General features: G+C 44.1%; 1 protein-coding gene and 1 long non-coding RNA gene across 3 annotated transcripts in view; one reads left to right on the plus strand and one right to left on the minus strand.

Moving 5' to 3' along the window:
- Positions 1–3,792: 3,792 nt before the first annotated feature.
- On the minus strand, positions 3,793–45,617 carry Srd5a2 (steroid 5 alpha-reductase 2). Of its 2 annotated transcripts, XM_006990684.4 has the most exons (5): positions 45,233–45,606; positions 17,272–17,435; positions 12,671–12,772; positions 8,935–9,085; positions 3,793–3,935 (listed from the first exon to the last, which is right to left on the minus strand). In XM_006990684.4, the coding sequence occupies exons 1-5, from the start codon at positions 45,511–45,513 to the stop codon at positions 3,869–3,871; spliced, it is 765 nt and encodes a 254-aa protein (XP_006990746.1). In that variant the 5' UTR covers positions 45,514–45,606; the 3' UTR covers positions 3,793–3,868. The 2 variants fall into 2 exon arrangements, with proteins under 2 accessions (XP_006990746.1, XP_076415811.1); XM_076559696.1 differs by lacking the exon at positions 8,935–9,085 and having other exon boundaries at positions 45,233–45,617.
- Positions 45,618–66,649: 21,032 nt separating this feature from the next.
- LOC143270084 (uncharacterized) overlaps positions 66,650–72,089 on the plus strand; it is a 12,630-nt gene continuing 7,190 nt past the window's right edge. The window contains exons 1-2 of the long non-coding RNA XR_013047005.1: positions 66,650–67,539; positions 68,160–68,353. This is a non-coding gene — a long non-coding RNA (uncharacterized LOC143270084). The remainder of the gene's footprint in view (positions 67,540–68,159; positions 68,354–72,089) is intronic.

A 72,089-nucleotide genomic window follows, 5' to 3' on the forward strand; every position in this document is an offset into this window, starting at 1 on the left:
AGAAAGAAAGGAAGAAAGAAAGAAAGAAGAAAAAAAGAACCTGCTGCCCAAATCTGATTCCTAGAGTTTGATCCCCAGAACCCAGAATCTATGGTGAGAGGAACAAACTAACTCTCAGAAAATGTCCTCTGACTTCCAAATGCACACAGTGTACACTCATGTGCACTCAGCAAAGTTTAATTTTTTTAAATGAAGGTGTATGGTTAATTTAGCTAAGCTGAAATAGCAATAGGGTTTTGTGGGATTAAAAATAAATGGTAAATTGACTAAATTCACCTGAATAAAATTCTAGCTAGTGCCCTCCTGTGGCAAAAGTATGCAATTGCTGAATGGCAGTTTTGTCGGAGTACTAGGCAAATGGTGGTAGCCATTTACTGAGCATTTTTCACACTTCAAGGATTGACCTAGATTTTTTTCCTCACGTCAATAAGAAAAAAAAATCCAATTATAAAAATATTTTAATACAGGATCTTATGTATCTTAATCTGGCCTCTAACTAACTCCCTATGTCGCTGAAGATGAGACTGCATTTCTGATCATCAGCCTGGACCCATGAGCACCACCTTGGTGCTGGGCATGGAACTCAGGGCCTCCAACATACTAGGCAATCACTCTATCGAGTTACCTCTCCACCTCTAAAACAAAAGGTCTGAGGAAAGTGGCTTTCAATCATGGAGAAAATCTTTTATTTCAGGAGAATTGGCCACTCGAGTGAAAGCTTATATAGCTTGCGTCTGCCTTAGGGTTAGTTCCCAGCTTGGCACCACCAGGAAGAGGAGGGAGAGCTTTAAGAGGTAGGATCTAGTGGGATGCTTTGGGTCGCTGAGGAAGGGAGGCACGTTCTCAAAGGAGGACTGTGGAACTCTGGTGCATGCCTCTTTCTCTCCCCCCCCCCCCCGCCCCACCTCCTTCAATGTCTGAGAGGTGAACACGAATGTTCCACTATATCCTCCCATCAGAGTGTGCTGCCTGCTACAGACCCAAAGCAATTGGACCAAACGTTCCTGGACTGTGAGCCAAAAATAAACCTTTTTTCTTCATCGGATGATTTATCCCAGTTATTTGTTCTAGTGAATGCTACTCAACACACAGTGTATATCCCCCTCTAGGTATCATTGAAATCATGGAGATAGCTAACCTTGGCATATCTTCTTCCCACACCTTCGCTGTACCGCCTGGGATTCTGAACTGTGATTTAGAGGCTGTCGGTCATATACTTTATATCCTGCTCCTAGCTCCTAATTTCAGGCTGGCAAAATGAAGACAGAGGACAAGAAAGAAAAACAGCAACACCAAAAAGTGAGAGGGAAGGAAGGGAAGTGTGTGTGGGGGGAAGCACAGCTTAATCAATAGATTGTAAACAGCTTCGGACGTCCTGTGTCTTTTTATTCAAGTGTTGGTGGTGATCATGACTTGAGAGAGATTCCATGAACAAGAACATTTGCTTGGAACACTACAATCCGTATCTTCATATCCATCTTACTTCAGATCTCTCACGCCCTGGGTGTTCATTTGGAGTAGGTGTTTCTACCGCTTGATAAAACCGGTGCTCAGTTCTCAAGCATGTTTCCAAACAGTGTTGAACACACACACCTGAGGCTGAGAAGACATGCATTCAACCATCCTGTTTCAGAGTACTCAGTCCCTTCCTTCCAAAGCCCACACTTCAACCTCTTCAAGGGAGCCAACCCTTCGTGAGAGGCTGCAAAGTCAGGTAATTCATTTACTTCTCAGTCGCAAGTTCTCACTTGGGAGTCAGACTCAGACTCAGTATGCTGAGATCCTTCAGCATATATCGGTGGCTCTCAACCTGTGGGTCATGACCCCTTTGGGTTCAAACAACCCTTTCATAGATATCCTGCATATCAGATATTTACATTATGATTCATACCGGTAGCAAAATTACAGTTATGAAGCAGCAACAAAATAATTTTATGGGGGTCACCACAACATGAGAAACTATATTAAGGGTCACAGCATTAGGAAGGTTGAAAACCACTGGCCTATATTCAGTGTCTCGTTACATTTTTTTTATATGTGTGTAGTGCTTCAATCACATTCACCCTTCCATTATGTTCTGTCTCTATGTCTCTCCCTCCAACTTTTGAAAGAAACAATGTCAAGGTTTCTGTTTATGTAGAAACCTCCTAATTTTCACAATTTGAAACTTAAAATACAAGACAAGATAAAATAAAACTATGTGTGAAACCCTGTCTGAATTAAATGAAACAGGTTTTCTGCCCAGGTGAACATCTGCTTGCAGATCTCAGCTTCTGCCATCGGGACCTTTGGGGACCGATGTTCAAGCTACTGCCTGCCGGGACACGTCTTCTAAAATATGTCTCAAGGCTCATAAGGAAGAAATTCCAGAAGAAACTTGCTTGGAGCTTCCAAAATCCTTCAGACTATTGTAGACATCTCCTCAAGGTGAACGGCCTATCGTCGTCTTCTGCATGAATTTCTCATACTTGATGTGTCCCTGATATTTGATATTCCCATCGGTTCCCAAAAACACGAGTTTACAATGTCTGTCATAACACATTTCTTTATTTCCTCAGGAGCCAGTCATAGCTATGTATTTTTTGTGTGTGTTCAAAAAAAAAAAAAAACCCTAACCATCAAGAAAATCCATGCCAGTGGTGTGGAGGAAGCAATGATAACACAATAGGAATTGTGAAACCTCCTGGGAGATCAGAGTGTTCACTGACTAAGACACTTGTATACATTTGGACATGGGTCAGAGAAGGGAATTCCATTATTAAAGTTCTCCCTTTTCATATCGTCCTAATTAACTAATGAAGAGGAAGATCAGCACCTGGCCATTCCTAGGGACCAGGTGCCCATCATCAGCCCCTTTCCTACAGTCTGTCTCTTGGAAATGTTGATAATTGTACAGATAAGTACAAAGTAATTTAGACATGCTCTGGGTCTACAGCACTTAAAAATGTAAATCTCTGCCACTCTGTGAGTATACATAAAAGTATGCTTTTAATTACTCCTTTAAGCACTGCCCTCAGCTCAGACATTCTTTTTTTGCTGGTTGGCTAATTGGTTGGTTGATTTATTTCAAAACCAGCATACAAAGTAATGGGTTTCACTATGGCATTTTCATCCACACTATATTTTTGCCAATCTCCCTCCCCTCCTCATCTCCTCTGTTCTCCTACATTTCTCTTGCTGGTCCCCTTCCTCCCTGCCACCACCTCTCTCTGCTTTCATGCCACACATATTCTATTCTACTCTTTCTCCTCTTTTTCCTTTCTCCTGATCTCCTTGCTAATTTAATGAACTATATGCCCCCGAAAACACACATATAAACAGACGCATATATACATATAAATTAAAATCTAGGATCTGCATATGAGAAAAACATGCAGTATTTATCTTTCTGAGTTGGGTTATGTTGCTTAATATAATCATTTCCAGTTCTACCCACTTTCCTGCAAATGCTACGATTTCATTTTTCATTAGGTCAGCCCAAAGGGTTTTGACTGCAGAACTTCCCAAAATTGATACAGAGTAAGAAGAATGTCACATGTCTTCAGATCATACAATGGAAAAAAAAAACCATGAGGAATGGGGAAGCTTCTAGAAGGAATAGCTAAGGAGAAAATGTCTCCATGGAAGGGCCTCTGTGACGCTCCAACAAGAAATTAGGTTAGGGCTCCCTGGGCTGACAGAAGTAAAGGTTAAGCAGGCATGACTCAGTATGCCTCAGGCAACTGGAATAACAAAGATACCTGTTAGCACACACATCATGATATGTACACGTATGAGCAAGACACAGCTCAGTTATAGTTTACAGTTTATCGTTTCAGCAGCTGGGCAGTTCCCCCATAGAAGCTTTGTCCCTTAAAATCGGGGTTCCTTAAAAGACAAATGGAATAAGGGCTTTCCTAGATTTGGGGTAATCCTTAAACGTCTGGAGGTAGAACCTGAAAAGACAAGAAAGGAAGGAATAATGAGAAATGTAATAGAGTCATGGCCAACAGTTGAGTTTGCACAGCCGTAACAAGGTAAGCCAGTTATTTAGCATCTGGCCATTCCTGGGGACCAGGTGCCCATCATCAACCCCTTTCCTACAGTCTGTCTCTTGGAAATGATGGTCATTTATGTGCAGGTAAGTGCAAAGTAATATCTGGAAGGTAGTGATGATGATTTTACAATATTATGAACATACTTGATATCACTCAACATTTGAAGGTTGTTAAAGTGGTAAATTTTATGCTGTGTGTATGTCACCAGATTTTTTTTAATAGACAAAAGGAAGTACTCACTACAAAGGGCTCTCACTTTGCTGAAAACTACAGGAAGCTAGAGCCTCTCAAAAACTTTGGGCAACTGGTGAAATAGTAGCAAGTCAGTCATGGGGGTAACCAACTACTCTCTGATTGGACCTGAGGCCTACTCCACAGGAGGAAATCCACATCTGGGAATAAAAACCTGGACAGAAGCCCATGGCTGGGGAGATCACAGGCCCTACTGGGAAAGCTACCACAACTGTTTTGCTAAATGGAAAAGACCTGCCCATCAGAGTGCACCCATATGTAGTGGTATTTGAAAAGATAAATTAGATATGAAATTTTAGACTCACAAAAATAAGATAGATGATAAGATTATTTTCTTTAATTTTGCTAAATATAAATAGACTAGATATTGTAGCTCTAATTCTTGCTTGATAACTGGTTTTTTTATATGTAATTTTACTATGTTAAGGTTAAAATCTTCCTTTTTGATTAGACAGAAAAGGGGAAGTACTGTGAGATGTCTTTCTGTATGCTGTGAATATGTGTTGCTTTGATTGGTTGATAAATAAAGCTGTTTGGCCAATGGTGAGGCAGAATAAGGCTAGTTGGTACATTTGAACTGGAGAGACGGAGAAGAAAGGAGAGTGGGGCAGACGCTGTGAGCCACCGCCAGGAGAAGCAAGACGTGAAAGTACCGGTAAGCCACGAAGCCACGTGGCAATGCATAGATTAATAGAAACGGGCTGAGTTAAGTTGTAAGAGCTAGTTAGAGAGAAGCCCGAGCCATTAGGCCATACAGTTTGTAAGTAATATAAGCCTCTTGTTTACTTGGGTCCAAGCAGCTACAGGACTGGGCAGGACACAGGAAAGCTTCAGACAACACCCATTGATCAGTGCTACCGTCAGCTTTGTTCAGAGAGGCTTCTTTTTGCAGTGGGCAGCAGTAACCGCAAAGACTCATAATGAGTCAAAGTGCTGAGAACAAGGAACGGCTGAGTTCTCAGCCACGAAAGGAACTTGTAGATCACTCTCTCCAAGACCCAAGGATTATCATGGAAGGTAGGGCTGGAAGAATGTGTAAGCTGGGAGAAAGAGCAAAGTAGAATACTGTCTTTAGAACGTGGCTTCGCCATTTCACTCTTGATCCTACAGCAGTTGAGACTTGCGTAAGACCTGCAGCACAAGACTGAGCCTGTCAATATCCTGTCATGGTCCCCTCCCCCTAGGACCTACAGGCAGGTAATCATAGCTAGCAGGAAGGAGTTTGCAGGGCTAGCCTCTCCCTAAGGAGCTAAAGGCAGTTAATGGTTGCTGGGGGAGGGAGGGATGTTTTCTTTGGTGGGTGTGGCTACCTACAAGGATCCCATGCTCTTGTAAACACCCCCCTTTACACAGGATCTTGCAAGCAACTCTATGAGACTCACTCAGTCATGAAAAGAAATAAATAGGACTAGAGAAATAGCTCAGCAGTGAAGAGCACTTGTTGGTCTTCTAGAGAATAAAAAATAAACCCTTAAAAATAAGATAAAAACGTTTAAGAGCAGGAGGAAAACAATAAAGAGTAACAATGAATAGGATAAAATACATTATATATGTATGAAAATGTCATGAGGCTCACTATTGTGTCTAACACATGCTAATAAAAAAATGAATTAACAAAAAGCTGTGGGCAAAGTTAACTTCAGAGAATTGGCAGTTTTTTTTTTAGAAAAGATCCCTTTCTAAAGCTTGAGAATGCCACTATTACTATAGATTTCTATGCCACTGTTACTATGGATTGCTATGCCACTATTACTATGGGTTGCTATGGATTTTGCCCCCTAAAGGGTAAAGTGAAGTCCTCACTCCCAACCCCTGAAGATGCAATCTTGTTTTGGAACTATGGTCATTGCAGATGTAATTAATTAACATAGCTCATACCAATGCAGGGTGGACCTTAGTCCCATAGATCTGAAAAGAAACAAGAAGATCCCTGGGATGGGAAGGTCATAGGCAGACTGGCAGAGATTAGAATGAGGCATTTGCCCCAACCATGGAAAACCAAGAATTTTAGTCTCCACTAGAACTGAATAAAGGCAAGGATTCTTCCTCAAGCTATTCCAGAGAGTATGGCCCTACCTATACCTTTAGGCCAAACCTCTGATCTCCAGGACTTTGAAGAGAGATATTCCCCTTGTCCTAAGCCCATGCATCTGAGGGCATTTCTTACGCAGTCGAAGGAGATTAATGCATCTTACGAAAAGCCTCTACCCTGTGTGACCAAGTTGTCCTCTTAACTAGTTAAAACTAAAGGCCCTTGAGGCATAATAAAGACAAAATACACTCTGCTAAAGTGCTTTGGGCTTAAACTGGAAGACCAAATAAACAAATAAATAAATAAAAATGTGCCAGAAGTGCCTGGCCTGTACTGCTTTGATTTGAAAAGACCATGTGTGCTCAACCTCCCCTGCCAAGGCCGGCTCTTGCTTCATGAGCACCTTCACAAAGCCCTCTTGGTCCTATTAAAAGAGACACCCCTGGCTCTTCCTCCAAGAGGAATATAACCAGATGGCCTTAATTTGGTTTTGACATTGCACCAGCTGGAAACTTCTGGTAGATTTCCTGACCAAGTACTTCAAGGTCTATGCTTTTTCAAAGACCCTCCTATGCACCAGGCCATGCCCTGACCTCTGCCATTCTCTCACTGCTTGTGATAGGCAGCAGATTCTCCTAAAATAGAAGGGCTTTTACGCTGTCTCTCAAAGGCCGTGCGTGAACCCTGGAAACCCTGTCCCTTCCAACCCAGGAGGTAATAGGAACAGGTCATGGGAAACTGCTACTTTGTATAGTTCCGAACTGGTTTCAGTTTCCACTTAGAAGAAAGGAGCTTGTACCTCATTTAATCCTAAAAACTATTAGAGACATCATTAGCCAGACAGAGATGCCAAGGCAAGAACTTAAGGAGCTCTCAGCCCTGTTCTGTACGCCATGTGTTCCTTCTTGGTATCTAGGCTTTCTCTCCCTACAAAAGCTACTTTAAGGTAAGCAGGGGAAGTAAACAATGCATTACCCTTCTCCTCCCAACATTACTTTCAGTTACTTTTTTTATCCTACTCAACCCCGGCCTAGTGGGTTAAAGAGGTCTAAGACCTTCCTCTAAAGGAACGCCTTAAATGCCTGCAGTTCCAACATGTACCAGCAGATGGAGCACTCAGGGCTCACCTGCTTACCTTACCAAGAAACTTTGGGATGCGCTGGCAATGGTCTCATCCATGGAACACACATCAAGAAATACGATGGAAGAGAACCGAATTGAAGCATGGACATTTCTTCCACCTCTAGGCTCATTATCTGACATTTCCAGGCAAGTGGTAACCATCACCAGGCATGGAAAACCTGGACCAACCAACTCACTGTGGGAAGCCATCTTTTATTTTGGTTTTATTACCACTTGTAAATTATACATAATAATAGGCTTCATTATGACATTTTCATACACATGTAAATGCACGCACTTTGATCATTCAGTTCTGTTACCCTCTCTTATCCTCTCCCACTCCCACTAATCCCCTCCCTCTTCCCAACTACGTCCCTTCTATTTTCATGGTGTTTGTTTGTTTATAGTTCAATGAGTTTCATTAGAATTGCTCATAGGAACATAGGCACCTTATCACTGGCTACACCACTGAAGAAAATCTCTCTCTCTCTCTCTCTCTCTCTCTCTCTCTCTCTCTCTCTCTCTCTCTCTCCCATCACTCATTAACTACATCCTCAACAAGGTGAGTACAATGGCTGCCCACCCATTGCTTCTGGTGCCTCTATCTACACAACCTTTTATTTTATTTTATTTTATTTTATTTTATTTTTTATTTACTGCTATCATTATCCAACTCAATTTCAGCTTCAGTAAAAGCTTTAAAAGTGAGAGCTTAATCATACAATTCCATTATTATAGCAAATTTCCTTTATGAAATCAATTTCATGTGTTTGCACATCTAATTCCACGTGCTAAATTTTTATTTGGAGAAGAATACTATGTGAATGCTACAACCTTGTGACACCATTAATTGTCAACTTGACTCCTAGGAGGCAAGCCTCTGGTAACACCTGTGAGGGACTGTTTATATTAAGGATAGCCTCAGAAAATGCCTGTGAGGAGTTGTCCTGATTAAGTTCATTGCTGTGGGAAGACCCATCTTAATCATGGGCAAGACTATTCCCTAATGAGGGACTCTGGACTGTATATCATTTATACAGAGGTTCTCAACCTGTGGGTTACAAACCCCTTCGGGTCACATATCAGATATCCTGCATAGCAGATATTTATATTACGATTCACAACAGTAACAAATTCATGGTTAGGAAGTAGTAATGAAATAATTTTACGGTTGGGGGTCACTATAACCTGAGAAACTGTATTAAAGGGTCGCAGCATTAAGAGGTTTGAGAAGCACTGCTATAAATGGAGAGGGCAAGCTGAGCATAGCACACGTGCATTAATTCATTTGCTCTCTGCTTTTGACTATGAATGAATGCAATGTGACCACCTGCTTCGAGTTCCCGCCCCCTTAACACCTTTGCAGTGACTGACCATACCCCAAAAGGGTGAGCCGAATTACCCCTTTCTTCCTTCAGTTTCTTTTGACGGGGCATTTTAATCACAGTGACAGGAAACAAAACGGAGACATGCCTCTGTTAAAATGTTTACCTGTGGTGGTAAAAAGCTTGCATCCCAAGGAAACAAAGTGAGAAAAATGCAAATGCAAGAGCTGAAATGGACCAGGTGGCCAAGGCATAGCCCATCCATTCAATGATCTCACCCAGGAAATTGGCTCCAGAAACATACGTAAACAAGCCACCTGTGTGCAGAGAATCAGACAGACAATACTCAGAACTGCAGTTCTATGACACTGTATTCCTGTGTTTTGTTCCAAAATACACAAAGATGGGTGTCGCTGGAAGTTTTTCTGTGTCCCACCTGACCTGGGGTCAGGACAAATCTCTCTCACTCGCAGGTCCCACAACCGCTCGGACCCAAATAAACACACACAGGCTAATATTATTTTTGAACTACGGCCATGGCAGGCTTCTGGTTATCTAGTTCTTATATCTTAAATTAACCCATTTCTATAAATCTATACTTTGCCACATGGCTTCTGGCTTACCGGTACTTTTACATCTTGCTTCTCCTGGCGGCGGCTGGCAGCGTCTTCTCTGCTCTGTCTTTCTCCTTCCTCCTATCTGTTTGGATTGTCTGCCTGCCTCTAAGCTACCTTGCCATAGGCCAAATGACTTTACTTATCAACCAACCAGAGCAACATATTCTCACAGCCTACAGAAAGACATTCCCCCATCAGATGGGTAAACAGATGTAAGATGGGAGGTCCCTTCCACAGTCAGAGTTTAGAAGAAATCCCTTAGAAATAAGGGGAAACAAAGCAGCAATGGCCCCTTGCCTTACAAAATGTTCTGGAATCCTGGGGAGCGGCCCCATCTACTGATGGGCATTGTCCGGATCTCTTTACAACTTAGGTCACCAGCTTTGAGCAAGATAAGCAAGAGGTGCATATGGCCTGCTTCTTGTCTTGTTCCATTTTAAAGGACATTTTCAGGTCACGCCTTACCTTCCCAAGCCTTTCCCTGGCAAGTCCCAAGAGCGATCTTTGTGGTACACACCAGTCACACAAAGTGAAACAACACACTTCATTGAAACAAAAACTGAACAGGTGTGAGAAACGATTTGATTCTTTTTGACCCTTTGATCCTCCACTACCTGGCCCCCTGCACTCAACACTGTTCAAGTTGAAAGCAGAAACCATTCGCCCTGCTGGGGCTGACAAGCTCTGCTGCTATTGGGATGTTTTACTTCCACCCACCAGATATCTCCTCTCTCAGAACTATCTAGACATCAAGACATTGCTAATGGCGTTAAATATACCCACACGCCAGGCTTATGAGCCATATTAAACTAGGGAAGTTGTGACCGAAACAACTTTTCTCCTTCTGTAATGACATTAGAATGTGCTTTTGGGCCCTTCTCTCTCACTCTCCTTACTCAGTTGGAAACTGACCTTGGCAATCTGGTTTTTAAGAACGGTCCCAGCTCATCTTTACTTAATCATTAAGCCGAAGTTTTTAAGTGTTGGCACGGTTGGAATGTGAGTGCTGTCCACGGAGTCCTGTGTGAACCCTTTGTCCCCAGCTGGTGGCACTGTTTCAGAAGACTTTTGGCTATGGGTCCTTGGAGGCTGTTAGGGGTGGTTTAGAGGGGGATAGATGGCCTGGTTCCTGCCCAAGTTCTCTATTTTCTAGTTGGCTATGGAGATGCAAGCAAGCAACCCCATGTTCCTGCCACCAATGATAAGAGCCCTCCTGGAACACCAGGTGTCCTCGCCTTCCCTGCCTCGACACTGTGAGATAACGGTACATCTGTCCAGTATGCTATCCCAGCTGTGAGAGAAATGGCTGAAACAAGAATCAAATTCTGTTATTTTTCTTAAGGATGATACTGTGTCACATTGTCTTCCTGCCCATGACACCCTTGACTTTGTGAGGGTCCAATTTTCTATGGACATCATGAATGGTCTAGCTTAGTTCCTTAGATAACAAGGAATGAATAATACTTACTCATTTAAATGTATTACTAATCACAACAGCTTTGTCATTATTAATCAGCGGTGGTCAGTCTACACCACCATATCATAACCCAGGGCATTTTTTTACTACAAATGAGGGCTCTGTTTACATTCAGAAGGGTGGAAACCACTTTCGACTTGCCTGTGTTGAGCACCTGGACTTGAGTCATTGCCAAATGCTCATTCGCCAGACTCTCATTCCTAGTTTCTTGGGACCAGTGACACTTGCAAGTTTTCTGTATCTTGATCTCTGAAACAGTGGTCACATGCTGCACAGCGGCACGTCACACGTCAACAACAGACTGCACACATGATGGCAAACATCGCTAACAGACCTCAAGGGTTCACCACCTGGTAACACCACAGTCATTGCTGTGTGAGTCCAGCACACTGCCCAGATTTGAAAGCTCAAGCCCAGTCATTCCTAGGCAAGCCTAAGGACCTGAGTCCAATCCCCAGGACCCACATAAAAGCCAGGCACAGTGGCACATGCCTATAATCCCAGTGCTGAGAAAGTAGAGACAGGAGGATCTGGAGTTCCATGGCCAGATAGTCTAGCTGAATCTAGGAGTGCCAAATCTATTAAGAGACTGGATCAACAAAATAAGATGAAAGTGCAATTGAAAGGGACGCTTGACATCAAACTCTAGCCTTCACACGAATATGAACACACATGCTCAAGTGCCCACACACATACATGCACACACCAGACAAAATTTTTAAATTAAAAACTAAATTTTAAGGAAGAAGTACAAGTATATAATTATAGACAGAATTTAATCTTTGATAATTATATTAAGTGTCTATGTTCTGGGTTACATGCTTATTATGCTATTCATTGTTAGAGCATAATTTTTCATCTTAGAAAAAAAGTTAACCATAAAATAGTCCCATGCTGTATCTGGGAGTTGGGGGGGGGACCATCACTCCATGCATGCTGCTCCCTAGAGACCTTCCAGTGGACATGAAGGCAAAATACATGATATTGATGATTGTGATCATGTGTAGTCCTAGGCTAAGATAAGTTTTTCTCTTAGTTTTTAGCAAAAGAAATGTTCTTAAAAATTTAAAATTTCGAAATAGGCTGTACACTATAACCTAGGTATGCAGTAGCCTGCCCCATCCAGGTTCTTGTAAGTACACTGTGATGTTCACATGACAACAAAATCCTCAGCTTCATTGCTGACACAATGAGACTCACACTGTGTAAATGACAGGCTTATATACTAGGCTGTAATCTATTCTCCACTATTTATCCAAGCCTGGTGTTCTCTGTCACCTACTATGATTTTTCCTATATGGGATGGGAAAGGGATTTTTTATGGTTCTCTCTCTCTCTCTCTCTCTCTCTCTCTCTCTCTCTCTCTCTCTCTCTCTCTGTGTGTGTGTGTGTGTGTGTGTGTGTGTGTGTGTGTGTGTGTGCATGTGTATGTGAACATGTAACAAGGCCAACCTTGAACTCACTATATACTAAATAATGACCTTGAACTCCTGACTCCTGATCTTCCTGCCTCCCCCTCCTAAGTGCTGGAATCATAGATATGTACCACCATGCCTGAATTAAGTGTCGCCGGGGTGGAACCCAGAGCTTCATGCATGCTAGGCTAGCACTCTACCAACTTAGTTACAGCCCTGTGGAGCTTCCTTAGGTTCTGTGGAGGGGACAGAGTATGCAGGAGAGGCTACAAGCAAGTCACAGTGTATAGATTGCATAGTTGTGCTATCTATCATGAGCAGTCCCTCCTGTTTGTTAATCACTGGGGCGGGCTTCAAAGAAGAATGGGACTCTGGGATCCAGGGAGGCATTACCTTGTGGGATCTTATAGATGACTTCTCCAGGCTTCCTAAGCTGGCGCAGCAGGCAGTCACTATGGATGTTGATTCCCATTCCCAAAATAAATAGGAAGATACCTTGGCAAAGAAGAGAGGAAACAGATCAAAAGATACACTCTGCTTTGGTATTCTTTACACAAGATATGTTTCTTTTCTTCCTTTCTTAAAATAAAGTGAGGGGCACTTAATTGCCAAATCTAAGAATGGTGTTCAGATATGATCTGAAACTTTTGGGGAGGAGAGGTTGTCCTGACCCTAAGTTAAAATGTTAGCACTCACAGTGAAATGTGATGGACAGAGGTGGAAAAGTGGGGCAAGCAGGAGGCAATAGCATTGTGTGTGTCAAATAAACCAACGTCATAAATCAATAGTGAGTAACAGCAAGCAAACACTTGGCTCATTCACAAAAGACCAGCTGGCTGGCTCATCCACTGGCCAGTTCCACTCTGTCAAGACCCACAGAGGTTTCCTAGTGAGAACTTACTCAGGGTCCAAGAATCTGAACTTTCCTTACCCATCAGGGCGGCATAGGTGGACGATTTGACCATGGGCGTGGTTACCAGGTGTTTGGAAGGGTCTGCACTTGGCTGTGCAGTGTGCTTTGATCTTGCAAGGGGAAGGTCTTTTCCCCTGCCCCTTGACATTGTTATAAAACATTCTTTTGAATAAACAGAAAGGGCCATTTGGGTAGTGATCCAGGCCCTCCTGAAGCTATCCTGTGTTTCTGTCTTTCTTCTCATCAACTGTGTCTCTCTATCTAATATTTTCTTATTCCTCTCTCATAAGAACCCTTCAGAAGGTGGGAGTGGCCTTTCATACACTCTCTTCTTTGTCATGCCCCACTGTGAAGGCTGGAAGTTGACACGCACATGCATGAAATTGTCAAAGAACAAACTTTTTTAATAAAAAAAAAAAGTGACTCCATATTATTTGTGGTTAAATATAAATATTATACTCAAGGTAATGGGTTAATAAAAAAAATGAATGTTGTTGGGAGGCGGGGTGGAAGAATTACAAGCTTTCAAGAGGGTTTGGATTTTTTCCCCGCAACAGGAAATCATCTGTAGGTGTTAAGTTAAGGAGAAATAGAGTCTTATTTCTGTCTAATATTGTTGTAAAAGTAATATTCATATGTATAGAATACTAGGCGTTAACGTTAACCAAACCAAATTACCCATTCCGATCACACCAAATCACCACCATTCAACAACTTAGTGCACATCCTTGGGTTTTTAACCTGATGTAATACTTTCATCATGCAACTTTTAGGCCCTACTCCAGTCCCTTCAGATGTCCCCCAAAGGCCTCTTACAGGTGGTTTGTATAAACCAAGATCAGAGGGTGCCACTCCTGGCTTTTGGTGTCATTCGGGGACTTTTTTACCTAGCCCAGATTATAACACAAATTGCTAAACAGTCTTATTAATAAAAAAAAAAAACCCAGAGGCAAATATTGGGGTGAAAGCTGAAAGATCAGAGAAACAGAACAAGCCAGTCACATTCTTACCTCTACGAAATCCTCAGCCTCAAGAGAGAGACTTCCTGTTTATTCACACCTTATATACCTTTCTGTGCCCTGCCATTAAACTTCCTTCCTAGTGCTGAGTTTAAAGGCGTGTGCTACCACTGCCTGATCTCTATGTCTAATATAGTGGCTGGCTTTGTCCTCTGATCCCCAGACAAGCTTTATTGGGGTATACAGTATATCACCCCACCAAACCTTTTTTTGGTCCCTCGTTCAGGAGATTACCATGAGAAGAATAGACAGTCATCCTTAGACTGTCCCTTTTTCCAGATGTGACTAGATGACTTGCTCATGGCTTTATCTGCTGTATTTCCTGTGGACTGGTTTACAATGTTTTCCAGTGTGGTCACATTAGCAGTTCAGTATGTAAGTACTTGGTGTGTCTTCTCTCAATTTGGGGGACTTTTCTTTAGTGCATTTTCTTCCTTTTTATTGTCTTGTGTGCTTGTGCATGCATGCATGAGTGTGTGTGTGTGTGTGTGTGTGTGTGTGCATGTGTGTGTGTGTGCATGTGTGTGTGTGTGTGTGCGCGCGTGCGCGTTTTCCATTTATATACATTTATACACAAAAAATCATAGTGTACAAGTGTTCACACTTGTTCTTATTTATTTATTTGTTTGTTTATTTATTTATTTATTTATTTATTTATTTATTGGTTTTTCAAGACAGAATTTCTCTGTGTAGTACTGGTACCTGTCCTGGATCTCACTCTGTAGATCAGGCTGGCCTTGAATTCACAGAGATCCACCTGGTTCTGCCTCCCAAGTGCTGGGATTAAAAGTGTGTGCCACCACTGCCCAACTGTTTTGTTTTTAATTTTTTAAGATTTATTTTTATATATTTGTGTTTGTGTGTGTGTGAGAGAGACAGAGAGAGAGAGAGACAGACAGACAGACAGACATGTGTCTGCAGAGGCCAAAAAAGGGCTCAGATCCCCTTGAAGCTAGAGTTATAGGTAGTTGTGAGTCACCCAACATGAGTGCTGGAAATTGAACTTAGGTCCTCCAGAAGAGCAGCAAGTGCTCTTAACTGCTAAGCCATCTCCCAGCCCATAATTATTCTTATTTATCCCAGAGCTCTTCCTTCTTTGATGTTTTGTTCCATTTCCTTGTTTGGTGGCCAGACAACACCCTACAGGGCATGTGTAGCAGTATTTCACAGTGAACTCTCTGGCTCTTTGTGGGTTTTGAATGTTCACTCTGACTACACCATGAAGAAGGGAGGGGCTAAAGGTCAGGATGGAGATGTAGGATCAGGATTCTCAATGTAGAGGTTACTGACATCAGACACCCAGGCTAGACGAAACTGTGGCTTGGTGTAGGCCAAAGCTAATACAGCTAGGGAGAAGAGAGCCTGAAGAGACTGGTTCTGAAGAAAGTCAAAAGTAGCAAGCCAATAGGCAGAATGTGACAGGTGATATTAATAAGGATTAAGAACGATCTCTAAGCCAGGCAATGGTGGTGCATGCCTTTGATGCCAGCACTTGGGAGGCAGAGGTAGGCGGATCTCTGTGAGTTCGAGGCCAGCTTGATCTACATAGAGAGTTCCAGGACAGCCAGGGGCTGTTGCACAGAGAAACCCTGTCTCAAAAAAACAAAACAACAACAAAAAAACATAAAAAACAACTGTGGAGTCCATTATATGTTGATCAACTACTCCTAAACATGAAGCCTGTCCTGGAGTGGTTGATATACCCAGTGTCACTCCATTAGAGAAAACTGATTTTCCCTCTCCCGGCAGATATAAATGACAATTCAGTTGTTAACCTTTACCCTAGTGGCTTGGTTTTCATTCATTCATTCACTCATGCATTCATTCATTTTAAAATATAATAAAATAAAATATAATGAGATAAAACAAGAACTACCACATCAAAGTTGGACAAGACAAACCAACAGAAGGAGAAGAGCCCAAGAGAAGGCACAAGAATCAGAGACCCAGTGGTTTGCACACTTAAGAGTCCCATAGGGGCTGGAGAAATGGCTCGGTGGTTAAGAGCACTGACTGTTCTTCCAGAGGTCCTGAGTTCAATTCCCAGCACCCACATGGTGGCTCACAACCATCTGTAATGAGATCTGGTGCCCTCTTCTGGCCTGCAGTCATACATGCTGTATACATAATAAATAAATTTAAAAAAAAAAAAAAGAGTCCCATAAAAACACTAAACCAGAAGCCAAAATAAAAGCTGAGAGGATCGAGGCAGTGGTGGCACACGCCTTTAATCCCAGCACTCGGGAGGCAGAGCCAGGCGGATCTCTGTAAGTTTGAGGTCAGCCTGGACTGCAGACCAAGCTCCAGGACAGACACCAAAACTACACAGAGAAACCCTATCTAGGAAGAAAAAAAAAAAAGCTGAGAGGACCTGGTACAGATCCGTGCAGGCCCTGTGCATATATATGCGTTCATATGAGCTTTGCTGTTGTTAATTAGAGGGCCTTGTTTTCTCGGTGTCCTCCATCCCCTCTGGCCCTTACACTCTTTCTACCTCCTCTTCCGCAGGAAATAGGAGAGACTTTTAAAGACCGATGTCTTCAATTATTTCAGGGAAGGTGTTGAGGAAAAGCCTCTTCGAGGAGGGGTAAATTGGTAGGGAGATGAACGAAGCAAGGGAGAGGCATAAGCCTCGAAGCTCAGTGAGCCACACCAGTCGGAACGGGGAATGTCCTGGACAGAATCGCTGGGACAAAACAGGTTTGACTCTTTGAATCCCAGGAGCAAGGCTTCTAGGGCTAGCCCAGAAAAACGGGGTGAAAGGGGGCAGGAAGAACTGCTGAAGTCAGAACGCCCCAAATCATTTGGGTTTTATAGGCAGTGGAACCTGTCTGTATCGTCGGAGCGGTAGAAATCTACTAGACCGTCTTGAGATGGGAGGCGGCACGACATACATTTAAGTGTTCTCCCCGGCTGCCTCCTGGGGAGAAGGCCAGAGGAGGGTCCTGAGTGGGAAAGGAGTTGGTGAAGAGGCTGCTGGAGGATGAGAAGGGACAGTGGTGACTGTCACTGTGGGGCTGGTGTTAGCTGGGAAGGGAGGGGAGCCGGTCAGATTCACTTACCCAGGCTAAACCGGACATCTGTGTACCAGTCCTGAGGGTATTCTGCGCAGTAAATCAGATAGTGGGCTTGAAGAAATCCATTTCCTATGCAGAAGACGGTGGCTCTCAGAAAGAATAACACTGGGAAAGGCCTCCCTCTGGTGAGCAAGGAGTAAATAAATGTTCTAGGATGGAAGAAGAGGGTGGTTAAGAGTCTTTATTGATGCGGAGGGGAGGGGAGGGGAAGGAGAAGAGAGGTCAAACCACGAAATAGCCCAAGCATCTAACCACATCAAACTCATTGTTGCAAACACATTCCCCTTCAATTCGGCCCAGTCAGTAAAGTGTTTGACTTGCAAGCGTGAGGGCCTGAGTTTGATCCCACAATCTGTTTTGTTTTGTTTTATTTATTTGTTTGTTTGTTTTGTTTTGTTTTGTTTTTGCCTACCATGGTGGCATGCACTTATTAATCTAGCACAGGGTACACAAAGACATGCATCGATTGGACAATTACTATCTAATTCTAGAACAATGATTTTGGCTGGGTTTTTTGGTTTTTAGGTTTGGGTTTTGGTTTTTTGGGAGGGTGGTTTTGGGGAGGTTTATTTGTTTGTCTTATGACATTAAAAATTCACAGGAGCATTTGGCACCTCATTTTACTTACACAACAGCCTTGAAAGATAGGCACTAACCCTATCTAGCCATTGATGAAGGCAGAGGAAAGGCTGGAAGAATTCTCACCCCCATCAAAATCAAGGTAAAAATTGGCTCCACAAAAAAATAAATAAATAAATAAAATGCCCAAACCAATTCTTTTTCAGCACTTTGGGTATTAACTAAAAACCTGCAGTAACCCACAGGACTCTGCAAAAAACAGGCTGAATTTCATCGATGACAACACACCCTGAGATGCTAACTTACCCTAGGCTCATTTACCACGCTCCTGGTCTCTGCAACTTCAAAACTAAGAGCCCATGTTCCAAGCGCTGGCGAGAGTAGCAAAGAGTAAGGCTCTTTCATAGTCTCATTCCCAAAGAGAAGCCGTTACTCCACCTGGCTAGTGGCTCCCTGCAAAGCTCCGCTCCAAGGGCTTGTCTACACTCCACCTGACGCAATGCTGAGTGGTTTAGAGGAGAGTTCATGCCTCTTAGTGTTTTGATAGCTTTGGTACCCTGAGGAGATGACAGGAAGAGTAAAGATAAACCATATAAAAGTTTAAAGGGCAAAGCTAGGGGATGAGATGTTCACGGGAGTTTTGCAATGCTCAGAAGGGGAAAGTTGTCATTGGAAATATCAATACGGATGGGGAGTTCAGAAAAATGGCACTCTCCGAGGTCTGAGAGTACAGATCAGCAATATGCAACCAGGCCTTCATCCATCCACACCACCCCCCTGAGGGAGCTGGGGCATCATGGAGAAATAGCTGATCCGACATCAAAGGGGGGGGAGGGTAGAAGGTATGTCCCGGGTGTTTTATTGAATTGGAAAGTAAAGGAACAATTGAAGAGGAACAGGAAGATGGGAGGTTACCCCAGTTATAGATTCCAACTGCTCCACCAGCCAAACTTGTGATGAACAGGGTGTGGAAAAGAATAATGGCTGTAGATGGTTGTGAATATTGGATAGATAAAGTTCCGTGAGTCCATACTGATTCACTAAAAATGTCCAGAACTTTGTCACTGCTAGAGGTGACTATTACAATAGAGTCTTACTCTGATAAAATGTAACTAGAGGGACGTTTAAGCATTTATCCTACATCCCATGCCCCTCCCTTCTCACACCTGTCATCTTCAACTGATGAGCAAAAGCTTATCTTCTCAGCTGAACAGCAGCAAGTCAATGCTACAATTAGGAAAGCTGTCGTTTGAGGGACTCCAAAATCGCCCACAGACTGTCATCCTCCCGTGACTTGTTTTAAAAGAGCTGCTAAGCACAAAAGAATTGGAGAATCGTTTTGGACAGGATCATGAGGGAGGCCAATGCCATCCCTTATTATAGGGACCTCACACAAGAAGGTGATCAGCACCAGCTAGTTCCTCCCTTGCTCTTAAATTCAACCCTGGAGAAACGGCAGATGTGTAAAGTCCACGAGAAGCCCCTGCAGGAGACCCAGCAGTGTCTGAAGCCAGCAGTGCTGGGATATAGTACAGGGCTTTTCAATGATGCTCTTGTTAACCTCTTCCCCTCTTCCCTGAAGAGAAGTCCTAGGGACCACAGCCACTGATGTGGAGAACAGCTCAAGTCACCTGGGATCTGTGTAGTCTCATCCAAAGCATACCAGGGCCCCACTAGAAGAGCAGTAATAAAAACAGACACCTCCTAACTGGCCAGCCTCGGACATCCATTCTCCCCGCCCTCCACATTCCCACAGCTAGTATGTTGCGATCTGTATTCTCCTCTCCCCAGAGCTGCACACCTGCCTGATGCCCGCATGACGATGGCTCTGGGGAGCACTGAGGACCACTATTTTGCAATGCTTGTGGCTTTCACCTGGAGTCTTGTTTCTCCTGTTCCTTTTTTTTTTTCCTTTAAGATTTATTTATTTATTTATTGTGTATACAGTGTTCTGCCTGCATGTATGTATGCCTGCAGGCCAAAAGAGGGCACCAGATCTCATTATAGATGGTTGTGAACCACCATGTGGTTGCTGGGAACTGAACTCAGGACCTCTGGAAGAGTAGTCAGTGGTTTTAACCGCTGAGCCATCTCTCCAGCCCTTCTCCTGTTTCTTAAGTTCACAGGAGGACACTGAATGGAGCCTGCTCTTTATCCCTAGCCTAGCTCACATGACAAAGACATTCCTCAGGAGAAATGACCAAGGCAACTCTTAGGAGCACAACTAAAGAAATAACCAACAGTATGAAAAATGCAAATGTCCTGAGTAAATACCGAACAGCATATAAAGTGGAATTACCACAACAGAACAACTTTAAATAAGCCCCAAAGTATCCTCTGAGAAACATTCTCTTCAAGGCAGAAAATGTTGGTTAAAAGGGAACTACGTGACAATGCAAGCTATGAAAAATACACTAAAGAGTGTACTATTTAGAATAAACAGCGGATGGTTTTGGCCTGGAAGTTTGAGAAGGAACGAGTGAGTGACCAGACTCAAGATGTTATGCATGGAGGTATGGTGGTATTTTATTTGTACTGAAATGTGATTTTAATTGTATGTTAATAAATAAAGTTGCCTGGGGGTCAGAGCTATTAGAGCCATAGCAAGAGCGTGGTGGTGGTGGAGGTGGTGGTGGTGGTGGTGGCGGCGGCGGCGGCGGCGGCGGCGGCGGCGGCGGCGCACACCTTTAATCCCAGCACTTGGTAGACAGAGCTAGGTAGATCTCTGTGTGGTCAAGGATACAGCCAGCATTGGAGACACACACCTTTAATCTCAATACCATAGAAGACCTGGAGGGCTGTAAAGACAGGCAGTGACAAGGCAGTCATGTGTTTGGGTTTACAACCAATGAGAAGGCAGAACAGAAAGACTATATAAAGACAAACACACAGGAAGTAGGTCTCTTTCAGAGAGGTAGGACCACCACAGGAGGAAAGGTAAGGTTTTAGCTCTGAGCTCTGACTTCTTGGCTTTCTTCTTTACACTGGTTCTGTGTTTTTTATTTAATAAGGCGGTTGGTTACATCTACATGGAGGAAATGAACCACATCTGTTAGAACTTTTCTTTTCATTTATTTGTGTGTGTGTGTGTGTGTGTGTGTGTGTGTATGTCTGTCTGTCTGTCTGTCTGTCTGTCTACCTGCCTGTCTTTCTGTGTATGATGTTGGAGGAGGGAGAGCAGGTGCATGGCACCATACACAGTTGTTAGAACACAACTTGTAGACTCAGTTTCCTCTTTCCACCTTTTCCTGGGGGTCTAAGATCCAACTCAGGTCCTCAGGCTTTCACAGATGGTGCTTTTGCATGCATCTCTCTAGCCCATCAAGGTTGCATTCAAATTTTTTCCCCCAACTGGGAAAATGTTTCAGAACCAGAAATGTGGCAGAAGAGATGATGATGATATTCAACACATTTGTTTGAAAAGATGAGCAGGTGGGGCCTGGTTACGGAGTTAGGGCCACAACACACATTCAGTGCTGTCTAGGATGTCACACTGGGTTTAAGGCCAACGAGATAGAGTGATGGATTTTCAGAGGCAAATCTTCAGATCAAATTCCTGTCATTTTAGACATGGGAAAGCTAGAGCCTATGGTTAAAAATAATATGCCAATAATTATAGATTCAATTGATGGCGTAACAGCAAGATCTAGGTTTTCTGGGTCTGAGGAGATGGCTCAGTCAGTCGGTGTTTGCAAAAAAAGCATGAAAGCCTGGGTTTGGTTCCCTGGCACCCACATAAGAGCCAGCTGCAAGAGCACACACCTGCAGCCTCCATGCTGTGGCCTCGGAGACAGGAGGATCCCTGGGGGCACTGACCAGGGTTTCTAGCCAAATTGATGAGCTCCGGGTTCAATAAGAGTCCCTGCTTCACAAAATACAATATGGGCCTGGGGAGATTGCTTAGTGGTTAAGAGTACTTGTTGCTCTTGCAGAAGACCTGAGTTCAATTCCCAGAACCCACAGCAATCTATAACTCCCGTTCCAGGAAATCCAATGCTCTCTTCTGATCTCCGTGGGCACCAGTCACACACATGGTATACAGACATACACACAAACAAAACACTCATAAGGTCTCTGCATGCACACACCCACAGGCACCTGTGCACACACATACACCATATACACACAAAATAAAGTTCAATTCAATTAAACAAATATAGGTCTTTTGCTAGGTTCAGTTACCTGTGCTAAACTTGACTACTCCTGAATTGATGTTTTCAAAAGCTAAAACATACTGTTATATGTGAATGTGAATGTTATATGTGAATATATGATATGCTCATCACTGCAGTTAAGACTGAGACCTGTTACATCAAACAAGGCCTAATGACATGTTTACTTCTTCAGACGTCCAGGTGCTCGAGCTTATAGTGACTCTCTTAAAAGGACACGTGAGCCACATTCATCACAGAACCAGAAACGTGTCTGAAAATCTCAGGCATTGGAGCCGAATCTCATGTGTTGGAAACTGCATCCCTCAGGCTCTTATGTTGATGGTGCTTTGGAGATGGAACCTAAGGGGTATGATTAATCTACTCATGGGTTAACAGGATGCTGAAAGCGTAAGTATGTTGTAAAAGTAGCCCTTTCTGGTACATGTGTCCTGTCCTGCTGTGTGGTACCTCTCTGCCATGTTATAGTGCAGAAAGGATGCCCTCACCAGGTCCCATCTCCAAAACACCATCAACATATGAACCTGAGTGATGCAGTTTCAAACACATGACACAGTATCATGCTCTTGAACTTCCCAGGCCCTAGCACTGTAATCTAAAGAAACTTCTATCTTTTGTATGTGACTGAGTCTCAGGTATTTTGTTATAGCAACAGAAGATGAACTAAGACAACTGTTACTTGGCTTTGTAAATTTCAGATTCACTTATGCACACACACACACACACACACACACACACACACACACACACTACCCTTTCATCTGACCATCTGCAGACAATAAAGAGCAAACAAGGTCTGGAGACTCTGACAGAAATCAGAGTCTGCACTTTAGATATGACTTCTAGCTCCAAAGCCCTGAAGCCTACCCTTAGATCTCATCAGCAAACCTAACCAAAGCAGTGGGTTTGGAGTCAGAAAACTTGGACCAGTTTTGCCTTGCTTAGAAACAGGGTCTTATTCCTTCCCTGTAACCTCCCAAGATTGCAGTGAGGTCAAACATGGTCATCTAAGCATTGCTGTGAGGTCACACTTGGTCATGTAAGCATGTAGTGCAGTGATGAAGTGCTTGCTTAGCATGTTCAAGGCATTGGGCTCTATCTCTAACACCACAAAAACCATTCAAATAATCTATGTAGATAGTCATTTAAACAGTAGCATGGTTGACAAAAGGATGTACACACATATTGTTTTATATCCAAGTCAAATTTTATGGACTTAAACAGCCAGGTAGTCTCACAGGCCCACACTTTTTGCATCTTGGCGCTCTTGGCAAACACCACCAATCCTGGGAGGGAACACAGAGGCTTCTCTGCCTTGATGGACCTTCCCACTTCGTGGTCCAGTCTCCTAGCCATGTGCTGGATCATACAGAGGACCTTGAATTCTCTGTGTTCAGAACTGCGGAAGAAGGAAGGGTCCTTTACCAGTATCACCTCTCTTAAAACTACAGGCTCCTCCTGACTCCCTAGTCCCCAATATTACATTCAGATGCAGGTCCCAACATCCCCTATGGAGCCCCCTATCTGTTCAATCACAACAGTGAGCACACTCATTTCCATGAATAAAAATCACCACCTCATGTCCTTCAAAATGCAAAAGAAACAAGAGGAGACTGCAGCTCTAACACCAGAGTATGTCTACAAGTCCAGTGGACTCAGGCAGGGACCTTTCCTCCTGGGCAGAGTAAAAATCTGGCTTGACAGATTCTGCTTCTCTATTCTGATCTATGACAGATCTTGGGCAAGCATCTTGTTATAAGCTGAGGCTAATCATAACTATAGGATTATCATGAAAATTAAATACAATGATGCAAAAAAATGATTCAAGAAACACAAGATTACTTCTGAGCACTCATTTCTCTCCAGATTCCCATTCTTGAGACCTTCGGGGGCCTAAAGGTAGATTAAATTCAAAGTAGGTTAAGCTCTCAGATGGAAAGGGTCTAGAAGGCCAACAGCAAGTCGTTTTAAAAAATAACTGTTTGCCTCGTAACAGTATATAGTCTTGTTGGTTTCAACAGTGTCCCCCAAATGAGACCAAATGAGTCCAAACACCCAGCTCATGATGCCTCCAAAGTGAACCATGTATCCAACCCAACCTTACGGCCTCCTAAATCAATAATTATTGCTTCCTAGCCAAAGGGACGTATCAGGGCAGGCTGTCTACAGTACAAAGTGCCGGAGGTGTGAGACGCTAGGAATTCCTTTGTTGTTCACAGCACAGCACAGTTGGTGTACAGCAGTGATGCTTGGGTGTGCAGCCATTCGGGGCTCAGGCTCTTCCAGGGGGGTCTTAGGCATGTAGGTGAGCAAAAACAAGACTGTGGGGGATTCTGCAAGTTTATTGAGAATCAAGCTTCGGGGTGGATGTGGCATCTATTATTACCAACCTCATTCATTTTTCCCCTCACACAGCCATAGGGGAAACTGAAAAATGTAGCGCACTAGTTCTCCCAGTGGGAAAAGGAAAAGAAATTTGGTAACTACAGAGAATGGCAAGCCAGAAGTCCTGGGGAACAAATAAAGCTCTTAGGGTATAAACGACTTTGCTTCGGGAAACTGGGAGCAATTTGAAATAATACATAGGTTGGTATAGAAGAAAAGATCAAAACCATGCAGAGAAGAAAAGGAGCTGGCTTTTAAATCAATACCAGAGAGTCGAGGCAAGTTCCCACTTCAGGTTCATGATGGTTTGGGTTATTTATCAGGCTAGCAAGAATCTAGAATCCCCCTGGGAGATGGTCCTCTGACCTGCCTGTGAGAAACTATCTTGATGACGCTAATGGATGTGGGAATGGTCCATCTTAATTGTGGTCAGGACTATTCCCTGAGCCGAGAATCCCAGACTATACAAAGTCTATACAGACTATAGAGGAAGCAAGCTGGGCATTAGCATGAGTGCACTTACTTACTATTCTCAGCTTCCTGATTGTGTGTGTGATGTGACCAGATACTTCAGGTTCCTACCATCCTGCCATCCCAACTGTGATGGACTGTACCCCGGAACTATGAGACAGAATAAAGTGACCCCCTTCTCCCTTAAATTACTTTGTCAAAGTACTTTATCTGAAACTTTTTTTCAAATGTTATTTATTTTTATTTCTTGCATACCAGTATTTTGCCTGCATGTATGTCTGTGTGAGGGTGATGGATCCTCTGGACAGTTGTGAGCTGTCATGTGGAATTGAACCTGGGTTCATTTGGAAGAGCAGCCAGTGCTCTTAACCACTGAGCCATCTCTCTGGCCTATCTGAAACTTTATTATTATTTTATATGGATTTGTGTATGTATGTATATATGTATGTATGTGCAGTATGTGCATGCAGTGCCCACAGAGGCCAGAAGAGGGCATTAGATTTCCTAGAGGTGGAGTTGTATGTGGTTGTGAGCTGCCATGTGGGTGCTGGGAATTGAACCCAGGTCCTCTGAAGGACAGCCTGTGAGTGCTGTTAGTCACTGAGCCATCTCTCCAGCCTGAATAGTTTCATCATAAACTATTAGAAGAAACTAAGACAGCATGCTATGCCCTCCTATACTCTATTGCTGTGGGAGGGTCTGTATGTCAAATTGCTCTGATTGGTCAATAAATAAAACACTGATTGGCCAGTGGCTAGGCAGGAAGTATAGGCTGAACTAACAGAGAGGAGAAAAGAAAGAACAGGAAGGCAGAAGGAGTCACTGCCAGCTGCCGCCATAACAAGCAGCATGTGAAGATGCCGGTAAGCCACGAGCTACGTGGCAAGGTATAGATTTATGGAAATGGATTAATTTAAGCTGTAAGAACAGTTAGCAAGAAGCCTGCCATGGTCATACAGTTTGTAACCAATATAAGTCTCTGTGGTTACTTGGTTGGGTCTGAACGGCTGTGGGACTGGCGGGAGACAAAGATTTGTCCTGACTGTGGGCAAGGCAGGAAAACTCTAGTTATACTCTATGGCTATTTCGATGGTATGGGACCATGTGTCTTTAATTCCTTCCTACACTTCTAATGTAAATTTGAATTCTTTTATGTTCACTCAGATGGAGGCTGATAAGTATTCTGTAAATATACAGCTTTCTGTCATTGCTAAGTAACTGTTCAGTTGGGGGTAGATGGGGCGGGAGGACACTCTCATTGGAAAGGGTTAATTGGAATTGCAGCTCCAAATTAAAACCAAAGGAAGAAGCTGAGAAATAACATATCTTGTGTCGACCAATTCATATTTAACTAAATCTTCTTCAAATATAAGTGCTATTGCTAAGATTATCAAGCCAATCGAAGACTCTCCACTATATGAAATTTTCGACTTCATTGTCAATCAAAATAAATTCAGATTCTGCAAATACGTCTAAAGCTTCTGTGTATTATACTTAGCTGTTCTATGCAGTGACCCTGTGTCCTCTTTCATTCACTGTCCCATTCCCCTGGTTTCTTTTACAGCAAAAGTCCTCTGAAGAGCAGCCCACACTTGTCATCTCTATCATGTTCTCTCCTCTATTTACCTCCTTCCCCATAAAAACATATCTTGGCATGGTCACCCAGCACCACATTTCCAGACCAAGATCAGATTTTCAGCTCTCTTCAGGCTGGACAAATTAGTCACTCCTGCCTCGTGGAGAAAGTTCCAGCAAGCACACCACACTCCCTTGGTTCTTCTACTTCATTGATTTGTCCTGATTTTCCTTTGTGGGTTTCTCCTCAATCCTTTGTCCTCCAAATATTGATGTCCCAGGTCTCAGGACCTTTTTTCTACTTCATCCACCATCTCTATCGATGTAATGACATCTCAAATATTAAAAAGTGTCATTATGGTCTGATTGTGTTTCACCCTTAATCTCTTCCACGAAACAGCACTGGAAGGTGAGGTCTTTGGGGAGGTGTGTAGGTCTCCAGGGCTCTACCCTAGTGAATGGACAGAGTCCTCTACTGAAGGGTTTATGGGAGTGGCTGCTTGTTCTTGCCTTTCTAAGCCCCAACACGTGAAAACACTACAAGAAAGCCCTCACTAGACGCCAACACCTTGGTACTGAATCCCTCAGCCTCCAGAACTGTGAGGGCTAAAATTCACACTCATTACAAAGTGTCCGGTGTGTGGTGCTGTCCCAGAAGAGTAAAGTCAGCTAAGATAGTCATCCACCCAATCAATCACTCAGACTCATTGACTACTCATAGGCAGCTCCCTGCTAGATGTTTTCTGCCATGAATGTCATGGAGAGTTCAGTTTTAACCTACCCAAACAAGACTCGGGATCCCCCACCCTCCTCAAACCTGCACCTCCTCAAGGCTTCCTCACCCCAGGAAATTCCTAGTTTAGTCTTCCAATTCCAGTCGAAAGATCTCTCTCCCTCCCTCTCCCCCTACATCCCTCCACTTCAGGTAAATTTATTAGCAAATTCTGTTATCAGTATCTTAGAACTTTAAGACTAGAATGCAGCTGTATCTCACCCACTCCTCTACCTTGAGTTCACGTCACCACTAAGACGCTCCTGAACAGCTTTGCAAAATCCTCCTCACTTAAAGTCCACACTCCTTCCACTATGGTCTAATCTCCATGTGGCAGAACCAGTTAAGCCCTACGCTGGATCACACTACCTCCCCTAAAACCCAAGTCCCTCTTGCGGCTAAAGAAAAGCACCAATTCTTAGGATTCCCTTGGAGAGTCCAGATTCCCTAGGCTGGGCTCCCTAATGACATCTGCAACCTCATCTCCCATCGTTTCCTTCATCTGCCTCCCTCCAGCTGCTCTGGCTTCTCTGCTTTACCCAGGCAAGGCCAGCCCACACCATCTCAGACCTGATGTCACTCAGGCATCCACGGGGCTTAGTCCCACCATGTTTTCTGTTTGTTGTTGTTGAGTGTACTCAGACGGCAGCCTCCCCGACCATCCTGTACAAAACAGGACCCTCAAGCCCCTCCCACAGTGCCCTTGTGAGCTCACTTTGCATTTCTAATGGCTCTATTTGCAAGGCAGCAATACGATGTCCTAGGTCGCTTATTAATTATTTGTTTACACTAAAATGTACAGTTCCTACGTGGAAGAAGAGGCCGAAAGATTGTAAGAACCAAGGGGAATGAATGATACCAAGGAAACGGTGTCTTCCAGACACAACAGGACTGACAGACATATGAACTTCCATGTGCATGCATAGGGACTTCACAGGTCCAAACCAGTCAGGATCCCAGTGCTGAGATGGGAAAATAGACGTGAGCTCCCACCCCTCACCAAGATGCTATCTCCAACTGATAACTGCTCACCAAGGAAAAATTGGTCTCTCCAAGGGAGTCTCACTGGGTACTCAGTGGGTATATAAACCACACTTAAGGCCAGGCCCCATGACCAACACTAGATGACCAACACAAAACAAACTCCAATGTGTTTGCTGAGATTTTTGTCTCATTCTGTTTTGTTTGGGCATTTTTTTTTAACCTTACTGGCCTTTTGCTTGTATATTATAGTTTCTGTTTTTCTTTCTTTATGGTGTGTGTGTGTGTGTGTGTGTGTGTGTGTGTGTGTGTGTGTGTTATGTGTTCTTTCTCTTTTTTCTTTGTTAGTTTGTTCATTTTGTTTTATTCTTGTTTGTTTCATTTACCTGTTTATTTTCTTTCTGTCTGCCTTTTTTTTTTTTTTTTTGGTTTTTCTGAGACAGGGTTTCTCTGTGTAGTTTTGGTGCCTGTCCTGGATCTCGTTCTGTAGACCAGGCTGGCCTCAGACTCACAGAGATCTGCCTGGCTCTGCCTCCCAAGTGCTGGGATTAAAGGCGTGTGCCACCACCGCCTGGCTGCCTGTTTATTTTCTTAAGAAAGAGAGAAAGAAGGTATAGAGTTTAAAGGTGTGACATTGGGGAGAATCTAGGGAAAGATGAAGGGGAATCAGTGATCAGAATATATTGCATAAAAAATTATTTTCAATTAAAAAATGCAAAATTCCTAAGGAGTGTGATATTATCCATCCTGTTTAACCATTGTGTCTGCAGTGCCTGGCACACAGAAGGTATGGAATGGACATGGAATGGATGAGAGTCTGCTGCCAGGTATAAGTAGAAGACATCCAGTACACAAATCTTGAATTTCTATCCCCCTGAAGATGTACCCTAACTTTCATTTCCAGGATGGTGAGCTACATGTACTTTTCCCCTGTTCTTCTTGCTACACACAACAAGGTTGCTGGACATTGTTCATAAAACAAATGTAAGAGACTTCCAAGTGGTGGCCGAAGAAAGGTACCCAGCAAAGATTTAGAAATCTGAAGAACAAGACAAAGGAAAGTTCCTTGGCTTTTCCTCTTGCCTCCTCTTTCTAGAGTTAGGGTTCATGGAGCTAGCAACCATGAGATAGAACAGAGACACAAAACACAGTGGAAATCCTCCCTCTCCCACTCCCTCTCTCCCTCCCCCTCTCCTGAGACCAGAAAAAAATAGTCTAGCAAAATAGAAACTTATAGGAAATGGGAAAAAAATGTAGACCCATTCCCACCCACCAACAGAATTCAGGAAAGTGATAGTCCCCACTTCCCGACCATAGTGAGGCTGCTCACTCCTACTCCGTGGAGTCGGGAGAGACTGTGTGAGGGAAGAAAGGAAACACCAAGTTTCCAACCAGGCAGATGTCAGAGGAGGACAAGGATGAGTCCAGAACTCCCAGCCCCCACAACTATACCAAGGAGTCTCTGCATTCAGGTAACCTGGACTTCTGCCCACACCTGGCAGCAATGTGGTGCTGCTCCCCCATCCTCAGCTAGAGCCGTGGGAGGAAACACTGGCGCAACAGAAGGCTCCGGGCTGCAGGTACAGCTCAGTGAATGAGCATAAGCTTAGCATGCATAAACCCTGGGCTCAGGCCCCAACACACACAGAGAGAGAGAGAGAGAGAGAGAGAGAGAGAGAGAGAGAGAGAGAGAGAGAGAGAGAGAGAGAGAGAGAGAGAGACCAAAGCAGATTTTAGCAAAATGCAAAGTTTCATAATTCTCATATGTCACAGTTGAAAATCATTCATCATTCCGCCGGGCGTTGGTGGCGCACGCCTTTAATCCCAGCACTCGGGAGGCTGAGGCAGGCGGATCTCTGTGAGTTCGAGGCCAGCCTGGGCTACCAAGTGAGCTCCAGGAAAGGCGCAAAGCTACACAGAGAAACCCTGTCTCGAAAAACCAAAAAAAAAAAAAAAAAAAAAAAAAAAAAAAAAAAAAAAAAAAAGAAAATCATTCATCATTCCAAGTACTAGGAAGATCTCGAATTGAAAGAAAAAATAATTTAAAGGGATGCCAAGGCACTATCATATGTAATTCCTGGGGCTGAGAAGATGGCACAGTGGGTACAAGTGTTGTACCACACAGGCATTAAAACATGAGTCAGATCCCCCAGGGCCCACATAAGAGCAGAACGCTGTAGTTCCAGAGTTTGCAATGCTAGCGCTCCTACAGGGAGAGGGTGTTAGGATCCTGCCCTCACTCCAGCTATATGTGCAGCAGCTCAGGGTCTTGCGTCTTACGTCACCGGGGGGGGGGGGGGGGGGGTTGGCATCTACGGTCATGTAATCTGTGCCTTAAAAAGCGCGACGCGGGCCCCACCCTCTTTCTCTCTGTTCCCTCTCTGCTCTCTGCTCGGCTCCTCTCCCCGCTTCCCTCCCCTGCCAGGTCTAGCTGTCCTCTCTTTCTCCCCCGCCCCCCTCCCCACCCCACCCCACCCCCACCCCCGCCTTTCCCTCCTAATAAAGCTCCAAAAACTAACATTGGGTTCCGTTGTGACCATGACCTTCCCACGTTGGCTGCCACCAACGCCATTTACCTATCAGATGGGAGACAGGAATGGAAGAATTTTAGCCTGCTGTATAAAGAAGAAAAACAACAGAGACCCTGTCTCAAACAAGGTAAGAAGGCAAGGACCCATACCCTAGCTGGTCCTCTGACTTCTACATAAGCGACATTAACATGCACATATCTGCAGCATTCACACACAGGAATGCATACACACACATACTCACAAAACTCAAAAGTAAATTTTTTTTCAAGAAAAATGACTCCATGGTTGTGCTGGATAGTGTTATTTCAACTCGACACAAGCGAACGTCATCTGAGAAGAGGGAACCTCAATTAAGAAAACGCCTCCATAAGATGGGGCTGCAGACAAGCCTGGAGTGCATTTTCTTAATTAGTGATTGATGGCAGAGGGCCCAGCCCATTGTGGGTGGAGCCATCCCTGGGCTAGTGGTCCTGGGTTCTATAAGAAAGCAGGCTGAACAAGCCATGAGGAGCAAGCCAGTAAGCAGCACCCCTCCACGGCCTCTCCCTCAGTTCCTGCCTCCAGGTTCCTGCCGTATTTGAGTTCTTATCCTGACTCCCTTTAACAATGACTGTGATATGGAAATGTAAGCAAACAGAGCCTTTCCTCCCCAAGTTGTTTTGGTCATGGTGTTTCGTCACAGCAGTAATTACCCTGACTAAGACAGTGGTTGTGCACACTAGAAGCTCTTGAAAGAGGATTTAGGTTGAATTCACAGAAACCACACGGAGATTCACAACCATTTGTAGCTCCAGTTCTAAGGGATCAGATTCCCTCTTCTGGCCTCTGCAGGCACAACACGTGCAAGTGGTGTACAGACATCCATACAGGCAAAACACACATGCATATAAAATAAAAAATTTTAAATATGCTAACAAGGATACAGAGAAAGGAGAACTGCAGAGAATTTGTATTCACTGTTGATGAGGGTGCAAAGTGGTGAAGCCACTATGGAAATAAATATGGAAGTTCCTTTAAAAAGACAAACAGCTAAACAGAACTATCCTATGATCCATCTACATCATTCTTGGGACTATAGTCTGAGGAGCACTACATCACAGACTGCAACCCAAAGATACCCACTTACCCAGTGTTTGTTGCAGCAATGTTCACAATAGTCACTGCTGAACCGGCCTCGGCCTCTGTCGATGATGAGTGAATTTTTAAAATGTGGCCCATTATATTCACAACACAGTTTTGTTCAGCCAAAAAGAAGAATGGGATCATGGCACTTGCAGGAAAACAAATGCAATTGGAGACAATAACATTAAACAGAAGAAACCCGACTCAGAATGACAAATTATGACACGTTTTCTCTCATACGTGGATCCCAGATTTTGCATAGATACATGCAATCCATACGCACACACACATACATGTATACATGATGTGAGGGTGGAAAAACTGTTTGTGGGGAAGAAAGAGAGCTGGAAGGAGGTGGGGAGGGGAAGAAAGGGATTGAACATGGTCAAGGGACATAATATAATTGAATGAAAGGTCTTTATGAAGCTTGCCAACATGCACACTGAAAACACCAATAAGAAAACTACAAAAAAGAAATATCCCAGGGTTCAGTTGCCCTGATAAAAGGGCACAGCCTTCAGAGATGGACCCACCTCCATGTAGCTACTTGATACATTGATCTCCATTCCATTGTTTACTTGGACAAAAACAGAATAAGGAAAAGCATATTGAAATTTCTATGGCTTCGCTGAGTGAAAGTTTCAGGCCTGTCTGTTATCAGCATTACTAGTATCTCCCGTTCTATATTCTCTGCTCTGGGGCCCTGTAATCTCATTGCCACCCACAGCAACATGAGGTACAGGACTCATGGAAAGGAAGTCCTCAGTTTTCCATCATCTGTAGCCTTCCACAAGTTTAGAGACACACAAGATAGGTCCCAAAGGTTTTTGCTCATCAAGTGTGAGAATGGATGAAGAAATAAAATTAAGGGGCTGGAGAGATTTCTTAATGGTTAAGAGCACTTGCTGTTCTTCCAGAGGACTCAATATGGGTTCCCCACACCCACATCAGGTGGTTCATGACTGCCTGTAACTCCAGCTCCAGAAGATCTGCTGCCATCTTGTGGATATGGTAAACACACACACACACACACACACACACACACACACACACACACATACACACACACACAAATTTTAAAGAAAGAAAAGGATTACAATGGAACATAATAGATACCCTGAGAAAACTGACGCTCAGTTTAGAAATACAAACAATAGCTGGTCAGTGGTGGTACATGCCTTTAATCCCAGCACTCAGGAGGCAGAGGCAAGTGGATTTCTGAGTTCAAGGCCAGCCTGGTCTACAGAGAAAGTTCCAGGACAGTCATGGCTACATAGAGAAACCCTGCTTCAAAAAAGAAGGAAGGAAGGAAGGAAGGAAGGAGGGAGGGAGGGAGGGAGGGAGGGAGGGAGGGAAGGAAACAAAGAAACAAAGAAAAAGAAAGAAAGAGGAAATACAAACAATGGGCTTAGATATGTCATGAGCATAAGCAGAGACCACACAGACCCACAAATCAGCTAGTACTGAAAACAGTCAAATTAGCAAAGATGAATTATAAACCCCACTGTAGATACTACTGCTTCCAGTAAATTTGGAATAATGGGAACTGGATTTATCCTTCAGCCTGGAAATACACAAGACAAATTATATGAAACAATTAACATTTGAAAATGAAAGATGATGTCTTCAATTCTTTTCCTGCTCCTGTGATAAACATACTCTCTCAAAAGCACCTTAATGGAGGAGGAGTTTGCTGAGTTCTTGGTTCCAGGTCACAATGCATTAGAGCAAGGAAGCCAGAGTGACAGTTAGCAATAAATGTATGCATGCTAGTGCTCAGATTATTTTCTTCACTTATACAGTCCAGAGTCCACTGCCTAAGGAATAGTGCTACCAACCAGGGGCAGGTCTTCCCATCTCAATGAAGGTAATCGAGATAACCCTCCACTGATGTGATCATGGCCCATCTCCCAGGTGATCCTCCATCTTTTTTAGTTGACAACACCAACCATCACATACAGGGATCTCTGAGAAACAAGGAACAAAACATATGAACCTTGTAACTAACCTAGACTGCTGTCTTGAGATATTTCTAGGCTGAAGTCCAAGGAAGGGGGATTCTAAGATAAAGCTACAGGATTCTTGAGTCATGAGACTGAGACATGTGTAACGCTCATTACAGAGTGCTGAAGAGGGTCTTCTTCAATTATTCAGTGATGCTAACTGGTGAATTTGTGTAAGAAAAGAATCACCCAAAGACTAAGAACAGTACCCAGCACTTACATGTGACCAGGCATAGGGTCCATGTTCACCAGCCAGATAGAACACTCATGATCCATGAGACACTGGTAGAATACTCATAAAGACCTTATTTTAGAGAAGATTAATCAATCCTACCAGGGCCAGCACTCTTCCAGAACTACACGCAACACATCAATCAAGACCTGAAAGGATTAAATTGTTTCCAAATAACTTCACTGCATCCTAGAAGGAAGATCAAGAATATGTATAGAAATGTAAAGATTCCTAACCTCAACACGGTAATTTCTTCTTTTGTTGCTGGTCTTTGGAGGCTGGGTCTTGACTATGGATATAGATAGATAGATAGATAGATAGATAGATAGATAGATAGATAGATAGATAGATAGATAGATAGATAGATAGATAGATAGTGAGTCAGTCCTGGCCTGGCTCTTCCTATGTAGCTGACGCTGACTCAAACTCATAATCCTCCTGCTTCAGTATCCCAAGTGGTAGGACGATGGTAACTTACCATCCCATCTGGCTTTAAAGAGCTACAATTTCTGACCATCTAATGCATGCAAAAATGGAGGGGGCGAATATTGGCCATAACTGGAATAATTATCAGCAAAGTGATAAAGAAATGGCGTAGAAGAGCCACTAAGAGGTTCAGTGACTTAAGGCACTTGCCACCAAGCCTGATGACCTGGGTCCCATCCCTGGGACCCATAAGGTGGAGGAAAGAAACCACTCCCATGGGTTGTCCTCTGACTTCCATACACACACACATGCATACATCAAGAAAGACAGAAAACTAAGAAAGGAATGGCACAGATATTAGGAAAGCAGACAAACATTAAAATGACTATTATAACTATATTCCACATATTCTTATAATTAAGCCAAGACATAAAAGATTTTCTAAAAATTCTAACTTCTATGCTTGAAAACTGCAGTTGGGAGGGGAAAGATCTATTTGAAGGGATGCTGCTTACAGGCCTGCTTGCTCTGGCTTGCTCAGCTACATTTCTTTTTCAGTCCAGGCCTGTCCTGCCTAGGGATGGCATTGCCCACAGTGGGCTGGTTCCTCTTGCATCAGGTAACCATTAAGAAAATGTTAGGATCCTGCCCTCACTCTGGCACATGCGCAGCTTGGGGTCTTGCATCTTATGTCATCAAGGGGCACTGGGGGCTACATATGCACCTTAAAAAGTTAGATACAGACCCCCATCCTCTCTCTGTGTTCTCTCTCTGTTCCCTCTCTGCTCTCTGCTCTGCTCTGATCCCTCCCCCGCCCCAGACCTGGCTCCCCTCTTTCTTCCTCCCCTTTCCCTCCTAATAAAGCTCTAAAACTAGCACTGGGTTCTGTTGTGACCGTGACCTTTCCACGCAGTAACCAGCACCATTATCAGCGCCGTTTATCATAACCATCAGAAAAGGCCCCACAGACCACTCTGATGGAGGCAGTTCCTCAGTTAAGGATGCTTCTTCCCAGGTGACTCTCGTTTGTGTCAAATTGACAAATTCTAGCTAGCACGATTATGACTGGTCCTGGTTGTGGAAGTGACCAGTGTGGTTGATATATTGTGCACCCCAATCAACTTATCTGGGGGTCAGAGAATAGAACAGCCACTAGGTTAGGTAGAGAGGTCAGATAGTGTTGGCACACACATCCTTTAATCCCAGGATTTGAGATTTCATGTCTTTGCTTGGGAAAGACACAGGCCTTTAATCCCAGGAAGTAATATGGCAGGACACAGAAAGGTATATAAGGCATGAGGAGACAGGAACTCACTCTCTTGAAGCTGAGGATTTCCTAGAGATAAGACATGGCTGGCTTGCCCTCTGATCTTTCAGCTTTCACTCCAATACCTAGCTCTGGGTTTCTTATTTAATGAGACGTTTTAAGATTTGTGTTAGAGACCAGATTTTTTTTTTTACTAGTAGCCCTGTATCTTTTTTTTTTTTTTTAAATTGTTTTTGTAGTTTTTATTTTATTTTTTTTTTAATGTGTGTTGGTGTTTTTGCCTGCATGTATGTCTATGTGAGGGTATCGGATCCCCTGGAATTAGAGTTACAGACAGTTGCGAGCTGTCATGTGTGTGCTGGGAATTGAACCCTGGTCCTCTGGGAAAGCAGTCAGTGCTCTTAACCACTGAGCCATCTCTCCAGGCCCGTAGCCCTGTATCTATGTAACATTTTTTTTTTCTTTTGGGGAATCTCCTTTGAACATTTTCCTTGAGCTCAGAATTTAGGTTCTCTCTCTCTCTCTCTCTCTCTCTCTCTCTCTCTCTCTCTCTCTCTCCCTCGTTGTACCCCCAAAAGTGAATTGCTTTTCCAATCCCATTAAACATTACCAGATTATTTTTATAGAAAACTTGAATAATTTTCAGTGACATGTGGCCATACACACAGAATTTCAAATGTTTTTTAAAGGACTAATTCAGGTATATTTAATATAAAACTGAATGAATGCTCTTAAAGTATACAATCTGATGTTTTAGATGTGTGCATATCCATGACACTGCATCACATCAAACACAGCCATCACCACTAAGAGATCCTTCATGTCTTCTGTACCTTCAGCAAACCGCAGGGTATCACTTAGGGCACCATAGACTATTTGGACCTTCTAGAAATGGAATAATAAGCCAGGAGGTGGTGGTGCATGCTTTTAATCCTAGCACTCGGGAGGCAGAGCCAGGTGGATCTCTGTGAGTCCAAGGCCAGCCTGGGCTACAGAGCAAGATCCAGGACAGGCACCAAATTACACAGAGAAACCCTGTCTCAAAAAACAAAAAAACAAAAAGAAAAAAAGAAATGGACTAATAAAGCATGAATTCTTTTTGCCTTGATTCCTTTTTCCCAGAATTATGTTATCCTTTTTCCATACTATAACATGTGCCAACATTCCATTCATTTTATTTCTTAGTAATGGTTCATTATATATTTATACTACAGTTTACTACTTTCACCTATTGATCAACATTCATATTATTTCCAGTTTAGAGCTACCATCAAAAGAGCTACTGCAAACATTCCCACCCAAGTCATTCTATAAACATGTGCTTTTACTGGGGCAGAGAATAACTAGAAATGAAATGTCATGAACCCAAGAGTGTGTAAACACTTCTTAAAACTTTTTCAGTGTTTAACTTTTTCAAACACTGTCAAAATATTTTCCGAAGGACTTACCATTTTACATTTCAATCAGCAATGTATGAAAGCTTCATATGGCTACATATGCTTTTAGCCCACTTAGTAGAGTCCTAATGATATCATAGTTTAATTCTCGTTTTTTCTAGCTAGCTCATGATGAGAATCTTTTCATGTTCTTATTGGGCCATTTTCAAAATTGTTCCATTATATTTGATCCAGGTTGCCCAGGCTGACTCTTTATTACAAAACGGGGTACTTTGAACAAAGCAGGGTACTGTTTTCTCCTATGAACCATCTGAAGATCCCTTTTGGTAGAAAGCCTCTGCCTCTCTGCTTTTCTCTTCTTTTAACAACATGGATGACTGAGCTTCTGTGCTTTAGGCCTCCCCTGTTCTGTGCCCCGCCTCTCAAGGAGGGTCCTTTACCTGCCTAAAGTTACAGATGTAATGGACAAATCTAAATAGCAGTCTATTCAGTTGTCTTCTTTTTTAAAAAAAATGGTAATAGGACCAGTCGGTAGATACAGATGATGTTTCGAGTTAAAAAGTAGGGAGATAGTCCGAAACAGAGTGTATAGAGTGCAGGATGGTTCTCAGCCAGGGGTCACCAGATGGGGCCCCCTTTCATGACAGAGTATTACATTTCCACCCACAAACCCAGAGATGGACCATCGTTTTGGGGAGCAGCTCAAGCACTTCCCACGGCCACTCCGCTCGCCCACCACAGTGCTACATGTACTTACTGAGGAATAGCACAAGCCAGAACAAGATGAGATGACCCATGTAAATCATTAACATAATGCCCGGAACAGCCAGAGCCCAATAAATATTGGCTTCCCCTCCCCCTTCACCCTGCTTCCATAATCAAATGGAAGGCAAATTGAACTGTTGGCCCCAATTCAGAGGTTTTTAAATTTTAGAGCTCCTGTGTTGGGCTGAGGTTCATTAGAGGCTTCTAGGTTGAGGACAGAAACTTCTGAAACAACTTGAGTCAGGCCTGAGGTCCCCCTCATTGATCTACAGAATCAACAGCAGGGTGGGAACTATCCCAGGTTCCAGAAGCAAGTGGTCACATCTTGGCAAAACTCCTAAGATGGAAAACTGGTGTATTCCGTGTAATAAAAAGAAGGAGGAGGAGGAGGAGGAGGAGGAGGAAGAGGAGGAGGAGGAGGAGGAGAGAAAGGAAGGAGAGAAAGAAAGAAAGAGAGAGAGAGAGAGAGAGAGAGGAAGGAAGGAAGGAAGGAAGGAAGGAAGGAAGGAAGGAAGGAAGAGAGAGAGGAAGGAAGGAAGAAATAGAAAGAGAGAGAAAGAAAAAGAAAGAAAGAAAAAGAAAGAAAGAAAGAAAAGAAAGAAAGAAAGAAAGAAAGAAAGAAAGAAAGAAAGAAAGAAAGAAAGAAAGAAAGAAAGAAAGAGAAGGAAGGAAGGAAGGAAGGAAGGAAGGAAGGAAGGAAGGAAGGAAGGAAGGAAGGAAGGAAGGAAGGAAGATGAAAGAGAGAGAGAGAGAGAGAGAGAGAGAGAGAGAGAGAGAGAGAGAGAAGAAAAAATGCACGTTTCCCTCTCCAACTGTCCTTAGCCCATTCCTCTTCTTGGGAGGAAAGGTGAATCACCCAATTGACCAACATGAGAACAGGATCTCTCAGGGTGTGCACAGTTCAGTCTCTCTGTCTTCTCAGAGCAAACATGACTGGGGCCAAACCCCTAGTTGCCCAGCCATGGTTGCTGCTGGTAGTTTGAAGCTACGGTGTTAGAAGACCCACGTGATTCCGATTTTCTCATTTTCTCCCTAAACCAGCTTTGCCAGTAGGAAGTGCGCTGATCTGTCTCTATCAATCCTTGGTTCTGTCCGGGAGGCAATATTGGAGCTGTCCTGGGACCCCTTCAAAACCCACCCACAATCTGCCCCATCCCATGTACACTCAAACACAGACAGGTCCCGGGGCTCTCAATGTGTGTCAGTAACATAACTGTGTCCCCCTCGGACCCCTCCCCCTCTGTTCACATTTTCCGCCTCTCTCATACTGACATGCTACCGCCCACGTTTCCACCCAGAAAGGGTGCCAAGCATGCACTCACTGGTGGCTCTTACATGCTTTTCCCCTGGAGGCAAGCACCCAGCAGAGTAGTTCCTTTTGTCTCCCATAAGACTCGGCGTGCCTAGGGACATTCAAGACTCTGGCAAAGATCAGGCGTTCAAACCCCACGCTCCCCTCCTTCGTCACGTGACTTGGTGCCCATCACCTCGCCACACACCTGGAACCCTGTTTCTGCTTGTTCTGCCTCAGTGACCTAAGTTAGCTTTAGCATGAGCAAGGAGCTGGCCCTTCCTGCCCTGTGTAAAAGTGAACTGGTCGAGAACCCCACGGAGTGTTTACATCTTGGTAAACAGCTATCTATTGCTTCGAATGTGCTTATGACGTCATCCCTTTTAAAAGGAAAATGAGTGCTCTCTCCTGCAGGCATTCACATAAAGGGCCAGGAGCCTGGGAATCCTCAGGACACGATGTTTACTACCAAGTCTCTAAATAAATATAGCACGCGCTTTTTAAAACACACCGGATGATTTGCTATAGAATTTAACCAGACTTTACTATAGAATTACCAGGGCACTGAATGTAAACCTAGGTCACTCGTTTTCTTAAGGGTTGCTAAACTGTTATCCCAAGGCCAATCTGGACCCCTACCTGTTTTTGTAGACCGAGTTTTATTGGGACACAAGCACACACACTCATTTGCTTACATAGTATCTACCACGGCTGCTTTTGGCTACATCTCAACCAGGGGGCCATCGATTGCAACAAAGAGACCAAGTGACTGCAAAACCTAAAATAGTCATGATCTGACTTTCAAGTTAGCTGTGGCCAAGAATGGTGGCACACACCAGTAATCGTAGCACTCAAGAAGCTGAGGCAGGAGAATAGTGAGTTCAGGCATGGGTTACCTTAACGTTCTGTCTTAAAAAAAAAAAAAAAAAAAAAAAAAGTCTGCTGACTCTCATTCTAAAAATTCTTTCAATGGATGTTAACAGGTGAACATTACATATTATGAATGTCCTCAACACATAACCACAAGTATGTTGCTTATCTCATGATAATCTGGAAGAACAGAGATCTGCCCATTGTCACCAATGTAGACATTAACCATCACTGGTTAATTCTCAGCCAGTGAATTGTCTCAGTGAGCCTTAGTGATCCCATTCCTGAATATCTGAGACATCTGCACCTCCAGAATGACGACTGGCCCGCCAACAGGGGCCATCAGGACTTAGGTCAGAACCTCATTTTGCCGTTCACCGGCTCAACTTCTGGTTGCGTGGCTTCTGCAAAATGGAGAAGCTGGAAAGGAGAGGAAGGGAGTTGTGAAAGTTGGACAGAGTCTTCTTAGGCTCAATTTTAACCCCTGTGCAAAGGGCCTTTGGGAAACTGAGGCATGGCATCAGAATAAGGTCACTGAGTACGGTGGCTTCTTGCAGGAAATGATGCCTAGCCTGAATCCCAAATGATAAAGAAGAATTTGTGCTGCTGGAGTGTCAGTGGAGATAACAAGATGTTTATTAAAGCCATCCTCTTACTTAGCTGATTGGGAAATAGTTTAGCATCTCTTAGAATTCCAAAGACTCCAATAGGTGAATCTCACAGCCTGATACCTTCTAACCTGTTTTCGTTTTGGGTTGGGTTGGGTTTTTTGGTTTTTGTTATTTTGTTTTGTTTTTTGGGGACAGGAGTCTGCATCTGCAGCCCTGGCTGGCCTGAAACTCACCATGAAGACCAGACCATGATGGTCTCAAACACACATAGATCTTCCTGCCTCTGTCTCCCAAATGCTAAGTTTAAAGGCATGCACTACCATATCCAGCTCCTTCTAACCTTTTGAGGGGGGGGATGGTTTTTTTAAGTCACTTTATTATTACTGAGGTCACTTGCAAATCTTAAAGAATATACCATCTATGACAGGTACTTAAGTATACTGATGGTTACAATGTAGGAGGCCAAGTGTTTTCTTGGGACAGAGAATATCAAAAAAGAATTTGGGCAAACAGCCATTCCAGGGCTGGAGTGGAGGTCAGCAGGAGGTGAGATAACTCTGCCCACAATCAACTTGGTAGTAGGGTTAGGCAGCATGCTTACACAGCAGTCATTTCCATCTGGCTAAACATTCACCACAATAGACTCTGAAAAAAAAAAAGACAGTGGTATGAGTCGACCTGGCCATGCGACATCAGCGATAATAATTCCTAAGGGATTGCCAGCATTCCCACAATGCCGTCTGTTGTTGACGGTCGAGTTCATTCCTACTGTCAAAAATTTTTAGTTGAGTGCTAGCTGTATACTAACACTGTGCTCCAAGAGCACAGGGTGTAAAGGAATGATACAAGAAAAAAGAATGGCTTGACCTTATGGAACATATTCTCTAGTGTGTTATCCTTGTGCAAAGGGAAGTAGACTGAGCTTTAACGCCCACCCCATAGAATGAATAGCTTCTGCAAGGAACAGTCTGCAATGGACACTTGGCAAAAGAATTTGAGCCAAACCTGTGCCTTTCATCTTCCTAATAACTAGTCGTCCCCCCCCCATCTTATCCTCTGTTATAGCAAGACAACCTGATGCTGCTTACTTAATTATTCTTGTACCAGGAACCTAAAGGGTGTTCACAGTGTTATAACCACTTCTGAAATTCTTATTCTTTTTCTCTTTTCTTTTTTCAGCACTGGGATTTGAATTCAGAACTTCACAAATTCTAAGCAAGTGCCCCATGACTAAGCTAGCTTCTGAAATGGATTTAGATACCAAAAAAATGCACACTACCTTTTCATCTAACCTATCTATTAAAAAAAAAGTCATATTAATTGTACAACTATCAATGAGTAGATAGGTAAACCATAGCTTTTACATGAGGTTAAATCCAAAGCAGCCACTGAAAAGATATGTTCAAAGAGTGTGCAATAATGTTAATAAAATGTTAGCAGACCCCGAATATGGGTCAGTAGGTAAAAATGCTTGCACCACAAGCCTGACACCCTGAGTCTGGATCTTGAGAACCCACATAAAAGGCTAATGTAGTAGTATCTGTAAACCAGAACCCCTTCCTTAAGATGGAGGCAGAGACAGAATTGCTCACAAGTTCTTGGCCCAAGTAGCCTGGAGTATGCATTGCAAGAAACACACACACACACACACACACACACACACGCATTAATTTTTGAAAGCCTCAAAATGTTAATCAGGTAGAACAAAAAAATCATATATTCGATATAAGAAGCATGTGTGAAAATCTGTTAACACCTATAAAGAATGGCAGACATCATGTTTTATACATGAATAGCATACATATCGAAAGTATATTTCTATTCTTTTAAATTCCAGTTTTTGCTTTAGTGAACATGAATTATCTTGTGTGACTAAAACAATAATAATGTTAAGTCTACGGCTTTTAAAAAAGCAAGAACAAGTTATGAGCAGCCAATCACTGTGGCCAGAGCCCGATATGGGAATCCAAACTGCCCAGGTATCAACTTAGAGTTGTCAAACTGCTGTGTAATGGGGCGGGGGGGGGGGGGGTGAACAGATGACCTGAACACAGTCCACTGTTCATTTCAACTGCCCATCTGCAAAATGGAGGTGATCATCGTCCCTGCCTAGCCAGCTGGTATAAGGATTAGTATCTACATCATGTGGAGTGTTTGGCGCAGAGTCTAACATCTAGAAAGCACCCACAAACAAAAGCACAGGAAGTGTCCAGGGGTCTCAAAGGAAGAGCTGAAACATGGGTGGAAAGGTCCACAGATATATCCTGGTGACTTAGAGACAAGTAACTCAGAGCTGTGTTTTCAGGGGGACACATTTCTCTCAGACAGATTCAATCTTCAAACTTTGTACTAACACATTTAAAGTTTCTCTGAAGATGATAGACAACACCTACATATTTGTTTTATGGGCAATTACTTCCTCATTTGTTTTAAAGGGCACTGGTCATATTTTGTTGCACAAAATGCCTTTGGGGTTTTAAAAAAAAAATCTAAAAACTATGTTTATAGGATTGCCAGAAAACATGCATCATTTTTCTATATGAAATGGCCTCGTAAAAATACTGTTTATAGCCGGGCTATGGTGGCACGTGCCTTTAATCTCAGTACTCGAGAGGCAGAGACAGGGGGAATCTTCTTTGTGAGTTCCAGGCCAGTCAGGGCTAGGGCTACGTATAAAACTCTGACTCAAAAAAAAAAAATGTGGGGAGGGGGGATTGATGTTAACAGTAGTAAACTTGAAGATATAAATGTCCATACAATTGTATTTTCTTGCCAGATATCTATTCCCAAACAAGTAAAAGCAAACGCTTGTCTTTTATCTCCCGCACCCAACATCCTTCTTTCTGTACATCTATATAAAATTAAGTGATATTTACCCTGGGATCTTGTCCACAACGGGCTCTTGGTTTACTGGACAAATATTCATGTACTACTACTTGCCAATGCTTATCTTTTTTAAATGATTAACATTTAAATGATTAACCGTTAACACTGCATGATTACTAAATCTTGACCAATAAAGAAGACTCCCAGCCGGGCGGTGGTGGCGCACGCCTTTAATCCCAGCACTCGGGAGGCAGAGGCAGGCGGATCTCTGTGAGTTCAAGGCCAGCCTGGTCTCCAAAGCGAGTTCCAGGAAAGGCGCAAAGCTACACAGAGAAACCCTGTCTCGAAAAAACCAAAAAAAAAAAAAAAAAAAAGAAGACTCCCTGGGAGTTAAGAAAGGATAGGTTGAAATTTGTATGTCTGGCCCCTCCTTTCCTGGAAATGAGGTGTTCCTAGAGAGGAAATCCTGTCTTAGGCTCCCAGAGACTTGTTTTTTTTTTTTTTTTTTTAATCTAACTTCTTATCTAAATTGATTTGATCTCCTGACCTGAAGAATTCTCGGCTCGGAGCCGTACAGGCAGCCTTTGGCAGCCTTTCCCTTCCCATGGTCCCTGCTATTTACCAGCGTTTTAAAAAAAAAAAAAAACCGGAGTATCTACCGGTTTTTAAAGGTGGGGGCGGGGGCGGGGGCGGGGCGAAGGAAAGGAGGGGGGGGTGGAAGTAGGGGGCGGGGAGGCTTGAACTGAGGTATTCATGGGGACTCTGCCAGCCACCTGCTGTGTCGCCCTCCTTCTGTTACATAACCTTTCTCAGCCTCGGTTTCTTGGACTGTACAGTGGGTATATCAAGGACGTCTCACAAGTTTACAGTGAAGCCCAACAAGACAGCAGATGTAAATGGGCACAGCAGGCGCTTCAGCAGCCCGCCCCCTTCCCCTGGTAGTCTCTGTTGGAGGCCACACAGTCCCCGGACTCCCAGTCGCTCTTGATCGCCTTCCTGTCTCTCTCCCAAGAGAAGCAAAATTCTCTTGTCTCTCACAAGAAAGGCAAAATTCTGAACTCCGAATTTTTCATTTAGAACATTTGCGCTCTCCATCAGCCAAATTTGACTCGCTCACCTTTTAAGTCCTGGAGGACCTGGGAAGGCAGTGAGCGCAGTTTCTCTGGGGTGAGGTCTAAGCAGAAACCCCATGGTATCCTGTTGTCATCGATGAAGTCCAGGTTGGACTCTGCCTTCCTCTTCAATCACTCAAAGACTAAACTGATAGAAGAACTTCGGAGAGTTCCAGAAATATCGCCTCCCAAAATCCCTGAACCAATCTAACCTGGCCCTATAACAAAAAGATGAAGTCTAGAGACTGAGCAGGCATTTGGCAAGGGTGGAGAGGGAAGCGCCCTGGCCACTAACTCCTGCCCAACCTGAGTTCCCCAGCTTCCCCAACCCACTCTCGCCTCTGCCACCTCCTCTCCAGCGCTGCTGCCGCGGGAAGGTTTGGAGCAGCCGAGGTGCGCCCCAACTCTGGGGAGTCCAGCCTGAAGCCGGGGCTCGCCCAGCACTCCAAACCCGCCTCACTCCGAGCTCCTCCCCACTGAGCACGCTGCCCGTCGACGTTCGTTCGTTCCTGCGCTGGAGCCCAGCAGGGCAGTGCGCTCTGCAGAGAAAACGCTAACCTGTGGAAGTAATGTAAGGAGAAGAGACCCAGCAGCAGGTTCCCGGGCTGTCCGAAGAGGGAGCGGGGCTGCCAAGCGAGCATCCCTACTGACACGACGAAGGAGGGAAGTTCCTGCAGGAACCAGGCGACGCGTGCTGGCAGGAGGGGAACTCTCGACGACAGGTTCTGGCTGTGTTTCCCGTACCTGCTGGGTGTCCCTGTGTACAGGATCAGGGTCCCCATGGTAGCCAAAGCGGCGCTACCTGCTAGCACCAGGCCCTGGTGGCACACGACCGTCATCTCGCCGGTGTTCACAGCTGGTGGCTGCTGCCCGCGTGGCGGAGAGCGCGGCCCCTTTATGGAGGGAGCATCAGACGCCACCCCGCGTCCACCCTTCGGACCTGGGTTCCCTCCCCGCTCTACCCCCCTCCGGTGTGCCTCCCACCTTGGCGCAGCCCGCCCTGGCTCTGCTGAGAAGCAATCAATGCCTATTTCGCCCGGCTGGCTCTTTGGTTTGCAGCTGGGGTACCAAAGCTCTTGTAGAGTCAAAAAGTATTGGGGGGGGGACTTCCTCCGCCCGTGCCCGATGCAGTCTGTCTGCATCGATTTCAGCTCCGCTCCTCCCTAGGTAGCCCTAGGATGACTTGCTCCTCACCGATCAACTTCTGCAACTTCTGGGATCAAGCAACAGCGCAGACCAAAGCGCTGATGCTTTCCATCCCTGACGCACACCGTACACCGTCAGCGCTGTAGCCAGGCAGTGCGCACCACAGATCGCTCCCGCCCAGGACTTCCCACCTGCTCCGGTTGCCCATGTTTCTTCCCTCCCCTCAGTTTCTACCCAACCCCGGGTCCTTCCTCGGACCCCAGACTTGGCATTCTGGTGCTTCGAACCCCTGCCATTCCCTCTGTGCTGGGACCTCCTCTCCTTTGTCGCTCGGCATCAGTGCTAGCTCTGCCTCACCACGACCCTCTCTCCACCCCTCAGGCAGGTGCCAGCCTCGAGGGTTAGCGCCCTAATTCTTCCGTGGCTTCCCTTCGCAGCTCCTCGGGGCGGGGGGGGGGGGTCCTCAGGGCCGCCCGCCTTAGCGAGGAGTAAGTCCCTCAGATGCTCTGGTTTGCCCTACAGCCGCGGTCCTGAGAATGCGCACACACTCTACCCCGCCCTCGGGTTCCTCCGAAACTGGCTCACACTCTGCCTAAAGTTTCGGGCTTCTCTCGAGGGACAGCCTTTCCCAGTTCTGAGCTGGGCTCCACGGGGTGATAAGGATGCTCTCTGGACTGTCCAGCCTTCGCCCTCGAGACCGGGTTCTTTTCAGCTTAAGTTTTCCTGTAGCAGTATTTGCTCCGCCCAGCCGTTGACCCCTTTAAGGAGCAGGGAGTAGGGGCATCTGACCCCAGGAGGACCCTGGGGCCAGACTGGACTGGAGAAACTTAACCATTCACTCCATTTTCCTTTTCTCACCCTTCCCTCAACCTCCACACATCCCGCCCCACTTCCGTTCTCTACCTTTTCCTTGATTCTGCACCCAGCTTTTCTTGGCTGCTTTTTCTTCCTCTCTTCCCTCCTTCCTCCCCCCTCCCCTGCCCTCTGTTTTGGCCCGACCTTCTCTTCCCACCTGCTGTATCCTTCCGTCTTCCCTTTTCTGGTCTCAGCCTTCTTTGATTACTTTGCACCTGTTCCCCCTCTGGTCCCTGCTTGGAGCACCATTCACCTGGCTTTCTCCTTTTCTCTCCTCACTTATTTGGGCCTTCCTCTCCACCTAATTTCAGCTTAATTCCAACTGTAGAATCACTCTCATTTTCCCCCTCCACCCCAGCCAGTCCTGGGACTAGCCAAAAGAATGCACATCCCCAGTCTGCTCCAGGTTAGGGATGTTCCATGTGACAGATGGGGATGATTTAGTGATAGAGGACATCCTCTTCTTGCTGACCAAAAAGTAGTAATATCACCCAGCTGCATTAAAAATAAAATAGTAACCATGTTTGTTTGAAAATGATCAGCACACAGAAAATGCTCAGACTGACCGGAGTACTATGGTAGTTTGAATAGAAATGGTCCCCACAGGCCCAAAGGGAGTGGCACTATTAGGAGGTGTGGCCTTACTGGAGGAAGTGTGTCACTGGGGACTGGCTTTGAGGTCTCAGATGCTCTCAAGCCAGGCTCCATGGCTCACTCTCTCTTCCTGCTGCCTGTGGATCTAGATAGAGAACTCCCAGCTATCTCTCCAGCACCATATCTGCCTCCAAGCCACCATGACGACAAGAGACTAAACCTCTGAACTGTAAGCCAATCCCAACTAAATGTTTTCCTTTAAAAGAGTTGCCGTGATCATGGTGTCTCTTCACAGTAATAGAACCCTAACTAAGATAAGCACTTTCCATGGAATAAACAGGTGTCCATATCTCAGCAGCTTCCTTCAATTTGAACACTGGCTTTCTGTACGTTCAGTACTAACTTCTCAGTTCCTACCTGCCCCTTAAAGATGCTCAACTCTAGATTGCCAGCAGAAAACCCAACCGTCAAAACTGCACTTTCTCCATGCTAGAAAACTCCACGTAGATGCCTTTCAAAGACTTCAAATTCAACCCATTTATCTTCTCCCCTCCATTCTACCCAAAATTTCCCTCTGGGTTTTGGCTATTACCTCTTCTCTGCCTTCAGCAGTCATAGCCTCCTTGGGAGGTTGGCTTATTGAGCTGGGGAGCTATGGATGTCATGGCATCATAATCAGAACATTGCTGCTGCATTCCAAACCAGCTCAGTAGAATAACTTTGAAAGAATGAAATGTCTCCACCTCAGTTTCATCCTCCCCCTTTGTGCAGCTTTTCCAAATTTGAGCGTTAACTGTCCTTTTTTTTTCCCACTCCTACAGCAATGCTTTGCCATTGAACAACCCACACTTAATGCCAATTAATTGCATAACAAAACCATTAACCTATGTGTCTGTGGGTTGGTCAAGAGTGGTTGATCCAGGCTGAACTTAGCTGATGTTGACTGTGTTGATGCATTCCTTTGTGGAACACCTCAGAGCATAGCTTTAGGCAGGACCTTAATCAGGAAAGAGCCTTAGTCCAGGCTCTCATCCTGGGATGAGTACATTAGACCCACCATTCTATATATATGATGTCACTAAATTATAATAACTTAAAAACACACACACAAGAAACACCTCAGCAATTTTATAAACTTTACAGTGCAATATGTGTTCCTTTTCTGAGGCAAACCAAAGGTATATTTCTCAAGGTTCTGCTGCTATCAGCAGCGTTGATGGAGGATCTTTTATACATTTGTAATAGATAGAAATAAACTAGATTGCAGTTTTTTTTTAAAAAAAAAAAAAAGAACACCTCAGACCTGTTGAGGCACGGGCCAAGAAGACCTAGCACACTCTTGCTTCCTAGTCATTCTATTGGCCAAATCAAATCACATGGCTGATTAATTCCCATTGCAGGAGCAGAAGACTTATTGCAAAGTTACCCAGCAAAGGGCAAAGAGATTCAAGAAGAGAATTGAATCCAAAAAAGGTGACTGTGTGCATTAGACACACAAAAGAGGGGATCCAATTGCAAATGTCAAGTTTGATTGATTCTCATAAAGGGAATATGTTCTCAGAAACTATACCTAGGTCAAGAGACAAATCCTCATTCCAGGGGCTCCCCTCCTGCCTCCTTACACCCTCTCACAGAATAAGCCATTAACCTATTCACTTCAAACACCACAAATTAGCTTTTTTTTGCTTCTGAACTTCATTTAAACGGGATCAGATAGTATTTGCTTTCGTGTGTGTTTTAATGGCACTTGGAATTTATTTTACTCAGTGATTGTCAGACACAGAGACACGGCAATGATGGTCATGAGGGGAAAAGTTGACATTCTTAGGTCCTTAGAAACAAGAGACATAGCATGCCACACAAGACTCCCCGAGAAACAGCAGGGCCCATTAGGAAGCATCAATACTAGACAGATGAGGCAGAATAAAGAAAGACTATTATGTCCAGTAGATCAGGGGTACAGAGGCTGATCCTGGCTGGCTGTCTCCTGGCCCTGGACTAATTAAAACTGGCATGTAACAGCCAGAACTTGAAAGCCCAACAAAGGATGTTTTGGCTTGCTTATGAAAGGTATGCTATGGTCATTTAAATTTTGGAGAATTATTTTTCCTTGGGAAGGTTAATTCCTGCCTTGTCAGCAAGGTGTGGTTAGTGTGTGTGTGTGTGTGTGTGTGTGTGTGTGTGTGTGTGTGTGACCCACATCTTTGCAAATAGTTCTGAATTATTTATTCTCAATGTGTAGCATTCCATTAAGTGGGTGTATTTATTACAACTGACCAAAAACAATATAAGAAAGGAAATGCTACTTGACCCTCACAGTCTGAGGTGTAGTCCATTACGGCAGGGTATGAAGTGGCTGGTCACAGCACATGGCAGTCAAGAAGCACAAATGAACAATGGTACTTAGTTTTCTTTCTGTTTTCTTCCCTTTCTGTTCAGTCCAGGACCCAAGCCCATAGGATGTTGCTGGCTACATTCAGGATGGGTCTTCCTTCCTCAACTAAACCCTTCTGAAACACCCTCTTAGGTTTGCCCAGGGGTGTGTCATCCAGATGATTCCATGTGTAGTCACACTAACAATGAGAACCAATCACAAGTTAACCCTTGCTCAACTTGACACAAACATCCCTAAATCATAACATTCCATACCTCATCCTCAAAGGCTCATGGCATTATCAGAACACAAATTTTATGTTTTTAAAACAACTGAAAATTACATTTTTCCCATTAAAAATGGAACACCATGCTCAATAAAAGTTAAAATTTAGAAAAGCATGATAATGAACACCTTTGGTCACAATACTTGGGAGGCAGAGGCAAGCAGATCTCTGTGAGTTCGAAGCCAGCCTGGTCTACACAGTGAGTGCCAGGCTAGCCAGTGCTCAGCCCTAAATTGGAGTAACCCTCACAAGACTAAGGGAGTATCCTAGAAGACAGGGAGGAAGAATGTAAGAGCTGGAAGACGAGGAGGAGTACTGTGGAGTGCTGTGTCCTGGATATGACATGGCCTTTGCTCTCATGAGCTCACTGTAGTGATGGTTGCTTGTACAAGAGCAAGCCAACAAGACCCGTCAATATTCCAGCAAGCAGCACTAACTGGACTCAGGAGCTTATAAAAATATTTCTTAGGAAAGAACACACAGGTGTGAGAGGGATCTGTTGGATTCATGGAAGAAGAGAGGAGAGTACTTAGGATCAAGCTACATTGTATATATTATGAAGTTGTCAAAGAATAAATCAATGATATTTTTAAAGGAAAGCAAAATTAACTTAAAGATAGATTTTTACTAAATAAATAAATAAATAAATAAATAAATACATAAAAAGATGGAAGACAAGCAGTCATCAATGACTTTCTAGATCAGTGGTTTTCAACCTGTGGGTCACAAACTCCTTTGCAAGCCTCTATTTCCAAAAAATATTTACATTATGATTCATAACAGTAGCAAATTTATAGTTATGAAGTAGCACAAAAATAATTTTATGGTTGGGGGTCACCACAACATGAGGAACTGTATTAAAGTGTGGTAGCGTTAGGAAGGCTGAGAACCACTACACTAGACGAAATCCAACAATCATATGTACATAAAATTAATATTACCAGAGGTAAAACATTAAAAGTAAGCAAATGAATAATAACTGAACTAATCCCTGGGTTGGCGAAAGGCCCCATCTTTATGAATTCAAGCCTCTTAAAGAACAGAAAGCAGAAAAAAAATCATCTCACACTGAGGTATAATACACATAATTTATGGGAGGCTGGGAACAGACTGCAAAACTTTCAATTTATGTTATTTATTATGTATGAAGTATTCAGCCTGCATGCCAGAAGAGGGCACCAGATCTCATTATACAGAGTTGTTAGACATCATGTGGTTGCTGGGAATTGGACTCATGACCTCTAGAAGAACAGCCAATGCTCTTAACCTCTGAGCCATCTCTCTATCCCTCAGACAGCAAATCTTTTTTTTTTTTTCAGAGTTGTTACGTGCCTTTAATTGAAGCACCCAGGAGTCAGAGGCAGGCGATCTCTGGAGTTCAAGTCTAGCCTGATAAACAGAGAGAGTTCCATGACTGCAGGGCTACAAAAAGAAAGTGTATCTTTTTTTTCTTTAATTTTTTATTCATTTTTATGTACCAATCACAGTTCACCTTCCCACCTCACCTCCCCCCCCCGCAACGCCTCCCACCCCCAGCCACTCCCCATTCCCCATCCCCTCCTCCAAAAGGGTAAGGCCTCCCATGGGGAGTCAACAATGCCTGGTACAATCAGTTGAGACAGGACCAAGTCCCTTCCCACTGAATCAAGGCTGAGCAAGGCATCCCACCATAGGTAATGGGATCCAGAAAGCCAGTTCATGCACCGGGGATAGATCCTGATCCCACTGCTAGAGGCCCCAGAAACAGACCAAGCTATCCAACCGTCTCCTACATGCAGATGGCCTAGTCTGATCCCATGCAGCCTCCACAGCCAGACGGCGAATCTTAAAAGCTGTAACAGCAACACATCTTCTACGGAGAGTAATCGCCTCATTCACAGCTAACTTCTCATCGAAAAACATGCAGCATAAAAAAGAACAGAATAGAGTTCGAGGCCAGCCTGGTCTACAGAGCAAGATCCAGGACAGGCACCAAAATTACACAGAGAAACCTGTCTCGAAAAACCGAGAGAGAGAGAGGGAGAGAGGGAGAGAGGGAGAGAGGGAGAGAGGGAGAGAGGGAGAGAGAGAGAGAGAGAGAGAGAGAGAGAGAGAGAGAGAGAGAGAGAGAGAGAGAGAGAGAGAGAGAGAGGAACAGAACACCTTTAAAAATGCTCAAAGAAGAGTTGCAGAAATGGCTGGGTGGTTTAGAAAGCTCGCTGCTTTTGCAGAGGTCCGGGTCGGTTCCCAGCACCCACATTGGGTGGTACACAAGTGCCTGGAACTCCAGTTCCAAGGCATCTGGGGCCCTCTTCTGGCCCCTACAGGCACCTGCACGCAATGTGGTTCACATGAGCTCATGAAGGTAGGTGTGATGTACCTAAATTTTAAAAATTAAGTGTTTTAATGATCGAATAAATAAACATCAGCCTAGAATCCTTCCTATATTCAATAAAAATATTATTCAATAAATGAGACAAAATATCCTTCAATTAAAAAATTCTAAGAGAATTAATGACTATAATAAAATAAATGGTAAAGGATTTTTTTTTCTAGCTAAAAGATGGATACCTAATTAAAAAAACATGGCCTTCAAAAACTTCTAACACATCAGAATATATTTGGGTAACACACACACACACACACACACACACACACACACACGGAGGGGGGGGGAGTCTTGAGACAGGGTCTGTGGAGCCAGCCCACATGGAATTTACTACTTAGCACAAGTGATCTCAAATTTTCAGTAATCTTCGGCCTCCTAAATGCTAGGATAATAAGGATGAACCACCATACTCAGCAATATTATTTTTCTTTTCTTATTTTTTGTTTTTGTTTTTGTTCAAAACAGGGTCTCACAATGTAGCTCTAGCTGTCCTAGAACTTGCTTTATAGAACAGGCTGATCTCAAACTCACAGAGATCCACCTGCCTCTGCCTCCTGAGTGCTGGGATTAAAAGTGCATGCCACCGGCACCCTGCAATATTCTTAGTCTTTAGTCCATGTATTATGGATTTAATGTTGGTGTCTCTCAAATTTATATAGTGTAGTGGTTTGAATGAGAAGTATCCCCCATAGACACATGTATTTCAACATTTGGTCCCCAGCAGGTGGCACTGTCTAGGAAGGTTTTGGACAGGAGCCTTCCTTGGAGAACTGCAGATGGACTTTGGGGGTTTATAGCCTCACCCCACTTCCAGGTCTTGCCCTCCGCTTTCTGCATGTGGTTGAAGATGGGATCTCTAAGCTACCTTCTCTGGCCTCCCATTGCCAAGCCTCCCCCACCACGGTGGACTCACCCTCCTGAACAGTTAGCCAAAACAAACTCTTTTTGAGAGTCACTTTTGGTCATGGTTATCACAACACAATGTAAAAACACAAAGCTCTCCTCAATGGGGTCAAGAGACAGTTTATTCTGGAGCCAAATATGAGTGACCATGGCCTGGGAACATAGATGTGGTGTCACATCCCTTGTTCCAACATGGAAGCAGTTTATAGCCACAGAACAAAGAAAATAAAAAGATCAAAGCACGTTTCAAGTACGTTAGTGGAAACGTTAAGTAGGTGGTTAGAGGCAGGCAGGGAACTATTAACTGTAGGGCTCAGACACCACACACCGACACTCAGCCTTTCAGTCAGTGGAAATCACGGCTCTGTTAATACCTTCCAAAAGGTTTTTATCTGTTAGTCACGGGATGTTAGGTCCACCCAAAGATGGGGAAGGAATGGCTATTTAGGGAGCTAAAGATAACCCAAGGTAAATTGTAATTAGACTCTGAACCTGTAACATCCCAACTCTTCGTGATCACTCAAGTTCTAGTCAGTTAACCAGCCTGGGGGCAGTTTCCATTTGAAGATGTGCTTTCTGTCTTGGAAGTTTTGCTCAGAGTTCCCTGTTGGCCAAGCATCACGCTTTGTGCCTGTGGAGGCCACGTATCATTTATTAAATAATATGGTATGTCCCTCATAGTTAGAAAGACTCATTCCTCAGATCTGATGTAGATGAGGCTGGGCAGTAGGGAGGACAACAGTCTTCGGGAGAGAGGAATAGCTAGAAATCCATTATAGAAGAAACTCATGGATCATATCAGAACTATTAGCCATCGTGATCTGAATCTGCCCCCCCCCAACTTTTTAACTTTTGTCCATCTATATCTGACATAATTTTTGCATGTAACATATAATTTAGAATTAAAATAATCGAGAACACTGTTTTGAGCGAAGGTAAAAGGATGAAGGAAAATACATACTTTTAAACTACCAAAATTTACATATTTTTAAAACTAGATTAACTGTGTTCCCCCTGGACTTACTATTATTTGTAGTTTATGAACTATCTCGTGTATTTTCAGAGTACTTGAACAAATCTGTTGTATTTTACTGAGTTTTTCTGGGGCCTGTGACCTCCCTCGCCATAGTTTCTGACCAGGCATGGTCAAAAGTATACCAAGGCATGCATTCCTTTCTGTGGAGGGGGCCTCAGTTGGACAGCAGTTGGTCAGCCCCAGGAGGTTCATGAACTATTACACATATGAAGATCCATGCAACTACGACACAAAATGCATGTCTCACCTGACAGGTCAGTATTGTGGCATGTAAGACCCATAGCTAGGCAACAACACTATGGATCGCCTGTCTCCTCCTACAGCCTGCCTAAGACTTTCCAGAACTACAGACACTACTGAACAGAGAGGAAACTGTTGGTTCCTCAGTTCTAGCATGATTTCTTCGTGTCCTGAGAAATAGAAAAGTGTGTGGTGCCTTCAGTAGTAGGGTCTAGTTTAACTGTCTAGTTCTGGTGCACAACCAGGGCAGTGACAATATCCTGTATTGTTTTGTGAGCCTCTGGCCAACAACTCATAGGAGAGTATCACCCACCAGGCAGTGGGATTCTGGCTTTAAAAACATATTACTTCTGGGTGATTACAGCTTTAAATATTTTTATCGTCACTTCTTATAGAACACAACTAGGGTGGGCAAGTATACAATCAGGTAAAAATATTGACTATAAGAATATAATTAGTGGTTTTGCTGAAACGGAAACAAATGTATAATAAGTAATGAATTGCATGTGCCCTTATTATTTATCCAACTATCATAAACTTTGATGTAGGCACGCATGAACTGACTAAGTAGCATTGATAACTAATATTTGGTGAGCACTGATATTTTGATACGTGCCGATCAGATATAAACTATGGTTCGATATACATTTTTCAGTTCTGTCACCTTGAAGGTTAGGCCAGTTCTTGTAACACGTGTGTTCTGTGTGACCACCGTTAACACAGAGTTAGCGAACCTGGACTCCTGGCCTAAAGAGAAACACAGGCTTAGATTTCTCCAAGTCTTTGATTATCCACATGTTTATGAACAAGTCTTTGATTATCCACATGTTTATGAACTAGCCAACACTTAGTCTGGACTTCTGGTGTTGGCAACCAATCAATATACGGTCTCATTTGATGTGTTCTGCTTCAAGACACCTTTGTTTATTAACCCATCAAACAGTGAACTCAGAGCCAATAGCAATATAACCTATGCCTGAGTAATTTCTTCATAAGGCACAAAGCCTTCCTGTACCACGGAACACTAACAGCTCTTCAGTCCTAGGCTTCAGGGCTATTTTCAACAATGATATAAACCAACAAAAAAAGATATGGAGAGCATAACATCAAAAGACCATACGAAGTGCTAGAGAGATGGTGTATTAGTCAAGATTCTCTAGAGTCACAGAACTTATAGAATGAACACATATATATACATATATACATATATATGTATGAATTTATTGGAATAACTTACAGGCTGCAGTCCAACAATGGCTAGTTATGAATGGAAAGTCCAAGAATCCAGTAGTTGCTCAGTCCCACAAGGCTGGGTGTCTCAGATGGTTTTCTGTATATACTGGAGTCCTGAAGAAGTAGTCTCCATGCAGTCAAGGAAAGGATGTGCTGACAAGGTGAAGCAAGCAGGTGAAGAACGAATCCTTCCTTTTCCCATTGTCCTTGTTGTCCCATGTCCCATGTCCAGCAGAAGGTGTGGCCCCAATTAAAGGTGTGCCTTCCCACCTCAAGGTCTAGATTAAAGGCATGTGTCATCCAACCTCAAGATCCAGATCATAAGTGTGCCCTCCATTTCTGGATTATAGTTCATTCCAGACATAGTCAAGCTGACAACCAAGAATAGCCATCACAGATGGCTCCATGGTTCAGAGCAGGTAATTGCTCTTGCAGGGGACCTGGGTTCAATTCCCAGCACCCACCCATACAGAGACTCACAATTGTCTGTAACTCCAGTTCCAGGGGATCTGATATCATGTTCTGACTTCCACTAGTTCATGTGCACATATGGTACCCATACATATACCCAGACACACCTACATATGTATTAAATAAGTGAATATTTTTAAAGGACCACATGAAGGACATGTCTACAACTGTAAGAGATCTGAAACAAGAAGTCAGAGACTTGCCCTAGGATGTAAGTGTGCACTTAGGCAACTCAACTGCCTACCACTCTGTCTGTGGTTATGACTTACCATGTGTTGTGTGCTGTACATACTTGTTTCAAAGTTATCAGTAAAGTTAAACAAGTAGGCAGGGGCTGGAGAGATGGCTCAGAGGTTAAGAACACTTGCTGATCTTCCAAAGGTTCTGAGTTCAATTCCCAGCAACCACATGGTGGCTCACAACCATCTGTAATGAGATCTGGTGCCCTCTTCTGGCCTGCAGGCATACATGCAGACAGAACACTGTATAAATAATAAATAAATAAATGAAGAAAGAAAGAAAGAAAGAAAGAAAGAAAGAAAGAAAGAAAGAAAGAAAGAAAGAAAGAAAGAAAGAAAGAAAGAAAGAAAGAAAGAAAGAAAGAAAGAAGTAGCATTTAAAAAATAAAAAGACAAGTAGGTAGACGTAACAGCATAGAATTCACAAATGATGAAGACTGGTAAATATTTATCACATTGAGAACATAGAACATATTTTATATAATATTTCACTGGCTTGATTTATAACTTTTTTTTTCAGGCAAGTGCTCTACAACTGAGCTAAATCCCCAACTCCTTGATTTATAACTTTTAATATCTAGACCTATGAATCAGGACTTCAGCCTGATTCTTACCCAGTTCCACAGATGTTAGCAGCAGAGCCATTGCCTATCCTCACAGTGAGCCCTGGACAGAACGCTGAAGCAGGACAGCTTTATGGCTTGCACACAATATCTTCCTTTAGCCCTTGTTGTCTTATTTAAACCCTGTTGACCCTCCTGTCCTTGACAGACAACAACACTCGCAAACATATCAAACCTTGCCAGCAGCCTACTCTACTCAGAATGGAAACCTAAGTAGTTTAAAAGAGACAGCCCGAAGGAATATTGACACTGTCTTGCGACTGCATCAAAACCTACCTGCCCAGTCCCATTCCTCCAGGGCCCTAGGATATGTTATATGAAATAAGAAGATTGTCAAATAAATTCTTTCATGACTGTGGGCTACACAGTTCTATTTACCTATGCCAGTTTTCCAGTAAAAACAAAACATTAAACTGGTGTCACTTGTTTTGTTTTGTTTTGGTTTGGTTTGGTTTGGTTTGGTTTTATTTTTCTGGAGGAACATTAGAAAATCACTAAGGGCTTAAGACATGGTAGCAGATATTTCTGGAAGATTTTTGAGGGTTACACAGACCTTTCAAATCGTGATACCAAATTAGAATCTACTCCATGAGACATTCATGTTTTTAAATGTAATCTTTTCTAACTACATAGCCAAAAGCATCATTAGGAAAAACAAGAGACAGCCCCTTCTGTGTCCTGAAGAATGAACAGGCCATTAGTCCAGCGGAAGGGTAAACATCAAAGTATGTGAGCCACGGGGGTGGACACAGACCCCAGTTCTCCCGGGCCAAGTTCACTGTGTTCTTCAAGAAAGCAGGACACACAATGAGGAAACCAGGTTAAGACTACGGCCAGATGAGGGTTCAGAAAAGAACAGGCCATGTAGAGATGAGGAGCATAGAGTGTTTCGGAGCAATCAGTGCCAATGACCAATAAACTTTGCCCTTCCTCTCTTCTAAAATAAATAAATAAATAAAAATAAAAACACCTAACCCAGGGCCTCGGGGATTAATTGTCCTGTAGAAAACCAAAAACAGTGGTTCACAGATTTTTTTTTTTAATTTCACAACTAAGTTTAATTTTTTTTTTAAATAATAAGGATCTAAAAGCTACCAATTTTTGCTTTGCTATTTGGATACAAAAAAAATTGTTCATCATTGTAATGTCTTCATGGAATAAATGCTATTTTAACTTTTTTTAAGTAGGAGAAGAATAAAAAGACAGATAATAAGGAAGAGTCTTTCTCATTCTAGAAAGAACAATTGGCAGCCTGGTGCCAACAAAGACCGACATGGCCTCAGGAGTGGGCATCTGGAACCTCTGCTTCAGAACCAATTGCCAGTGCAGGGCTCTGTACGCAGAGACACAGCATCACCCAGGAAGCTGAGCTAGCTTAATCATCAGGAGGGGTCTCCATGGTTTCTTCAGAGTAAAGGACCTTCCATGTTAATCTGAATGTGTAGGGCCAGAGTGAACATGACCTGGAGGAGCAACCCAAGAAGGGAAGACATCAAGTAGTTCTTTTCTGGAAAACAATCCACACTGCTCTCCCCTTCCCAGAGGCCAGCCCTGGCCCGGGTCCAGAGAGAAGTACATTCCAAACACAAAGCAGAAGTTGTCTCCTAGTGGGTCATGCTCTCAGGATTTCTCAAACTCTCCAATATACTGGTGGTGGGGATACGTTAGAGGATGCCTGGAGAGCCACAGAGGAGGTGATTGGCTAGCTGGTAGCATTTCACTGTCCCTTCTAGAAGAGCAGCCAGGCCAAGGAGCTTTCAAAACAACCCTGGAGAGTCCAAAGGCTGTGCATGATGCAGTCACTGGCGGGTTCTGTGGAACTATTATGGAATATGTCTCCTCCCCTGGAGCTTTGTTGACTTGCTGTCACCTCGGTTTGGCTTTGATGCTGTTTTTCTGATGACAAATGGACCGTGAGAAATCCTGACTTATGTCCAGCCTCAAGGAATGTGTTTGAAAGTAAAAACACCCCTGCGTGTACCTCTGAGGTCTAGGGTCACCAACTTGGTGAAGTGATATCGGGGAGCATTGTGGCTTGGTGCCGTGTCTGTCCCTCCTTGTCCCCATGCCCCCAGCTTGCCCTGGAGGTGAGACGAACAGTACTAGAAGCCCGCTGTGTTAGAGACACGGCTCCAGACGCACACGTCACTCGGTGTATATTTCATGGACAGTTTTACTCATGCAGAACAAAGACAGCCCTGCCAAGGCAAAGAGTGATGTGAGTCTTACTCAGAATGGCCCTTCAGAGATAGAGAGCTGGAGAAAGCTGTTGTTAACTTTGGCGCAGTGGCTGTGGCGTAATCGACTGCTATCTCAGCCAGCAATTGTGACTCCTCAGTTACTGGCCTGCTTCTCAAGGCCTCAGCCTGGCAAGAATTCTGCTCCCACAGGCACAGGCACTGGCCCTGTCGCTGCCGCTAAAGGTAGCTTGAACTAAATCTCTTATCATTCTAATTATGAATAAGACTCGAGATGCAAAGGCTGGGGTGAAAACCTGCTAGCTCAGAGAGGCCGAGTAGCAACTAGCTAAACCTCTCTCCTTCCTGGCCTCCATGGAAGACCTGAGCTTCCACTTTGTCAAACTAGAAAAACCTGTGCCTCACCAAACCCCACGTCTGTGACATGTTAGCCTACAGCCTTCCCCATTTGCTTGGTGCCTGGTTAGCAGCTACATGTGAGGACTTTGAAGTAAATTACCAAGCATTGGATTGACAAAGTTTGATGAAATAGATGGTATCTACATCTAAAGAGATAGAGTGGGTCTGGCAAGGTGGTTCAGTGGGTGGAGCTGGGCAGCCTACGTTCTGGTTCTTAAGCCCCACATAAAGGTGAAAAGAGGCAACTGACCCCACACATGTGTCCTCTCTCTACCCACACAATAATAATAAATATGGTTGTTGTTTTTTTTTAAGGGCATATGGCGGGCTTAGAAAGATCACTTGGTTGGTGAAAGGCTTGCTTTGCAAACATGGGGGTCTGAGTTCGCATTTGATTCCCAGAATGCATGTTTTAAAAAAAGAAGAAGAAAAGCCAAGTGTAGTGGTGTTACAATTGTAATCCTGGCTCTGGGAAGGCAGAGACAGGCAGGTAGGTGCCTGCGACTCTCTGGCCAACCAGTTGAGCTTGCTCAGAAAATCCCAGGCCAATGAGAAACCTTGTCTCAAAGGAGGGCAGGCAGGGAGAGGGGGAGAGGGAAAGGGAGAGGGAGAGGGAGAGGGAGAGGGAGAGGGAGAGGGAAAGAGAGAGAGAATACAAATAAATAAAGGTAAAAAGGAAACTAGAGTATCAACTAGAATTTAAATACCAAAGTCTCTGCTTCCCACCAATACAGAGTTTCATGGAAAAATGTCAGTGAAGCTCCAGAAGAGGAGCCATAAATGTTTTCTTCATAGCCCAGGGTTTCTAGCACTCCAGAGACATGGGTATTTGAGGCTGGACAACATTCAAGGACAAAGGTAACGGACAGCACTCCTCGGTAGGGCACAGGAGAGACCAGAGCCATTACAGACCCTTTGAATAAATAGATGCTCCCCTGCAACTCTGCCCAGGATGGTCTGACCCCCATGAGAACTCAAAGCCCCAGATCAAAGGGAGCAGAAGGAGAAGTCCTTGGACACACGGTAATGCTCTGTCTTGTGTCCAGGCCAGTTGCCCTGGTTACCAGTTTCCAGCCTGTTGGTAGAGATACAGAGTCCCCAAGGAATGGTCACTAAATAAGACCTATACCAGTGCCCTTTCCCCTAATTGGGGAAACTTAGACCATTCTGGATATGCTACACATCTGAGCCATCAATCTTTATCAACAAAACCTACTTTTTTAAGGAACCACCTTTGAAATTTCATACCCGTAGGAGAGGCAGAGAGATGGTGTACCCAGGTGTCTGTTGTTTAGATTCTGAAACTGTTAGTATTTTGCTGTCATTACCTTCTTTTGGTTTTCATGTTCTCAAGTATTTTCGAGTAAATGAAAAGCACTGTGATCTCACACCTGTTAATTTTATTGGGCATTTCTGAAAGACAAGAGCCTGCTTCTGATAACCCATTGTGTGCTCTTCATTTATTGCTGATGAAATTTTCCCTAATTTCTTAGTGCCATCAACCACTTGGTCGATACACAGATCCAGCAGTTATTCCTTCCCAACTGTGCTTCATGATTGGTTCACTCAAGGCAGCATCCAACCAGACACCCCAAGTTACATTTGATGAATGCACCCAAAGTCCCCCCCACCCCTGCTTTGTTTGTTTGTTTATTTGTTTGTTTGTTTGTTTCGAGACAGGGTTTCTCTGTGTAGCTTTGGTACCTTTCCTGTAGACCAGGCTGGCCTCGAACTCACAGAGATCTGCCTGGCTCTGCCTCCTGAGTGCTGGAATTAAAGGCGTGGGCCACCACCACCTGGCACAAAGTCCCTTTTGTCTCATGCCTGAAGAAGATAAACCAATTGTTTCCAATAACAGACTGATTCAGATTTCTCTGTTTCCTCTTGGTTTGATTTTTTTTTCCTGGTATCCTCTTTATTTACTGTGGACTGAAGTTAAGCCTGGAGACATAATGAGATTCTGGATAAACATTTGGGGCAAGATGCTTCCTGGGTGATACTGGATGGGTCTGCACTGATTGCTGTCTCGTGATCCCACTGGTGGGAGAACCAGTGTGCAGTGGTAATCATGGGATCCCACCATCATAAAATACTATTCTGCCCCAGGTTCAGTTCTGTTGCTAGATCCTCAGGCAGACTCCAGGTTGGCGCATAACGAGTACACTATATGCATGCCTTAGCAACTGGCCTGAGCCAGTTTCCATATGGGACTGTCCTACTACATAGCTCTATTGAAAGACTCAAGTTCCATTTCTTTCTGTTGTAGCAGCTCAATTTTTCTCTTAATGGAGACCATGAAAAACACCTGTGAGCTTGGTGGCTTCCATTTAGACCCAGAGGAAGATGCCACTGTAGCAGTCACTGCAATGGTCACGAGCAAGATTTGCTTTGGAACATGTTCTCAGTGGGTGACCAATGTACGGCAGTCACCATCACTTACCATGCTGACCCTCAGTGGTCCCACTATTGCCCAGCAGTAGCCCCTTCAGGCTGGCATCCTGCGTCCTTTGCCGGGACTCCATTTATCTTTACATGTTACAAAACAACTTCTGGGCTTACCTTATGCCCCTTTTCCTATGGAATAAAGTTTATAAGTCCAAATCTGGCTCCTTGGGTTCCCTGCTCATGGGTTGACATTCTTTTATGACTCTCAATGGATGCAACTAGGAAACATATTTGCAGAGAGGGTGAGATTGTATGGGTGGCTCCAATTAAAACATTAAAAAATTGTTACCTAGTCTCTTTAATTTTATGTCTTGTCTCTTCTTGCTCAGTGGGTAAATGTAGATTTATGATAGCAGTAACTTTTTTTTCAAGACAGGGTTTCACTGTGTAGCCCTGGCTGTCCTGGAACTCACTCTGTAGACCAGGCTGGCCTCCAACTCACAGAGATCCGCCTGCCTCTGCCTCCTTCCTGAGTGCTGGGATTAAAGGTGTGCACCACTAATAGCAACATATTTATTTGTAACTTTTTTCTCTAGTTTTAAAACAGCAATGCCCAGAGTACTGCCCAGAGTACTGCCCCGAGTAAGCCCTCTGAATAACCCTGGAGTTTTCCCTGTGGCACAGTGCGCAGGACCCGGTCCTAAAGTCACTTAAAGTAAACTTGTTCTCAGTTCAGTTGCTACAGATTAGGTACAAAAATGAGTTCATTGTCTCCAAATTTAAGACTTGTTCTTGTTTTTTTTCTTTAATTATTTGAAGGTTTGAAGCATTTGCATGGTTTCAAACATAAAATAACAGGTAAAAAGTAGAGTCAGAGAAGTCTTAGGTTCACCTTGCCTTTTGTGTACACCCACAGGTACCATTTCCACTCATTTATGACCTATTCATTCAACATATTTATGTAAATATATATAAAGGTGTGTCTATTTTTCCTCTCCATTGTGTGTGTGTGTGTGTGTGTGGTGGTGGTGGTGGTGGTGGTGGTGGTGGTGGTGGTGGTGGTGGTGTGCAGAGTTTCTCACTGGATTGGAAGCTCATTGGTTCAGCTAGGCTGACCTGCCATGGAGCCTGGGATCCTCCTCTTTATACCCCATAATGCTTGGGTTACAGGCAGGAATAACCATACCCTGCTTTTTTTATGGATGCTCGGGATTTGAACTCAGGTCCTCATGTTCACACAGCAAGTACTCTGACCCACTGAGCTTTCTTCCCAGTCTCCCTCTCCATTTTTATATAAGAGAAAGCATACTATATATATGTACTTTTTGAAATGATGCACTCAAAAATATCTGTTTCTATCAGTAATTAGAAATAGTCTTTGTCTTTTTCATGGCTACATCATACTCTATAATATGGGTAGTCTATAGTTTAATTGGCCTCTCTTTATAAACATTTGCATCATTTCCAATGCTGTGCATTTAAAAGTAATGCTATAACATGTTGCCTATGGCATATATCATTTCTTATTTTCTTTTTTTTTTTTAAGATTGATTTACTTATTATGTATACAGTGTTCTGCCTGCATGTTGCCTGCAGGCCAGAAGAGGGCACCAGATCACATTACAGATGGTTGTGAGCCACCGTGTGGTTGCTGGGAATTCAACTCAGGACCTCTGGAAAGAGCAGCCAGTGCTCTTAACCTCTGAGCCATCTCTCCAGCCTCCATTTCTTATTTCCTTAAGAACTTTTATTTATTCCAAAAAGTGATATTTGTAGATTAGAAAGAAAATTAAAAAGTAAAACTTTTCAAGATTTTTTTTTTTGATGACTATATGTGGGGTATGGTGGGGGAACAGAAACTGTGCACATGTGAGTGTTCATACCTAGGGAGAGACTGAAGGAGGTCATGTAAAGATCCTATGGGCAGGATGGGAGTCCTAAACTATGATCACTGTATGATAAATGCCATTCCATGATCATTACTGGACTCACATAACCTAAATCCCTAAGATCTTCCTGAGCCCCAAGAGCTATAAGCTTGTGGGTGCGCAGCATCCTATCTCTTCACTTGGATTTTAATAGGGTTACAGAATATGGGTTTTGTGAAGGAACTGTTAACAGAGGCTGACATTGTTATAAAGGGGTCCTTGTCAACATTCCAAGAAGGGGCCCAAGTTTCACATGCCCAGGATGGGTACCAGAATTCATTGTGACTGGAGCAGGCTGGGATAGAGACAGCCAGGCAAATAGTAGTGTTTCCCTTGAAATTCTCCTGAAAGACATTTAGTAAGGGCTAGAGATTCACATCCTTTTCCAGGCTAAGAACCAAGTTGGAGGGTTCCCCAATGAGTAGGGCTCCCAGGTACCCAATTGAATATTAGGTCTGGCATCAGATGGCACAAGGTAAAGATTGAGGATGACTCAAAATCTGTTTGGAATACTTTAGATATTAGCTGCCCTGTCCAGAAGTCTGTGAGTCTCCAAATAAAAGCAACAGAAGAGGGGATTTGGAGGTTCCTAGAGATCCCAGGAACTAGACCTAAGTAAATCAGAAAAGTCACGATAGATTGAGAGTTTTTAGTCTTTAGTCCTCAGAATGCAAGAAGGCCTTCTATCTGATGTCTGGGTTGTCTGATCTTCCATCAGGAGTGGGTTTGAAATGTGAGTGGCAAATCTATGTCTTGATTCTGTCAACCTTAATAGGAGTTGGAGTAGTCAGGGTCACCATGTGTTGTCCCTTCCAGCATGGTTCAAGGGCCTCTTTATGATGTCTACAAACCCAAACAAGGTCACCCAGTTTGTGGCTGTGTGGCTTGAAGGTGGTAACTCATAAATATGTCTCAGGAAAGGGAAAACATTGTCCTGGACTGTCTGGAGAGCCTGGATGGATTTAAGAAACTAATATCCAGGCATCTTAGCCATGACTTCTGAAGGGAGCCTGGGAATCAATGGAGAGGGTCTGTCAAACATGATTTCATAGGGCGTTAACACACAGTAGTAGGGAATATTCCATACACAGAACAGGGCAAAGGGTAGAAGGGCTGTCCAGTCATTGCCAGTTTCTAGGGTTAGTTTAGTTAAAGTATCTTTTAGGGTCTGATTCATCCTTTATAGCTATCCTGAACTCTGGAAGTGGTATGCAAAGTAAAATTTCCAATTAGTCCCCGATATTCTACTAAGTCTTGTGTTACCTTGGAGATGAAAGATGGTCCATTATCTGACCCTGTTACAGAAGGAAGTCCATACCTTGGGATGAGTTCATTGATGATCTTGACTACTGTAAGATGTCATCTCTTTTTTAATGGTGAAGGCTTCTATCCAATCTCAAAAAGTGTCTACAAAGACCAGAAGGTATTTATTCCCATATTTGCCAGGTCTCACCTCAATGAAGTCTACCTGCCAGTAGATTCCAGGGGAAGTTCCTCTTTCCCACTTGTTTTGAGAGGACTCTTTTTTTTATGGGTTAGTGGCCTGGCAAGGGAGGCATTGAGTCACACAGTCCTCCACCAAGTGATTCATGTTGAAAATTTTGAATTTTGAGTGTCCCAGGAGTTCTTTTAATTTTCTTTGGCCTAAATGCATTCCTGTGTGGATTTGGTAGATCAAGGACTTGGCCAGTTCAGTTGGCAGGATGAGTCTTTCATCTAAAGTGTATCCATCTCCATCTGTTTTTAACCCAGGTGTTTGGTAAAGAGGCAACGTCTTTATCATCTTGGGCAGAATAATCCAGCATCTCAGGCAACACAGGGTTTGGTATTGTTATCAGTAAATTCATGGTGGCCAGGGTAGCCTCCTTGGCTGCTTGATCTGCTCTTCTATTGTCCCAGGCTTCATTAGACTTTCTTTTCTCATGTCCTTGGCAATGGATGATGACCAGTTTTTTGGGGGAGCTAGAGGACAGACAATAAGTCTAGGATCTCTTGTTTATTTTTAACCATCTTTCCTTCAGCAGTTACCAAGCCTCTTTCCCTGTATGGCCCCATGAATATGTGCCATTGCAGAAGCACAATGGCTGTCCATATAAACACTGATAGTTTTGTCCCTTCCTAATTGTAGGGCCTTGGTTAGGGCAATCAGTTCAGCCTTTTGTGCTGAGATGCCAGAGGGCAAGGCTGTAGCCCACATAGTCTCTGAGGGTGTCACTATTGTTGCCCCCTGGTTCCTTCCCAAATGAAGCTGCTGCCACCTGTGAAGTATGGGAGGTATGGATCTGGCCAGGGGATGTCAGTCAAGTCCGGTCAGATTCCAGGTACTTGCCGCAGTATCTCTGTGTAGTCATGGATGGTGTCTGAGTCTGGGTTGGGCAGCAAAGTCGTTGGATTGAGAGAAGTGCTTGGGAGGAACTTAACACCAGGGGGTTGAAGAGCAAGGCCTGGTAATATGTCAACCAGACATTGGTCACCCACTGATTAGGGAGATCTTTGAGAACTCCCTCTATGGAGTGGAGAGTAGTTATGATTAGTGGTTGCCCCAGAGTTAACTTGTCAGCATCCTTAACCAGAGGGCTGTAGCTGCAATGATACAAAGGCAGCTAGGCCATCCAGAGGTCACAGGATCCAGTCACTTGGATAAATAGGCCACCCGCTGCTTCCAGAGTCCAAGGCACTATGAATGAATGGGTTTGTTTGTGTCTAGAAGAGCTAAAGTGGAAACCTTTAGCAGGGCTTCCTTTATAACTTTAAAGGCTGCTGTGGGATATTCTCTATGCTGTGAATGTACTGCTATGATTGATTGATAAATAAATGCTGATTGGCCAGTAGCCAGGCAGGAAGTGTAGTGTAGGTGGGACAAGGAGGAGTAGAATTCTGGGAGGTGGAAGGCTAAGGCAGGGAGACCCTGCCAGTTGCCACAAAGAGAATCATGATGTAAGATACCGGTAAGGTATAGATTTATAGAAATGGGTTAATTTAAGATATAAGAACAGATAGCAAGAAGCCTGCCATGGCCATACAGTTTATAAGTAATATAAGTCTCTGTGTGTTTACTTGGGGGACACGAGTGGGAGAGATTTGTCCCGACTGCCAGCAGGCCGGGACACAGGAAAACTTCAGCTACAACAGGCCCCTTCTTGAGTCCCAGTCTAAGAAAGGACTCCTCAGTCCCCCATGTGGCCTCATAGAAGGATTTGGCCATCTCAGTGAATCTTGGTATCCAGAGTCAGCAGAATCTGGCTGAGCCTAGAAATTCTTGGAACTGTCTCCAGGCCTTAGGGGCTGAGATATAAAGGACAGTCTGTTTTGGGGCAGGCGATAGCCATCTCTTACCTTCTTTTAGAATGTATCTCAGGTGCATGACTTCTGAGACAGAGATATGGGCCTTTTTAGCTGACACCTTATATCCAGCTGATCTGTGGTAAGCCTCTAGCTGCCTGAAAGCAAGAGTCCTGGTCCTTGGAAGCAAGGAAGAGATCATCTACATATTGAAGGATCTTAGGATGTGAGATCCAGCTGTCCCTCAAGTTTTGATGGAGGGCTTCATCAAAGATGGTTGGGGAGTTCTTGGATCCTTGGGGCAGGTGAGTCCAGGTGAGCTGTCCACTGAAACCCCAGTCTGAGCTGTAGCTAGAGTTTTTTCTGGTCCTGCCTGGGCCACGGTCAGGACAAATCTCTCTCACCCGCCAGTACCGTAGCCACTTAGACCCAACCAAGTAAACGCAGAGAGATTTCTATTACTTATAAACTGTATGGCCGTGGCGGGCTTCTTGCTAGCTGTTCTTATATCTTAAATTAACCCATTTCTATTAGTCTATACTTTGCCACGTGGCTCGTGGCTCACCGGTATCTTAACATCTTCTCATGGCGGCGGCTGGCAGCTCTCCCTCTCTCAGCCTTCCACTTCCCAGAATTCTCCTCTCTGCTTGTCCCGCCTATACTTCCTGCCTGGCTACTGGCCAATCGGTGTTTTATTTATTAAGCAATCAGAGCAACACATTTAACATACATCCCACAGCACTGAGTCATGCCATTTGAAGGCAAAGATGGGCTGGCTCTTGACCTCCAGGGTTAGGCTCAAGAAAGTATCTTTAAGGTCTAGAACTGAGTAAACTTGGAGCTCTGGGGAGAGGGAGCTCAGGAGGATACAGGGGTTGGGAGCAATTGCATGAATATCTTCTACTCATTTGTTAACTTCCTTAAGGTCCTGCACTGGCCAGTAATCATTGGTCCCTGGCTTTTTGACTGGCAGAAGCAGGGTGTTCCATGGACACTGGCAAGGCACAAGAATTCTGTACTCCAGGAACCAGTTGATTTATGTGTTTAGTGATGTCCAATTTGGCTTCCAGAGTCATGGGGTACTGGCTTACCTGGGACGATTGGGCACTTGCCTTTGAGGTAACTATGATTGGGGGCTTCTTGATTACTAGCCCTTGGGGGTAGGAGGGGGAGTGGTCTCTGCCCGTACTCCAGGGATATAACAGTGAAGTTCAAACATTAAAGGAGACACTTTTGAAGTAAGTGTCTGTGGAAAAAGCTTGTGTTCATCTTCTATCTCCAGACACAAGGCATAGACTTTGGGCCTTGCAGAGATTGCCACCTGTGGTGATATATCGTGTACCCTAATAAAGCTTGCCTGAGGATCAGAGGACAGAGCCAGCCACTAGATTAGACATAGAGGCCAGATAGTGGTGGCACACACCTTTAATCCTATCACTTGAGAGGCAGAGATCTGTCTGGATCTCAGTGAGTCCAAGGCCACACTGGAAACAGTGCCAGGCAGTGGTGGCACACACCTATAATCCTAGTACTGGGAAGCACACATGCCTTTAATCCCAGGAAAGGGGAGCAGGGTGGAGAAAGTTATATAAGGTGTGAGGAAACAGCAACTAAGGCAGTTCAGCTGAGATCACTTCGGGTGAGGACTCAGAGGTTTTCAATCGGAGGAGTCCTAGAGACAGGATTGGCTGTGGAGCTGCTGAGGTGAGGTTGGCTGTGGCTTGGTCTGCTTCTTTGATCTTTCACCTTTCACCACAATATCTGGCTCTGGGTTTGTTTGTTTTTTGTTTTTTTTTTTTTATTAATAAGACCATTTAAGATTCGAGCAACAGTCACCCCCTTCACAGTGAAATGAATTTGCTCCTTCATTTTGGTTAATAAGTCTCTTCCCAAGACAGGGTAGGGGCATTCAGGGACAACCACGAAGGAATGTGCAAAATTTTTCCTCCCCAAGTCCACAGTTCGTTTTGTGATCCAAGGATGCAAGGCTGTCCCTGTGGCCCCTCGAACCCATGTCTGTCTGCTAGAGGCCCTAGTGGGGTTTTTGTTTTATTTTATTTTATTGTTGTTGTTTTGTTTGTTTTGATTTGATTTGATTTTTTGAGACAAGATTTCTCTGTGTAGTTTTGGAGCCTATCCTGGATCTCATCCTGTAGACCAGGCTGGCCTTGAACTCACAGAGATCCACCTGCCTCTGACACCTAAATGCTGGGATTAAAGGCGTGTGCCACCATGGCCTGGCTCCTAGTGGGGTTTTTGACAAGGATTGGTGAGCTCCAGTGTCCACTAAGAAGTCAACAGGTTGCCCCTCTTACAGGATTACCTAAGGCATCCCCTTCCGTCATCTAAGCCAGTCAGTTCAAGGACCTTCTAGCCACCTTTAGGTCCTTTTTTGTCCTTTCTTCCTCTGGGGACATTCCCTCTTCCAATAGCCCATTTCCTTGCAGTATGCACATTGATTCTTTTTGAGACAAGGATGCTCAGGGCTCTCATTATCTCCCTGCCCATTGGCTATTTGGGACAGTTGGTGGTCTGTGGGAGCCCGTTCTGGGGTTCCTCGTGGCTTTACCCAGCAGGTCCAAATAGAGGATGATCAGGACCACGGGCCTGAGTGCAGGTGTCTGAGATGGTCTGCACTTGGCTGTGCTGGGGGAGGAGGTCTTTTGCTCCACCCCTTGGCGTCTCTATAAAAACCCTGGACCAGAGACAGTCCGGGCCCGTTGGAATAGGTTCCAGGCCCTCTCGAGGCTATCCTTTATTTTCTATCTGTTTATCTCGAGATATTCTCCGCTATAAATCCTTCTATCTAATATTTCCTGCTGCTCGCACTCAAGAAAACTCTGGGAAGCTGTGGGGGTGGTGGGCAAACGCCCCACAGTGGTCCCTAAGTCCAGCGGATTCCTAGCTCCTGTCTGCTGCCAATAAGACCTTGGTCAGCCCTCAAGCTTGCCTATCCTCGGGTGCCTCTCTGTTGTTATAAACTTGGGTGGCTATAGCCACTAACTCAGACAAATGTTTACCTTCGAATCTGTTGAGCCGCTCAAGTTTCCTTTTAATATTTGGGGCTATGAGGTTAAGGAAAGCCAGAATGACTGCCATCTGATACCTTTTCTGGTACCTCAGGCTCCAATGGAGTATGGGTACAATAGGAGTCCATCAGGCGTTCAAGGAACTCACTTGGTGGTTCATTCTTTTTCCTGACTCACCTTAGACATATTTGTGGGCTGTCTAGCAGTCACTCAGAGACACACCTCCCCCCATAAGACTTTGATGATAGAGCTTTAGCAGCTCCCTACCTTTGGCTGTGTTTCAGTCCCATCCCTCATCAGGCCAGGAAGTGGGAAAAGCTGTCTCATCACCCATGGGATGACCATCTTACCCCAGGACTAGCTTGCAGCAATCCTTGCCAGATTCTGCCCCTCTCCTCAGTAGTAAACAGGACCCGGAGGAGCTGTTAGCAATCATCCCAAGTGGGATGATGGGTGAACAAAATAGTATCAAGTAGAGCTATTAGTGCTTATGGCTTTTCAGTAAAGGAGGGAGTTTGGAGCTTCCAATTGTACATGTCACTGGTGGCAAAGGGAAAATAGACTAGGGGAGGGTTGCCTTCCACATCGGGTGGCACCATGGAGTAGATGGGGAGAGCTAGGGAGTGTGGTGATATGTTGTGCACCCTAATAAATTTGCCTGAGGATCAGAGGACAGAGCTAGCCACTAGATTAGACATAGAGGTCAGGCAGTGGTGGCACACACCTTTAATCCTATTGCTCAGGAGGCAGAGATCCATCTGGATCTCTGTGAGTTCAAGGCCACGCTGGTCTACATGAGATTGATCCAGTATAGGAGAGAAACAGAACCAGGCAGTGGTAACACACACCTTTAGTCCCAGCACTTGAGAACTCATGCCTTTTCTTGGGAAGCACATACACCGTTAATCCAAGGAAGTGATGTCTGGGCAGAGAAAGGCATACAAGGTGTGAGAAAACAGGAACTCACTCTCTTGAGGCTGATAATTTTGAAGAGATAAGAACTAGTGGCTGGCTGTTCTATTTCTCTCATCTTTCAACTTTCACCCTGATATCTGGCTCTGGGTTTTTTATTAAAAGATTATCTAAGATTTGAACAACAATGGAGGCCACAATTCATGGTTTTCCCAAGCAAGTATAGAGTGGGCTTCTCACCCCCTGGCAAGATGGTAAGGGGATGGAAGAGGGACTCCAGGAGGGAGCAGAAGATTTAGGGGAAGTTGAGGCAGTAGGGTAGTTAGTAGCCACACTATTCCCCATCAGATAGGAGGTCCCCACTTATCTACAGGGTCAGGGGTTATAGGGAAGAGGAGGTGTTGTTCAAATCTTAAATGGTGTTATAATAATAATAAAAAAACACCAGAGCCAGATATTGGGGTGAAAGCTGAAAGATCAGAGAAATAGAACAAACCACAGCCAACCTCACCTCACCAACTCCTCAGACTGAAAGCCTCTGAGTCCTCAACCAGAAGGATCTCAGCTGAACTGCTTCTTAGTTCCTGTCTCCTCACACCTTAAATACCTTTCTCAGCCCTGCCACCACTTCCTGGGATTAAAGGCGAGCGTGCTTCCCGGTACTAAGATTAAAGGCGTATGCCGCCACTGCCTGACTCTGTTTCCAGTGTGGCCTTGATCTCACAGAGATCAGCCAGAACCAATGGAATAAAGTTGCCAGAGACTGGGGTGTCCTCCCAGAAATGTACAATCCCTGGTGAGCCCCCAAAATGTTGGGTCCTGGGATTGCACAATAATGAGAACCAGACCACCGGAGTCTATTAACCAGAAGCGAACTTTATTCTAAACAACACTGCAGCTAGCTAGGGCCACAG

The sequence above is a fragment of the Peromyscus maniculatus genome, chromosome 22, assembly GCF_049852395.1.
Source record: "Peromyscus maniculatus bairdii isolate BWxNUB_F1_BW_parent chromosome 22, HU_Pman_BW_mat_3.1, whole genome shotgun sequence".
NCBI classification, from domain to species: domain Eukaryota; kingdom Metazoa; phylum Chordata; class Mammalia; order Rodentia; family Cricetidae; genus Peromyscus; species Peromyscus maniculatus.

Coding starts and splice junctions, on each gene's coding strand:
- Srd5a2 (XM_006990684.4), bottom strand. CDS start 45,513: ATGACGGTCGTGTGCCACCAGGGCCTGGTGCTAGCAGGTAGCGCCGCT. Junction 17,436..45,232: donor TCCTTACATTACTTCCACAG/GTTAGCGTTTTC, acceptor CTTCCATCCTAG/AACATTTATTTACTCCTTGC. Junction 3,936..8,934: donor CAAGCTTTTTACCACCACAG/GTAAACATTTTA, acceptor TTGTCTTTTCAG/GTTCTACCTCCAGACGTTTA.